Genomic DNA, 61,488 nt, shown 5'->3' with positions numbered 1-61,488 from the left:
TTCACCATTGACACAAGCTGCTTCGTGCTAAGGAGCAGAACGGAGTCGAGGGGGCCTGGGAGAGGAACGGGGCCTGTGCTGTGCCCAGAAAACAAGAGGGGCTAAGCTGGACATCCTGTCCCCTTCAAACCTTAGCCTCACTTGAATTGTTGCCACACTCCTAGCCCCTGCTGTCCACCTGGAATCTGTCGTGTTACCAAACTTTTCCTACCTCCTCCCAGGGGTGGGGTTAGCCTGTTCAATGCCCCTACGGCCCAATCTCACTAAGCCCAGCTGTTCTGTAGGGGGAGCTGGACGGTGCTAGAATGTCTTCGCAGGCTCCCCTCACAACTGCTGCTGTCCATCCCACCGAGCCCCCGGGGCAGTCTAGTCTTCATCTCCTCCCTTGTTCAGAGCACCAAATAATGCCAAGGCTGCCTCAGGAGCCATGGCAACTTTCTTAAAAGACAGTTACAAAGGAGGGATGGGGAGGGGGCAGGTCTTCCCCTCCTTCCACCCTCCCTTGGTTAAACTGGGGAATCCTCATTTTCTGCCATTGGGGAGAAGAAACTCTCCTGCCGACCCAACGTCTCTTGCCTCACTGTAGCATGGCGTTGGGCGTGTGGCTGCCTTCTGTCCCTGCGGTTCTGTGTGCGCAGTAGTGTCTGGGCCGGGGCTACGTCGTCCTGTCCCGTCTGCTGGCTCTGCTTAGGACCCCTAGCCCCTCGCACCTTGCAGGCTGCAGTTAGTGGACCGCTGGCGAGGTAGCCTGGCTTGGAGGCTATGTTCACAAGAGGGAAAGGAGACAACCCAGGGGTGGCCAGCACAACCAGTCCCATACAGCTCTCTGCAAAGCTCATCTTTAGTGCACAACAGCAGCATTGCGAAGGGAGTATGGTAACAGTTGGGTGGGGGGGGACCAGTCTGTCAAGGGATTTGAAATAATTAGGGCCCTACCAATTTCATGGTCCATTTTAGTCAATTTCAGAGTCAGGACTTAAAAAATAATCAATTTCATGATTTCAGCTATTTAAATCTGAAATTTCAGTGTTGTAATTGCGGGGTCCTGACCCAAAAAGGAGTTGTGTGTGTGTGTGTGGGGGGGGGGGGTCACACGGTTATTGTACGGGGGTCGCAGTATTGCCACCCTTAGCTCTGGGCTGCTGCTGGCGGCTGGAGAGCGGCGGCTGCTGGCGGGGAGCCCAGCGCTGAGGGCAGAGCCGCCGCCAGCAGCAGCCCAGAAGTCGGGGTGGCCTGGTCTGGAATTGCCACCCCGACTTCTGGGCTGCTGCTGGCAGGGGGCTGCCTTCAGCGCTGGGTGCCCAACCAACAAGTGCCAGTCTCCGGCCACCCAGCGCTGAAGGCAACGTAGAAGTAAGGGTGGCAATACCGTGAACCCCCCTGCCTGCCCCCGCAACTCCCTTTTGGGTCAGGACCTCCAATTTGAGAAACGCTGGTCTCCCCCGTGAAATCTGGTCTTTTGTGTGCTTTTACCCTCTACTATACAGATTTCACAGTCCGTGATGCTTTTTTCATGGCTGAGAATTGGGTAGGGCCCTACAAATAATGCCCCAGTCATTGGACCATGCCCTCTCTCTCCTCTACCAAATTTGGAAAAGAGGGCCAGATCTTTGGGGTTGGAGGAACCACAGCTCTTGTTTCTGCCCTGTGGAGTCCAGCTGCAGTGAAATTCAGATGCAGCATGGAGACCGAGGGTCCAGCAGGCCTTTCTCTGGGCTGCACCCGAATTTCATGGCCTGACAGTGGAGCTGCTCCTGATTGTCATGTAAATCAGGCCAGCTGCCAGCTGGAGCACACCTCATGCTTCAGCTGACACACGAGCCATGAGGGGCTTCTGGAGCAGCTTCCAAAATAAATTCCCTGCTTCGAGCCCAGAGTAGCAGTTTGGGCTGGTTTGCAGCTTTCATTCAGATCCGTGCTGTTGCTATCCCAGCGTCCCACATGTTAGTTATAGAGTGCCAGCAGGCCCCTGGAAAAGGAAGGCTCCAACTCTGATGGGTGCAGGGGGCTTGCAAGGGAGGGATTTCTTAAAAACAATCTCCCACCAAAGCAGGAGCTGGTTAAACTCCTCCTCAGAGCTCCAGCCCGGAGCCACCCGGTCACCAGACTAAAAGAGCAGTTAGGTCGTGATGCCAGCATGACACTATAAGGACTTGGGTGGTTTTAATCTAAGTCTTAAGGCAGCTCTAGGACACACACCTGCACCCTCCAGCTGTTGAGCCATTCTGCTCTTGTCCTGTACTTTTCATTGGTTGTGTAGCAGCTTTCTGTACTGTTAAAAAACAAACGTATCCCCACGTGCCCGGCCGGGTGTGTCCAGTGGTTTCCTTGGTCTCCCACCTCACTCAGCACCAGCCGCGCTGCACCCAGCTCTGCACACCTGAAGTCAACAGGGGATTGCATGGGAAGGGGATGATCAGAAAAGCACAGCTGCTGGGCTGTGCTCCTGCCCAAGGGGAAGGGGGTGACATTTGGGAAGGCCTGGCTTTCAGCGTTCAACTGCTGTGTCACTCAGCCCAGAGCTGGCATCAGCTCATGGCTGTTCTTTAGTCACGCTCATCACAGACCACAGAGCTGAACCCCCAGACCTGCTTAGGGGACCAGCTGGGAGTAAAAACATCACTCATCACCCAGGTGGGCTTGAATGGGACTTCCCAGGTCCATCTCCCCCACCCCTCTGCACAGCAAGGGTCAGTCCCCTCAGAGCCCCTCTCCAGGGATAATGCTCCTTTGAGTCAAAAGCAGTGGCTGTTGCAGGCAGATCCCTCAACAAGAACTGTGAACTCTCACTTGGGTGGACATGGGATTTGATGCCTAATTTGGGCATTTATGCAGAGGGTTAAAGCACTGGCCAGAGGTGGGGCAGGAGGGAATTTGTCCTGCATACCCTGGTATTCCAGTCCCTTCACCAGGGCCTCAGGTCCAATGCTCCCCTGGGACCTGCTGTGCTCCTCACCTGCAGCCATTCAGCTGGTCACACGTGCTTGGGGCCCAGTCACTCAGGCTGGTGGAGAAAGGAAAGTGCTGACACAGGGAATGATCCCTCACCACACGTGGGGTTGGGTTTATTTGGCACCCTGCATTAGAAATCACAACTCTGCAGTTATCAAAGTGGTAAAGGGGGTCTGGACACGTGGCTGGATCGCCGGAGACAACGATAAAGCTAGTTTTCCTTCGTGCTGCCCTCCCCCTCCCAAGCACACATTGCTACGCCAGCTAGACCACGTGAAAAGAAATACATTATAAATAATAATTATAGTCAGCTCCATCTTCTCCTTCCCTCCTTGCTCCCTACCTGCATGGCACCACTGGAAAGGAAGGCAGGACAGCCGCAGTGCCGTGGCAATGTCACAAAGGGATTCCATCAGAGTGGCTCATGTTTATGGGTGGTGAGTCAAATTCAGAGGGCTCCATTTACAAGCAAAGGTCTGATTTGTCTAACTGCCAGTGCCCCAAACTCAGCCTGCCATCTGAACATCAAGCAGGATTCTTCCCTTCATCAGCCACAGGAATGGTGGGGCTCCAGGGTACATTAACACCAGGCATGTAATTCCCCCTGCCTTCACATGATGCCCTTTGTGCCATTAGCGCAGGCCTGTTGTTTCCAGTGGCGTAACAGACTGAATTTCGTGCCTAGCACAATGTGGTCCTGGTCCTTCGGGAGTAAAAGGCAGTAAATGCTTTTCTCACCGCTAGTCAGCAGATCCGACTTGGAACAAACAGTGGGCAGCTCTGCTGAGTAAGCCAGGGCCTTTTCCGCAGGCCCTAGTCAGAGGAGAGCTGCAGGGTACCAGCTTCTTGTGTTTTGGAAGCGGCAAATGTCAGAGAACCGCAGAGGACAGCTAGCAGACAAGGGGCGGAAATGACTGACAGTAGCTGCTTAGCCAGCAGAGCACATCCCTGTCGGAGTGACATGAATGTGAAATGCTTCCAGGAGAGCCTGGCACATCTAGACTGGTAGTTTTAGCTCCATAGCACCATCCCGAGTCCGTTGACCCGGGCTCTGAGAGTCAGTGCTCCCCTCCACCCCCCACGCAGATATGACCAGCTCTGCCCCCCAGACAGTGGGTCCTGGAGGCAAGGAGCAAACCCGGCTCTGGAGTATGGACTGCAGTTCCTAAGCCCAAGAAGGCTGGAACATGCTCCCAGGGGTGAATAGCTGAGCTTGACCCTCCTGCAGCCAGGGGAAGTGACTAGACCAGGCAGAGGGGGATGTCAACGTAACAGATGAGGGTTATGCTGTCTGCATTTGCCTTCGTGAAATGGGAGTAAAGGGACACCAAAGCTAAACGCCGATGGCTGCAGGGGAAGGCACTACGGCTGCCATCCAGCGGCCTGGCTGAAGCGGCCTCCTCCAGCAGTGGGAGGTGCCGCAATCTTTCGGTTGTGTTCCTGGCTGAGGGGCAGGCGGGGCAGGAGTGAAGCACGGCACCGGCGCTAGGGAAGCCCTGCCTGCCAGGCAGCACAGGCCATTTGCAAAGCTGCCTCCCACCACGAAAACGTCACCTTCTGAACTGCCATGGCACAGGGCCCAAACGCAAAGCTCCGCCATGCCAGAGCAGTGCCGCACCCAGGCTCCATCTATCCCCTGCACGCAAGGTAGGCATGGCAGGCAAAGTCCACGCCCTGTCAGGGCACAGGCTTGACGCAAGGAAGGAATCCACGTCTCAGCTTTTAGAAGCTAGGCCTCCCTTTCCACCCCATCGGCCTGAGCTAGGAACGCCCCGCCCGGAGAGAGGATCTAGCCCAGGCACGTCTGGGCCAACAGCTACTCTGCTTTGACACATGGCTATAGGTGCCATAAAGACACCCCAGGCCAAGAGACCCACTGCCAGGCCCCCAGGAACTCACACGGCCAGTCACAACCCCCCAGAACAGGGGTCTGAGCTGGGGAACTTCCGACTACCAGCACCCCACACTGCCCGACGACTCACTGAGTCCTACAGGGCCAGAGTTACTCCTGCCAACGTCCAACAGGGTGGGTGGGCCAGGCTAGGGGGCAGAGCCCACAGCAGCGTCACTTAATTAGCACCATTTTGTTAGCCCATTTCCACGGAGCTCTTGGCTCCCCTGGAGCCGGGTGCCTCAGGCGAAGGGGGGGCCTTTCTCAGCCTAGCCCTGCAGTGACCTCCCACAGGTAGGCTCTTTCAGAGCCGCGGCCACACGCGCCTGGTAGAAAGGCTCTTTGGACTTGTTCTGGCTCGTCTCCTAGACCTCTCTCCTTGCTCAGTCACTGCCTATGCACAGGGATACGAGGGCAAAGCAGGACTTCACGGGAGTGCGGCTGCAAACCTGCAAAGGCTGCATGGAAGGCACTGAGGACAGGAACTCGCAGGGGAGGATCTTGCCCCGTCTGCGCACCCTCCCCTCCGCTTTGGCGTTGACTCTTCTAACGCCCCAGGGAGCCATAGGACATGCCCCGGGATCCTTGGCCTCCCTCATACAGGGCTGGCTGTGCTGGGGGGGGGTTACAGTCGGGGAGGATGCTGTGGTAGCACTAGGGTAACCACATCCTAGACAGAGTCGCTAATCAGAGGAGAGCTGGCTCCTGGACAGCTCACCCTACTGCTCGCCTGGGCTCCCAGCCTCCGCCCCATGGCTGGGGAGTCCTTCCAGCACCCTCCAGGGTTGCTGGCTTTGGGACAGCTACTGGGGAGAGGTGGAAGCTGGTAGGAGCATGCTCCATCCACCCTGCACAGACTGAACAGGCCCACAGAGACTGGGCCATGAGCACCAAGAAAGCAGCTGCTGTACCGGCCAGTGGGAACGAGCACTTGTCCTGACCGGGTGTCAGCCAGCCAGGCCATAGGATGGCCGCTGGGGAGAGGAGAGGACGGGACCCACAGCTTTCAGAGGGAAAGCCAGTGCACCAGCCCTACCACGGCAGTGCAGGGGCCTTGTCCGCTGTTCCTATTTACAGACAGCCTCGCTCCTGCTCCGGCCTCCTGGATGGCTCTGTCCAGTGTCAGCAGTATCACCAGGGGACGCACTCAGAAAGGGTCCCTGGAGACCGGGGCCCACCCAGCGGCAAGGGCTGGCAGCAGCTCTGGCTCTCACTGCTAGGAGGTGCTCTCCCGTGCTCTCTCCTCCTGGCTCTCCTCATCTCTCTCGCAGTTCCAGTCCTTCAGGCCCTCTGGGAGGGAGGTGTCTTCGTCCAAGCTCCCGGTGCCATCTACAAACTCCTCATAGGTGGATTTCTCTGCAAAGGGCCTGGGGCCAAGCAATTCAACCATGTCCACTTTCTCCAGCACTTCTTTCTCCAGGAGACGCTTTCCTACCTGTGGGGAAAATAAAATCATCACAGCCCGATTCCTCAGCCATCCAGCCTCTGCACTGGGAAGGCAGGGACATGTTCCCTGCCACAAGTCGCACACTTCCCTACAGGCAAATGCCGTGTGCAGCTCCAGCATGCTCTCTCCCCTCCCCTCAGGGTGTCCCATGCCAGCGTGGGAGGAGCTAACCATCCAGCGGCTGATTGTGCAACCGGCCACCAGAGGCCCCTGTGCTGGCGCCCCTGGGGCATGGACCGGGGCCGTTCACGTACCTTCTCCACCTGGTCGTGACACCGCGTCAGTAGCTCCCGGGTCCTTTCGTATGCAGAGTTGATGAGGCTTCGGACCTCCTCGTCTATCAGCTGGGCCGTCGCCTCGCTGTATGGTTTCTCTGCGAGCATCTCGCCCTGCCGCAGGAAGTCGAAGGAGACCTGGCCCAGCTTGTCACTCATCCCAAACTGGACGATCTGGAAGAGAGCAGCCCCGCTAAGCTGGCTAGCTCCACGGGGACGAGCGGAGCCGTCCCCATCCCCCGGGCAGAGACACCTGGCAGCATGGTGCCACCACACTCCTGGCTCTGGGCGTTACCTGGGCATAGGCGCTCTGCGTCACCTTCCTCAAGTCGTCCTGAGCGCCCGTGGTGATGCGCCCGAAGAACAGCTGCTCCGCCACCCTGCCGCCCAGCATCATGCACATGCGATCGAACAGCTGCTCCCTGGTGTACAGGTACTGCTCCCGGGGCAGGTACTGCGCGTAGCCGAGCCCCTTGCCCCTGGGGATGATGGACACCTGCAAGACACGAGGCACCTGGTGAGACTGGCCCCGCCGCCACGGCTCCCGGATTCTAGAATCTGCCTGCGAGAGGGAATGCTGGGGCCACCCCCGCCTCCCCTGCGGGAGCACCCCTTGGGCCCGGCTTTTATCCGGAGACACCAGAGCTGGCCAGAAGGGGGCCTGAGAACGAGCATGCTCTTCCCAGAACAGCCCGGCAGACAATGAATGCACTTGACACGGTCAGTGCAAGGGAGGGGTCCGCAACGCTGCCTGCGTGGTGCCCAGCACCCAGCGGCGCTCTCCTCCAGGGGAGGGTGGCCTGAGGCACAACCAAAATGTTCAACAGCCTCCACAGCCATCTGGCACTGAGGGTATAATCCAGTCAACAGAGCGGGCCCATCCGTGCTGCCAGCTCCTCATCCTGACCTGAGCCCCCTGCCGGTCACGCTTCGGGAGGGAGTGTTGTGAAGTTCCAGATCCGCCAGGCTCGAGGCCAGAGCAATGGGAAAGCCCTGTCAGGCTGCCACTGGGAAGCGGGAGCAGGCTAGACACAAACCTTCAGCAGGGGATCAGCATGCTCCAGGAACCACCCCACCACGGCATGTCCAGCTTCGTGATAGGCCACTGTGGTCCTCTCGTTCGGCTGCAGAACCTGGGTCTTCTTCTCAAGACCTGGACACAGGTTCGGGAGAGTCAGCGACACTCATGGGTAGACAGGTACCAGGACCCCATAGCTGGGAGCCAGAAAGCCCCCTGACCCAGTGAAACAAACCCAGCCGTGTCCACAACACCCAGAAGGGAGAACCCCACTCCTCTCCTTTCCGAGCCAGGGACAGCACCTGGGGCCTTGGCTCGCTGGCTAGGGATGATTCCCGAGGCCCAGCCTGCTCTTTAGGCTCAGGGGAGGCACTGGCCCCTCACATTTCCCCCCTAGAGGGATGTGCCTGGCCATGGGAGCTGCCAGCTCTCTGCGTGGGTTTCTAGAACACAAGCTCAGGGGTTAGGAGCTCACAGCACTGCCAGGAGGTAAGTTGATGCTGTGGTGATTGGAGGGGCCACAGGAGGAAGACAAGGAACCCCTGGATACTCCCGGCTGCGTGGGAGGACGGGAAGATAGAGCGCAGGAAGGGACCCTGAACGTTCATTCACTCGAGCACCTCTTCTGCGGGGCTGGGCCGAGTTCTGGATGGCTGGAAGCGCTGTTCAGAGCCACTGCAGGCCCAGGAGCTGCACGACCGTTAGCTCAGCAGGCTGAGGCTGCAGAGGGCTGGGGCAGCAGCGCTGGGGTTTGCACACGGCCCAGCAGCCCTGCTGCTTTCCATCCCCTGGGGAAAACTTGGTGCTTTTCATTCCAGCACCTCAGCCTCCTCCATCAGCTGCAGCCCACGATTCTTCCCCGCTTGGCTGAGACTCCCCAGGGAGCACGTGGCTCTTTGTGCCATGCCTGGGAAGCTCTGCAGATGCTACCCTCACCCTGCAGGGACCCACCCATTGCGTTCCCAGGCTAGCAGGAGTGTGCTCAGCTTAGCTCCTAGGCGGGGGGGCAGGGGGAGGAGGAGCATCACCCCTAAGCCAAGTACGGGGGACACAGAGTCGACTTCCTGACAGCACCAGAGGTGGCTCCCCGACAGCAACGCCCCCTAAGAGAAGTGCCTGGGCATCCCCCTAGGACTCTTCCTTCCCCTCAGCTGGGAGCAGGGCCTGACCACCAGTTGAGCCTGGGCTGAGCCCCAGGGCCCTGGAGAACCCCACCTTGCCTAGCGCATCGTCTGCCAGGCTCAGCAGAAGCCCCGAACCTTCTGAGTCAGTCTCTGCTCTAGCAGCAGAGCTGACTGGCTGTGCGCAGGGCCAAAGCAAGCTGCAGCAGCCAGTCACGCCCTGCGTGGTTCCCAGAACCCCCCTGTAGCCGCATCCCCCAGCAGAGCTCCGAGCTGGCCTCACCCCCGATGACTCTCTCGATGGCCTGCTCGAAGTGCTTCTCGGCAACAGAGGGATTCAAGTGGCGAGCGGCAATCAAGGCAGCCTCGTTGCAGACGTTGGAGATGTCAGCACCTATGGACAGGAGGGCCAGGCCATCAGCCTAGTCCCCACGCACACGTGAGGAGCCCAGACAAGCCAAGGTGGCTGGAGCGCCCCGCAGCCATGGCTCAGGACAGTCACAGTGAGAAACGGCCAGCAGGGTGAGCGCTACCTCAGTGGCACGGGGCACCACAGGAGCTGACCCGCGTCCCCCAGGCTGCCCGGGCTCTGGGTGTCGAGCAGCAAACCCGGCGCCGGTGCAGCACTTGGGCTCCCAGGCACAGGAGCTCTCGGGGCGTAGGGCTTTGCGGGGCTGGAACTTGACTGAACCCCCTGCTGGGAGGCTGCTGCTTCACCCCAAGTCCCCTCAGAGGAGGGTGCTGGACTCCTCAGTCACCCTGCCTCACTGGCACCCGCAGAGCTGCGCTGCCCCGCCATTCACACACAGCTAACAGGCTCCCGCCACCCTCCACTTGGCTAACGCCCCCCCGCAGCACAATTCCAGCAGCAGGACCGGCCAGGCAGACCACGGCCCCTCTGCTCAGGTATCCCAGCTCCAGTCCCTGGGGCTCCAAGGAAGGTGGAACCCCCACCAAGCACACCTGACTGAGGGGGGCGCTCTGGACAGAGTGGTGCATACGAACACAGCTCAGGAATAGCCGAGGCGAGTCCTCTGGCCTAGCAGCACTGCAGCATTCTCGTCCCCGCCTGTGTGCACACGTCACACCCCACCGAGAAAGGACCAGTGCGTGGGGGACGGTCCCATTCACAGCCGAAATGGGACCAAGACCGAGAGAACGTGGGGCAGCACCGGGATCCCTCTGCCGTCCTGCAGAACAGGGCGAGGCCTGGCTGCCTTCTGCCATGGGGGCAGCATGCAGACGCGCTAACTCAGCCCTCTGCAGCAGAGACAGAAGAAAACAGTGACTCCAGTTCACCATGTATTGAACCCTGCTGGAGCTGGAAGGCTGCAGTGAATATTTACTGTGCAGCTCATGACCATGTCCATAACGGCAGGAGGCTCACAGCTGCTTTGTCTAGGTACTTCCAGAGCCCCTTGGCATCTGTCCTCCCATCACAGCAGATCAGCCAGTTGCTACAGCTCCCTCCCCCCACGCCTCCTCCCACTTGGTATTTCCCGGCCACACACCAGTGAATCCTGGAGTCCATGCAGCCAATTTCCGAGCCAGGGCGTCTCTGCTGACGCTTTCCTCCAGTTTCAGGGGCCGGAGGTGGACCTTAAAGATGGATGCTCTGCCTTTGATATCAGGCGGACCTGGGTGAGAACAGAGCCAGAGAGGCTGTTTCAGAACCGAATAATGCAGGGCTCCTACTTCCACACAAGCTCTCCACAGGGACGTCTTCTCCCCACCACCTTGTATCCTCGCCACACTGGACTCACTAGTTAGGGGCCTTTTCTGCCCCGGGTTGGAAGAGAACACTCACAGCCATCTTTATTTACAGTCAGCCGCCCGGAAGTGTCCCTGTTTCCCTGACACGACAGCGATGCCTGTATCCAGAGCACCTCCAGCCGCACAACGTACAGAGATCGCTGCAGAGACCCCACGGGCTGCATAACAGCCCCACAGCGACACCACACAGCCAGGATGGTTCGGAAACGGCTGGGGGACTTGAAGGTGCACAGAACGCCCCCAAACTCTGTAACGCCCCCAGTGACACTTGCCGGGCTGGGCTGCCTAGTGGCAAAGGCCTGTTTACAACAGCAGCTGCCCCGAGGACAGCTAGAGCCCCCAGTCCCACAAGCCGCTGCCCAGAGCCCTGTGCAGCGTGAGCCGAGATGGTATCAGTGTTGCCCATGACCCCCTTTGGCACTGGGATCTTGCACACCCCACCACAGGGGCCTGCAGTAACAGATCTACCAGGCCAGGGTTGGTCTTGCTTCCAGCCCTGCCCGTTTTACATTAACCCCCGCTGGGCTCCCCCAACTCCTTGCAACTCTCATGGAACTCCATGTTTACACAGATCCTGCAACTTCCAGCCAAGCTGGGGGAAATTCAATCTGCTCCACAGGGCAGCAGGCTCCCCACACCAGGCAAGGCGAGAACCAGATCTCCCCACCCCACACTCAGTGGCTCAGCAGCTGGTCCCCTGGCTTTGTGAAGGCAGCGTTAGCAGCTGTAGGGCAAGACAGTTCTTTTCTCTACCACTAATGATCAAGTCTAGGCTGGGGAGCAAGGGAGGAGGGCAGAGCCCGAAGCTGCCTGGGTTAGGCGTGGCAGACATTACCAATGTAAATCTGACGGTCAAAGCGCCCTGGTCTCATCAGCGCAGGGTCCAGAATGTCTGGGCGATTTGTTCCTGCGAGCACCACCACGTTGGTGCTGGAGTTGAACCCTAAACAGAGTGGGAGGAGGTCACACAGATACCGGCAGAGGACAGGGGGGAAGGGAACAAGCAAAATGCACAGGAGACTGGGAGGGCTTGGACTGCCCAGCAGGCTGTGAGGGGCTCACAGCTGTATTGCTGTGTGGGCCCAGTAGGCCAGACAGATTCCACTGCTCAAGCCAGACCTTCTGCTTTCACTAGCTTTGAGCAAAAGCCACTATTTAGGCTCTGAGCAGCCGTGCAGCGCCCCTCGCCCTGGCATGTCTGGGAGCACCCGGCACTCTGGGCTGGGGCATTACCAGCGACTTTCTAAGGAGCGCCCTGATGCCCTGCCGCAGGCTGCTTTAGTTGGGGTTGGTCCTGCTTGGAGCAGGGGGTTGGACTAGATACCTCCTGAGGTCTCTTCCAACCCTAATCTCACTCACCGTCCATTTCGACCAGCAGCTGGTTCAGGGTGTTCTCCTGCTCGCTCTGCCCCCCGAAGTTCCCCCGGCCCCGCTTCCGACCGACAGCGTCGATCTCATCGATGAACAGGATGCAGGGGGCATGTTTGCGGGCCAAGGCAAACATGTCCCGAACCTGAAACAGCCACATGCAATGGGTCCACTGGGGTTCCAAGGCTCCAGACAGGCCTCCACTGGCCACTGCCTTTCCGCAGGGATGGGATTCAGCAGGGGCTCTGCAGAGCCAGTCACCCTCTCCGCACCATTGTCCCCAGAGACGGAGCGTCCGGAGGCTCCCGAGGCACGGCTCTGACTGGTCTGGGATGCTCCCGCCAGGGCTGAGGTGGGAGGAGGACAACAGCACCAAGCTAACCCCTCCCTGCAGCCCCGGCCCATCAGCCCGTGCAGTGCATGCGCTGTCCCGAAGCACCAACGAGCCAAGGGGGCTCACATGAGCCTGCGGCTAACGCAGCTGCCCTGGGCCTGGAGGAGCCAGGCCCAGCTTTTGCCCGAGACTCCTTTCTCCTTGCAAAGAGCCTTGGGAATAGAACCAGTGGGAACTGATGGCTCGGGCTGAAAGGACCATGCTGCTGGGCTCTCCACTGCAGCAGGAGGCTGGTGGGATGGGACCCAGAGATGCCCCATGGCGCACATATCTTCTCCCCCAACCCTTGAGCCAGCCTTGCACAAGGGGGTGACGATGGGTCAGCAGGAGCAGCTACGCTTGTCGGGGGAGGAAAGTCCCAAGCCATCCCTTCACGGCCTGCTCAGAACCACCAGTGCCGGCTCCAGTGGCTAAAATGTGCCTCCTTCCTGTGCTAATGACAGGTTTCAGAGTAACAGCCGTGTTAGTCTGTATTCGCAGAAAGAAAAGGAGTACTTGTGGCACCTTAGAGACTAACCAATTTATTTGAGCATGAGCTTTCGTGAGCTACAGCTCACTTCATCAGATGCATACCGTGGAAACTGCAGCAGACTTTATATATACACAGAGAATATGAAAAAATACCTCCTCCCACCCCACTGTCCTGCTGGTAATAGCTTATCTAAAGTAATCTTCAGGTTAGGCCATTTCCAGCACAAATCCAGGTTTTCTCACCCTCCACCCCCCCCACACAAATTCACTCTCCTGCTGGTGATAGCCCATCCAAAGTGACAACTCTTTACACAATGTGCATGGCCAGCTCCCTGTTTCCTGGCAACTGATGGCCTGGGCCCTTCCCCCCAGCAAAGTGAGAGCTAAAGGGTTGGAGAACAAAGGAATCCGGTGACCTCCTGACCCGGGAAAGGGACAAAGCCCAGAGGAGAAGGGGCTGGAGGGTGAGTCTGTTTGGGGCTGGCTGGGGAGGAAGACTGAAGTGCAGACGTGGTTGTCTGGCTCACTGCCCCCAAAATGGACCCGGCTGAGGGGTCCTGGTCCCTGTACCTACAAGCTTTGTTTTAGACCATGTTCCTGTCATCTAATAAACCTCTGTTTTACTGGCTGGCTGATGGTCACGTCTGACTGCAGAGATGGGGTGCAGGACCCTCTGTCTTCCCCAGGACCCCGCCTGGGCGGACTCGCTGTGAGAAGCGCACGGAGGGGCAGAGGATGCTGAATGCTCTGCGGTCAGACCCAGGAAGGTGGAAGCTGTGTGAGCTTTTTGCCCTGCAGACAGTCTGCTCCCAGAGAGGAGACCCCCCCAGAGTCCTGCCTGGCTTCGTAGGGAGCAGTTCCAGAGCATCACCCATGGACTCTGTGACACGCAGCTGCTGCAAGTGGGAGCCCTGCACCCAGCCAGCCCTTGCCTGCCCAGCCCCAGACAGGAGGCAAAGAGCCAGTACTGGAAGAGAGGCTGGAGCCCAGCTGCCTTCCTGTCCTGCCACCACCCAGGGAGACCCATGCTCCGCAGGCTCTCATGGCAGCTGAGAGCCACCCCCACCATCTAGCTCCAACACCAGAGATGACCCCTGCAGAAGGGACTTGCGCTTCCCCTGGGGAGCCCTTGTGAGCCGCGCTGCCGCAGACTTACCCGGGCGGGCCCCACACCCACAAACATCTCCAGGAACTCCGAGCCATTCACCGAGATGAAGGGAACGTTGGCTTCTCCCGCCGTTGCTTTGGCCAGGAGGGTTTTCCCGGTGCCTGGTGGGCCCGTGAGCACAGCACCCTGCAGCAGAGACAACAGAGACCAGCGCTAGCGTCAGAACCCCGCTGGCAGCCACGCTGCCAAAGCTGCTCCAAGCGCCCTGTCACCTGGTGCCCCGGGGCGTGTCTGGGGACTGGTTCCCTCCCAGCAGCCTCCGCTAGAATCACTCGTAGCAGGCCTGGCCCGCAGGACAGGGACAGACCTGGCCGCCTGTCGGCAGAGTCCAGCACTGCCAGCCCCAGGGCTCCACAGCACCCAGGATCACCAGACGGCGCCGTGCCACAGGGCCCGAGGGGAACGGGTCACTGGGCTCCGAGCTGGCTTCCCAGGGCCAGCAAGGGAAGGAAGCTGAGACAGCGTGTCCATGTGCGTGCACAGACACCTGCTCCCCCTCCCCTGCCCCACCCCCCCACGCCTCGCACCGCACACACCCTGGTGCCTCCTACGCCTCAAAACAGCGTGTTCACCGGCACTTACAGGTGCCACTAACCCGCCCACACCAGTGACATTATCGTCCCCGCGGTAACCAACGGACATCCCAGGGAAAAGAGAGGCGACTAAACCCACAAGTGCCAGACGCCAGAGGCACCGGCCCGGCCCGGCGGGCGTCCCTGAATCCGAGCGTCCCCGCTGCACAGCTGTGAAAGCTTCAGTGCTCCTCGCGGAGCCGGGCACTCGCAGCACGCCCTCTCCGCACCACGCCGATAAACGCTCCCCGCCGTCTGCGACAAGGGAACCCATCTGTAGGCCGAGCTACGTGTGCAGCCCGGCTCAGGCATGGGACACAGGCCACGGCTCTGGACGAGCTGCCCTCTGCCGTTCCTTGGGCCCACCTTTCCTCACTCTTTTCTCCGTTAGTCACAAAGCTCAGCTCAGGGTCCTGGACCCCTTGGAGCCCCCAGGACAGCGCTCCAACAGCTCAGCAGAGGGGACCCAGCCACCCCTCCCTGAGACGGCACCTTTGGGATCTTGGCGCCCAGGTCCTGGTATTGTTTGGGGTTTTTCAGGAAGTTCACGAACTCCATGATCTCCAGCTTGGCTTCCTCGCAGCCGGCCACATCTCGGAACTGCACGTCGACGTTGTCTTTCAGGATCTTGGCCGTGGTCTCGCCAACGCTGAAGAGCCCGCCCCCTCGTCCTCTGCGCCCGGCTCCCATTGGCCCGCGTCTCAGAGTGAACAGAAGGAAGCCAACCAGCAGCAGAGTGGGCACCATGCTCATGAGGAACGTGCTGGGAGGGGAGAGAAGCACAAGCCACTGTCACACAGCAACAACGGTGCCGCAGAGCGCCCGCAGCCGGCCCGGGCTCCAGCCGCTCCCCCGGCTGGCACTCACCCGTCACTCTCCCTGGTGTAAATCACTGCGACCCGCTGAGCGCCTTCCATTCCCAGCTCCAGCTGGGCAGTCTCCAGGTTCCGTTCAAAGGCATCGACGCTGCCGATGTTAAACCAGACGTATCTCTGCAGGGACCAGGGACAGACCCAGAGCCAGTCAGTCGCTGCATCGGCCTCCGCCCTCCACCCATGGGCAGGATCCCCGGCTGGGCCCAACAAGCCACCAGCAGGACCAAGCGCTGCCCCCTGCCTGCTGCACTCACTGAGCTATCTCACAGGGCAGCTGCATCAGAGGCCTCTCCACCCTCCCTGGGCACATCAGCAACATGCAGAGCGCGCACGGCCTCCACTCTGGGGGCAGGGACGCTCTGTGGCCCCAGCAGCCCGGCTTGTGCTGTGGGGCTCTGTACAGGGCATGCTCACCTGGGGGCTTCCCTGTCCTCCCCCAGTTCTTTGTGTGCCTGTGCCGAGACCCCTCCTCCCCCACACCTAGGAAACAATCCCATTACCTCCGAGGTCACACCCGGCACAAGGACCACGCGCACAAACTGTTTGTTCACCACTTCCAGACGGTCCACCTAAGACAGACAGAGACAGACAGGCAGGCGATGAGACAGCCCCTCCCTAGCCTTGGCCTGGCAATCACACCGCCCGTCCCCAGCCCCGGCCTGGCGAGCCAGCCCCTGATCGCACCGCCCGTCCCCAGTCCCGGCCTGGCGAGCCAGCCCCTGATCGCACCGCCCGTCCCCAGCCCCGGCCTGGCGAGCCAGCCCCTGATCGCACCGCCCGTCCCCAGCCCCGGCCTGGCGAGCCAGCCCCTGATCGCACCGCCCGTCCCCAGCCCCGGCCTGGCGAGCCAGCCCCTGATCGCACCGCCCGTCCCCCGCCCTGGCGGTACAGCCCCCGATTGCACCACCCATCCCCCAGCCCCCGATCGCACCCCCCGCCCTGGAGAGCCAGCCCCCATCCACCGCCCTGGCGGTACAGCCCTTGTTTATAAAGGGGCAGCTGCTCTCCCGGGAGTAATTACCAGACACCCTGGGGGATCTGGCAGCCAGAGGCAACAGTCCTTTTAACCCAACCCCACTGGAAAGGGGAGGGTGCAATTAAAGCCTGTCTACGCTCCCCGGATGGCAGAGCCCCTGTGATAAGCTCAGGCCACCCTCATCCCCCCAGCCATGACAAACTCTTAAGCGTTGTCCATCCAGCAGCAATCCCAATAGCGCCTCAGCCGGGACCAGCCGAATGGCATCAGCAGTGTGGGGAGCGGGCAGCAAGGGCAGTTACGCAGGCGTGGCGAGGGGCTCCCAGCCCAACAGCAGAGCAGCACCAGGACACAGGTCTGGGGAAGTCTCCACGTGCCGCCTTACTGAGAGAGCCAGCCCCCACCTGGGGTTTCCCATAATTACTGGGGCCCAAGAAAGCAGGGCACAGAGTCAGTCTCCAGGGAACAATTGTGGGGTGTCTGTTCACATAATATGCTAGCTTTAAGGTAGGCTTCACAGGGTGCACACAACAACCCAGAAGCCCCCACTATCCTGATGTAGTCGGTGGCCAGCCCAGAGCACTGACGGCCAGGAGCGCTCTGGGGCACCCCTCATAAGAACAGATCGGAGAAGTGAGCTCAGAATCTCTGCTTCCTTAGACAGACACACGGAGACACTGAGACCCTTCCAGACCTCATAGTTGTGGTGAAACTCTGGACAACATGAACCAAGCATAAATGGACACAGAGATGCTTGCCTGACTCTGCAGAAAACCTTAACAACAACTTGGAAGTTCAAACCGCCCCATTATTAATGAGGTGTTAACTCTGAACCCTAAGGATGGCAACTTGTGCCACACTGAAAACTGAAATTTTGGAGACAGCATAAAATAGACAAAGTCAAAATAAAACAACAGAGGCTCTGGCAGGGACTGCATTATTAATTCAATACATCCGTCTCCTCCAGTTATATGAAGCTGCCGCAAATCCTAGGGACCTTGCCCCAGGATTTAGAGGCAGTTGGCACAGAGCACACAAGGCCTTGCAAGTTACATGCCAGAGATAAAGGGCAGCCCTGGGCTAGTGTGGGACCCGCACAGGATCATTTGATGTGTAACACCCAGTCCTCTGGGAAAAATTGGCAGGAAGTGGGGAATGGGAGTAAAGGGGTGCCCATGCTCTGATAACGGGGCTCTCCCTGATCAAAACAGAAGTTGCCCCCTGACTCCAGCCTCAGAATGGTGCCTGAATAGTCACTGCTTTCCAGCGGCCCTCTGGGGGTGGTCTCCCCCAGCCTAAAGTCAGCAGGATTCAGAGGTGACTTAGTAGCCCAAGCACTGTGCTAGTAACAAGTGGACAAATGGGAAAAACGTGCACAATGAGCCAGGAGAGAGCCATTCTCACTCACACAGATGACATTTCCTCACCAATCCTCTAGCCAAGTAGTAATGGACAAAATGCTTCCAGTTGATTTCTCTGCCAGGATCTCGCCAAAAAAAATAGAGGAATCCCACGGCAGCGCCTGCCCCCATGACAGCCAGGTAGCCGAAGTTCTTGTCATCCCAGGGAAACTCTCCCTGGGGTGGGAGGAAAGGAAAGAACACTAAAAGTCAGCAGCCTGATTCCAACTGGGAAATAAACACCCAGCATTCAGAATTAGCCTGGGAGCAACTGTCAGTTCCCTGCTGCCCCCTGCCCTGACAGCCAGCCCCACAGTGCTGCTGAACGATTCAGAGCAGGCTGCTGGCACACCAGATTCGAAAGGGGTGCACAACTGCTCTAACTGTGAAGAAACAGCCAGTGCATCTGTGCTGCAGCCCCACCCTGGTCTCCGAACGCGGAGCCTGTCTACACTGAGTGCTCACACGTAGAGCTGGAGCCCAGTGCATCAGACTGGAGTCAATGCCTGTACTCGTGCACCAGGGTGCAGTTGGGCCTGGGGCCCCATACTCTGCCTGAGAAGGGACGCGCGGGCAGCCTGAGCACCGATCTGACGTGCTGCCCAACCAAACCACAGGAAACATCAACCATTCGCACCTCGAACATGGAGGTGTGGCCTGCAGAGTACAGGTCCCAGGATGCCTTGGCCACCCGACCCAGAAGGAACACACAGTCTTCACTAGCCACACCTCTGGCTCTGAGCTGCATGTCACATAGCTTTATTCATGCGTCCTTTCCAAGGTAGCCCCCCCGCCACTGTCTCACAGAGCTAATGTTAATCCCGAAAGAAAAACTATACCTAGATCCCTCCAACAGAGAAATTCTGCACCGTTTTTAGTTACTATAGGCAAAAAGCAAAAGGGTTTGTAATCCAGGTTTGTAACCCTCACAGGAAACTCCAATGACTCTGAAAAAAGGAAGCTGATGCAATTAGTGACTTCTGTCACGTATCTAACTACAGCACTGCCATTAAAATACCCACATATTAGCGACAGGAAATGACTAGTTCAGATCACTCATGTCAATATTCTATCAATTCACCACTCTCCTGAGGAGAAAGTTCACCCTACACATTCCAACCACCACCTTCGCCCTGACCTACGGGACAGGCTAAAGAACTCTTTCAATCCAGACGTCCCTCACTTGTGAGTCCGGGCTGTGGGCCAGCACTAAGGTTCCCCCTGGCATTTGTAGAGTTTTCACATGGATACTGTCCTTAGCCAAGGGAACATTTCCTGCCATCGCTCATTTCCTGTCTCTTCAGTGCTTGGGTATTTTGAGTGGCAATGCTATAGGTAGGCATGGTACCTAAGGGTTATACAGCAATTTCAGCTTCCTTAACCCTGAGTTAATTAAGTTTGTGTTTAGGAGTTTCCTAGTTTTTAAAAAACAAACCCACACAAGGAGCAGTGAGTCTGACTGGCAGGAAAACCTTTACATCACAGATCTCAAACTCAAATGACCATGAGGGGCCAACGTACTAGTCCTCATGTGGCCGAGGGCCGCACCACTGACCACCCACCTCCCACTGCCCTGGCCCTGCCCCCACTCCACCCCTTCTGTGAGGCCCCACCCCTTCCCTGCCCCCATTCCAACTAAGCCCTGGCCACTGCAGCCCTGTATGTGATTTGCTGTGGAATATTATATCCGCGGCTTGTGATGGATATTGTATTCCCACAGCTGCTGCTGGGGCACAAACAGAAACGTTTCGGACACAGGGTCCAAAGCGACGGTTATGGTGAGTGACTGTGGTGAACATTACGCTGGAGCGATCTGAAGGAAGAGCCAGACAGCAGATTTACACTGCAAACAGGGAGTCACTTGAACCACTAAACTAATGAAGAGATTTACGTGGGACTTTCCAGGCAATTCAGTCTGCCCTGCAAGAGACAGGGCGATGAACCCTGTGGGGACGGAGAAGGATTTTCGGAATGAACGAAGGGACATAATCCTTCTGGAACCTTAACTGTCATTGCCCCGTAACAGAGCTACAGACCTTCCACATGCGCCTCCACCACCCAGAATCCTCCTTCTTCCCTCCTCTCTTGCCACCACCTCCTCCGCCATCTCCCCCATGACCGAGCGCTTTTGGATCAGGGAGGCCTAGGGAAAAGAAAGGTGCGTTAAGACAGACAATGGGCTTTGAGAAGAGACATAAAGAAGCCCAACTTCCTCATCCCATTCACATGCCGAACAGCCAGCCCATTTATTAAATAAGCCAGCCCTGTTTGGAAGGTCTAATGAAAAAATATTTAAAAAGAGGTTGACAGGGCAAGTGAGATAAAGCCAACTGTACTCAGAAACCTACAGAGCAATGGGGATTTTACAGATCTGAACTGAGGTGTATCAGCAGATCCTATGGAGGTGGGCAGGACTCGAATAGAGAGAGAGTTGGGTGTCAAGACAAGGGCTGAATTCTCAGAGAAGTGGTGGTGGGGAAACGTACTGACTCATGGTCATGGACTATGCGAGTATTTTACACACATCCACACTGTAGCAATCGCTATCCAGCCCCTCACTAAAACTCCCACTCCTGAGCATCTTTTGAAAACCTAAGGACCAGCCCTGGAGGATTTAGGACTGTTTACCTTTAGTCTCGTGAGCATCCTCTGCTGGGCCGGAACTTCTTCCATTCTTCTTAAAATACTTCTCAAAGCCTTAGAGAGAAAGTGATTGTGTTTTGGTTATTTAAAGGTACAGTGACACTGGACAGACACTGTCCAGTCAAAGAGCCCCCTCTCTTTATAGGGGAAAGATTCTGGGCAAACCAGGAAGACACTAAACCAAAACCAAAAGGTGAGGGGAAATGATTTTGATGACAGCCTTCTGAATGGACTGCAGGGGGCAGATTAGTATCTACACAATTGGAGAGAAGGAGGTTACAACAGTCAATACCAGATATTATTAGAGCACATAGTTTTACATTTATTTACCAAACAGCATTGTCCAAGAAAGAAGATCTCTGCTTCTGGGATCTAACTTGGACAGATCGATCCAAGGGAAGGAAGAAACACCTGCTAGCTAGTATGTTGCTGCCTCTGTAGAGGGAAGGTCTCTGCACAGAGGAATGCCTTGCATTGCACTCTTTGAAAGTCTACAGACAAAGACATCCTGATCTCTAGTGGGGATCCATCCCCCCATTCTGTGGTTCAAAGGCTGGAATGCAGACTACGCCAGGAGAGGGACTCACTCAGCTCACATCGGTTACCTTCGACTATCCCACTGCACAGGGGAGTTCTGGAGAAAAGGTGCCCCAACATTCAGGTTTGAGGTGATTTTGTGGGAATATAGATCAGGGCAGCAGGCAAGAGCCCTGCAACACAACACTTATCAAAGGGCCATGAGCAGTTTGAATCTAGGCAGTTGCAGAAAGTGAGTTACAGTGAGGTTTGGGCCCTGCCCGAGTCCCCCTGCCGATTTGTCTGGATTTATAGCCACAAGAATCTCAGCTGTTACCCGAAACACACATTAAAAAAAACCTACCCTTAAACAGAAGTGTGATTTTTAAGCTGATGACATCCCTTTAACATCACTAGGGGCTATTATTATTATTAATGGGCCCAGGGCCTACCAAGCGATGTACACTATTAGGTGTATTATGGTAGCACCTGGGAGCCCTAATCACGGCCCAGGACCCCATGGTGTCAGACAAAGTACAAACACAGAACAAAAAATCGATCCCTGACCCAAGGAGTTCAGCCAGATCTCTGGTCCCCATTGTTTTAGATCTTTAATGATCCTTAGACCTGTAGCAGCAGTCCACCTTCTGTGTGTAGTGTTGTTCTGCAATCCATTCCCAAGCCCCTTTCACTTGGGGCTTGCATTCGCTCTCTTCTTGTTTAAGGTCTATATCCCTCTGTAAACCACATCTACACTAAGAAAGCTAGTGAAGTAAAAGGCCCTACAGGTAGCCTTGCTGGAGACACATACCTTTGGGTGGTTTTGAGCAGAGCCATTGCCAAGAGGATGCTCTGCTCCCTGGGTAGTCCTGCTGCAGGGTGCGGATCCCCTCGAGCCACTAGAACAGTAAAGAGTAGTCTCACGTACACCACCGACACAGGACTGTACTGGCTCTCCGGGGGCAGGCACCCCACAGAATGATCAGAGCGCTAGGGTGCTCCAACTGCCTTCTGGGACCGTAGGCCGCCCACGCGTAAACTAGAGCCGCGCCGAGGCTGCTCTAACTGACAGTAGGAGCCATGCAGACCCAGCATGCCAGGAGGCACAAAGCAACCCTCGCCCCGCCTCCCCAGTCCGGCATGCAGTGCTCCTCAGCTGGACCCTGACTTAGCCCCTCGGGGCGGGCTCTGGCAGGGCCCGGGAGACTTGGCGCTGAGCTAGGCCTTGCCTCGGTGCCCGGGCTGGCAGAGGACGGGCCTGGCCTCCATGCAGCTGGGGGTGGGGGCGCCAAGCCTGGGCGGCTCTGTGGGCAGCTGGAGAACTCGGAGCACCCCGGGAGGGGCAGGAGAGGGCCGGGCCCTGCCCCCCAGAGCACCGCGATGGGGGGAGGGGAGGGGAGGGGCCGAGGGCGCAAGGGGCGGGGCTTTCACACCGTTCACAGCTGTGCACCCCTCCCACCCACAGCCTCGTTCTAACAACCAGACCACGCCCCCTGACCAGCGCTTCTCTCCGGCCACAGGGACGTCATCACCGCGCGGAGCGCGCCCCGATGACATCATCGGGGCGACGGTTAGCGCCGTTGCACGGGCCTACGGAGCCGTACGTGTTACGACAATGCCGGAAAAGAAACCGTCGCCTCTCACCTGCCGGATCGGTGCCCGGTCCCTGAGCCCAGCCCCTGCGTGCGGCCGGCAGCCCCCTCGCCACAGGGCAGCGAGAGGCGGCCCCAGAGTCCCCGACGCGAGCCGATGAGCCATTCTCCGCGGGTGCGCCGCGCGTGGAGGCGCATGCGCAGAGTTCACTCCCGCGAAGTCTGTGTGCACATGCGCCTTGCCCCTCGTCCTGGGCCGGGCTTGGGCGGAAGCGCCTGACGCCGGGGGAGGGACCGGAAAGGCGCCCCTGGGGTCCCAGCGAGACATTCCGGGTAGGGACGAGCGCTGGGGCCTTTGGTTCCGGCCTGCCCAGAGCGGACTCCCAGCACAGGGACAAGAGATGGATACCCCGCCCCCGCATGTCTGCACTGCATGGGGTGGGGGGATTGCACTCCTGGAGACAGACCCCAGCTAGCTCCTACCCCCCATGTCTGCACTGCATGGGGTGGGGGGATTACAGCCCTGGAGACAGACCCCAGCTAGCTCCTACCCCCCATGTCTGCACCGCATGGGGTGGGGGGATTGCACTCCTGGAGACAGACCCCAGCTAGCTCCTACCCCCCATGTCTGCACTGCATGGGGTGGGGGGATTACAGCCCTGGAGACAGACCCCAGCTAGCTCCTACCCCCCATGTCTGCACCGCATGGGGTGGGGGGATTGCACTCCTGGAGACAGACCCCAGCTAGCTCCTACCCCCCATGTCTGCACTGCATGGGGTGGGGGGATTACAGCCCTGGAGACAGACCCCAGCTAGCTCCTACCCCGCCATGTCTGCACTGCATGGGGTGGGGGGATTGCAGCCTTGGAAACAGATCCCAGCTAGCTCCTACCCCGCCATGTCTGCACTGCATGGGGTGGGGGGATTGCAGCCCTGGAAACAGATCCCAGCTAGCTCCTACCCCGCCATGTCTGCACTGCAGTGGGGGGGGGGGGATTGCAGCCCTGGAGACAGACCCCAGCTAGCTCCTGGAGCGCCCCCCTGGCTTCCTTTCAAAGGGACAGTATGACTAGCACACAGAGAGAGAACTGAGCTTCCATTTCTGCTAAAACTAACCCCGTACCTGCAGGGGCCTAGGCTCACCCCACCAGTGCATGCCCAAGCTGGGCTTGTACTGGTAGGTAGGTCACCAGACCAAGCGAAGCTGTGCCCCCCGTTGGTCCTGGTCTGGCCAAGGCCCAGATGGGAAGCTCTGTTAATCTGTGTGCCAGCAGATGCTGAGTCATGCTGTAATCTTTAATCCATTAGCAACTGGACTTTCCTCCCCAGGCTTCAGTGCAACCAGTTGAGTAATGACAGACCCAGCAGCAGCATGTAACCTCAGTGACCCGTTTGGCCTGATCCCCACCGCCCCATCCTTCAATAAATGAGCAACGACAACACTCCATTAAAATGATCAAATACAGCGGTTTATTGAATCAATATCATTGTACGTTAGATTCCTGTGCTACTATCCCCCATTCCTCCCCCTTCCTACAGTCACCAAGATGTGGAGTAACCACAGGGAAACTTTCCAGGGGGTTTTGTTTTTGTCATTCACTGTTTCCACTTTTGGATGGCGGAGACATCACTGCTGCAAAGGTCCTGGTTCTGTCCTCCCTTGCTGTGCAGGTTACAGGGCAGCTGTGTCAACTAACCAGGTTTGTTCTCATTAAGAAGTGACCCCTTGGCAGGAGGGCAGGCATGGCAAGGAATCAGACTGCAGGATAAAAGGGTATGTTCACAATGTAGCTGGAAACATGCCTCCCATACTCGATATTCAGACACACGCTAGCTCTGCTTGAGCTTCCGGCTAAAGATAGTAGTGTGGCATGGCCTAGCCCAGGGGTCGGCAACCTTTGACACCTGGCCCATCAGGGTAAAGCCACTGGCAGGCCAGGCCGGTTTATCTGGAGCGTCCCCAGGCATGGAGCCCCGCAGCTCCCACTGGCCGCGGTTTGTCGTTCCTGGCCGATGAGCGCTGTGGGAAGCAGTGGCCGGCACGTCCCTCGGCCCGCGCCACTTCCCGCAGGAATGGCGAACCGCGGCCAGTGGGAGCTGTGGGGCTCCGTGCCTGCAGATGCTCCAGATAAACAAACTGGCCCACCAGCGGCTTTACCCTGACGGGCCGGGTGCCAAAGGTTGCCAACCCCTGGCCTACCCCATGAGCTCAGAGCTGCAAGGAGGGCAGATGGGCTTGTACTCATGTGGCTAGCCTATGCCACAACATTCACACTGCTATTTTTAGCCTGGTAACTCAAGCAGAACTAGCTGTATCTGTCTACCCGGCCTAGGAGGTACGCTCCCAGCTGCCATGCAGACATAGCCTCTTCCCCTGTCTTTACCCTTCCAGGTACAGGCAGGATCATGCCATCTGTTCTGTCTGTGGTACCTTTCACATTGGTGGTTTATGCTAGTTGAAGCACCCCCGAAGTTACAGACTCCTAGGGTCTGGTAACAATGCATGAACACAGATTTGTCTGGGGCTCAGGTGCAACACAGTAGCTGCTGCATTCACTCTTTCCAAGGTGCATTTAATAAAGACCATGGAGCAGCTGGCCTAGGGACCGAGACCGTCTCTTGTCACAGGTGCAACAGCGCTGGGTCTAATAACCTGACTGCCAGAAGTTTATACAAGATACCATGGAAGAACAGGTGGGAATTGCACCCTTCCCCCTGGACTGCCCATCCTGCCACCGGCTAGCACATGGGGCCACACCTGTGGCATATGCTGCTTGTCCGGCTTCTGCAAGCACGTGGAACAGCAGGTTCAGCAAGTGCTCTTCCGTGCCTCACTCATTTAAACCTAGGCTCTGGTGACTAGGCAGGAGTAGAAAACAGGCTCACACTGCTAGTCCTGCCCTCTGAACTGGGGGAGGGGGCCAGGAGAACACTTTCTTCTTCAGACTTTGTCATTGCAAGATTAGGAACTAAATTTAAAAAACCCCAACCACCTCACCCCAGCTTCACAACCATCCTCCCCCCTGCCTGCCTGGAGCCTCCTGCCTGCCTGGAGCCTGCCATCTCACTCTCTCACCCACACAGGCAAACAAAGTGTTTCTAGAAACCAAGAAAAAGATCCACCTGTAAGTCAGGGACTTACAGGATAAACAAGGATTCTGTAGCAAGGTTTGTAATTTCTACTCAAATAGAACCAACGTACAGGAATTAAAGTGCTCACACTAGTGTTCAAGCAGTGCACACCCTCCCTGGCAGAATCGCCATTAAACAGAAACCAGTAAGAGAAGGCTGAGGCAGCAGCTCACTCTTCGAAGAGTGTCCCAGACATGTAGTGGTTTATTTTAACGAAGAGACAAGGGCCAGCTTTCTCCGGAGAGGTAGAACTGCTGTTGCAGACCCTTTCTCCAAGCGCTCGCCTCTGGTCAGAGCCCAGGACAGGGACATTTCAGCCTAGCAGGTGAACGTTAAAAACACCTGAAAAGGGAGTTAAGAGTTTAAGGGCTTGGGCCATGACAACTACACCAGACCCTGAGTATCCAACATCCGCACTGCAAAGGGGAACCAGCAGCATCGCACCCAGAGGCTGAGTCCATGCTAGTGTGAAGTGGGAAGGTTTCAACGTGTAACAGCCCTAGGGGCGGGATGCGGTCAGGGGGTAGGAAAAGTTTCATTTGAGAACTATTGAGAAAGAAATGAAATGAGCATGTGAAAACAGAGTGTGGGGGTTAACAGAAGCCTAGTAATAAACCCAGTGTTTGCTAATAGCTAATAGCAAACACTATAATCCAAGCAGAGGAAGAGGTCAGAGGCACTATAGAAACTGGCAATAATGGCCCTCCACGCACTACATTGGCTAAGGGGGGAAGGGGTCTACCTTTGGCCCATCTCGGTTCCCAGAGGGGTCTGACTGCTCACACCCCGTTCAGCAGAGGTGGTGTTTCCATTCCAATCCCCTTTGATCAGACTCCAGCTCTAGGCAAGAGTTCAGGACCTCTGCTAGCTTCAGCTGCCCTTAGCACTGGGACTAGAAGAAAGTCCCTTATCCAAAGGGAGTGGAAATGGCCCAGCACGTGAAAAGTGTCCTCTGGGAAATCAGGCAAGCGGGTTACAAAGAGGTAATGTGTGTTTCACTTGCTATCCAGGGCGTTTCATACACAGCCCCTCCCGCAGGGGTGCGAGAACCCCACGCAGACCAGCTGAGCACAGCACCAGCTGGGGTGGCGGGAGCAGAACCGACAAGAGGAAAAGCGATTAGAACAAAGCCTGCTAGTTCCCACTTCCCCCAGGGATGGAGGGGCTCGGCCCTGCCCGCTAGTTCCCACTTCCCCCAGGGATGGAGGGGCTCGGCCCTGCCCGCTAGTTCCCACTTCCCCCAGGGATGGAGGGGCTCGGCCCTGCCCGCTAGTTCCCACTTCCCCCAGGGATGGAGGGGCTCGGCCCTGCCCGCTAGTTCCCACTTCCCCCAGGGATGGAGGGGCTCGGCCCTGCCCGCTAGTTCCCACTTCCCCCAGGGATGGAGGGGCTCGGCCCTGCCCGCTAGTTCCCACTTCCCCCAGGGATGGAGGGGCTCGGCCCTGCCCGCTAGTTCCCACTTCCCCCAGGGATGGAGGGGCTCGGCCCTGCCCAGAGCCTGCAGCCCTGCTCCCCCGTTGTAGAAAAAGGAAGACTAAAGGGATCAGTGCTCATCCCTGAGCTGTCACTCAGGAGCTCCGTCGGACTGTCACTGCCCAAAGCCTGCGACCCCCCTTGCCGGGCCCAGCAGCCGCGAGTCCTTGGTTCTGCTTGTTGAAAACACCCACTACTGAAACCCCAACGGCTGCCCTGTAGTGGGGAGGTGTGACTGCGGCTTGGGGAGACAGACCCCAGCCGGCTCCTAACCCCCCGCAATCTATCCCAGTAACAGCAGCAACAAGACAGATGAGGCAAGAGGCAGGAGGGAGGGAGGGGGGGAGGCCCTGGTGCTCTCTTTCACCCAAACACCCTGCGTAAAGCAGCAGCAGCAACCCCCCCTCCGTGCATTGTTTAATTCCAGGGCGTACCACTCAAAAGGGGCCCCGGGGGACGGGGCTGGCTTACAGTTCAATGCTCAAGGTGCCCATCCCATGTACTTTTTTTATTTAAAGGGATGACTCTGAACATCTCCTGCCTTTCCTGGCCCTGGCAAGGGAGAGCGGCAGCCGCACTGCGGGAGATGGGGGCTGGCAGCCGGTTCAGTTACAGCTGCGTGTAAGGGCCAGGTCTGGATCCCTCTGTCTGCCATTGGCCCTGCGGCTCAAGCAAGGTGGTGGGGGAGGCCGGTGCCATTCTTCACTCCTGCAGCAGTCAGTGGTATGGAACCAGCAGGGTGTCTCCAGTACCAAGCAGAGTGCAAGCCCTACGCTCCCAGCGCCGAGGAAAGATGCTGATCCTGCTCTGGGCACTGCCGGGCTGGGCACAGAAATAAATACAAGACTAAAGCAGCTAGACTCCAACCTGAGGCCTTGGCCTCTGAACAGCACAGGAGGGTCTTGGGAAAGGCCAGGTAATGAGTAGCTCTACATCAGCTCCACACTCATTTCTGCGAGTCTCTCTCTCTGAGAGGTGCCACCCGCATTTGTGGGGAGCTGGAGGGAGCCAGCGCCAGATGCTGGCAGGCTTTGAGCAAGAAGCAACAAGCTCCAGCCTGCAGGCCACAGCATTCGCGTCCTCTCTCAGCAGAGGGTATAGACGCCAGGGGAGCCAGCGAGATCAGCCTAGCAAGGCTGAGAACCGAGCGCGAACTATTCCACCAGCACGCACCGGTTCCCCCCAGCCTCTGTGCCTCACTTCGGCCCTGCAGAGCCTGTGGACAGGAGAGAGACATGCCAGCTTGATGGCCCAGCCGGGGCTGAGTAACGCCGGTGAGGACAGGGCCATGATGTGGACACTTGTCCCCAAGGGACCAGCCTGAGCCTCACATCCTTGCACACAGGCCCCTCGCCAGCTGGGCCACGGCCAGACACCTGGAGGGGATGCTCCCTGGGCCCACACCTGAAGCTAAACCAACGTGGCCCTTTAGACGTGAATGCACCACCCTGAGAGCTCCGAGCAGCTGGCAGAGGGAGCGCTGTGGTGCCAGTGGAGGCTGGCACGCCGAACCATGCCAGGCGGCTTGCTGGGGCGCACAGGCAGTGTTAGACATGGGCTTCTCCAAAGGAGGGGTTAGAGCCGTGATCAGCGTGGGAGGAGAACTGGCTGCTGCACACAGCGGCTCTTCCCTACCACAGCCACCTCCCTCCTCTCCGCCCTCGGCCCAGGCCAGCAAGCATCTGCAGCAGGGAATGCAACACTCAGCACAGGCCGGGGGCAAATCACCAGCAAGTAGCGGCGCCCTGGAAAGCCCCTGCTCCAGGCTGATCTTTCAGGGAGGGTGCACAAGTCCCCCTTTGTTAGCGTCTCGTGAACACCAGGCCCCTCCTTTCACCAGGGATTTGTACATGGTCACCCCTGGTAACACCTGCCGCATGCCAGGGCATGCGCCCTGCTTCATTGCACAGCTGTAGACAGAGCAGCTAGAGGCAGGGCGCCAGAGCAGCGAGAGGCCCCCAGCGGCGCCTGCCACCCCATTGCACACAGCCCCAGCCCCAGGGAGTTGTCAGAGCTGGATTCAGAACCTGCGGAGCTGCCTCCCGGCACCAATTCCCAGCAACAGGCAGCGTGCTGGGCTGGTCCCGGAGTCCCAGGGCAAAGCACTCGCTCGGGCCTGTGCAACACCTTGTTCCCTGCCCGGGTCCACCCCCAGTGGCAGCTAGTTCAGATCTCGCAGCTACAGGGAGCCCCAGCACTGCAGCTGCGCCCCTCGAACGCCCAGTTCTCGCCAATGTTCTTTGGTGCCAAGGTCTGCGGGGCGCTGGGGGACCCTAGGCCTGCTCCTCTGCACTGGGACCTCGGAAGAGCGACTGCTTCCTCAGGCTGAGCCGGGCACACCTGGGGCACGTGGTCGAATTGTCATAGTAGCAATCCCTGGAAGCGAGGAGGAGGAAGGTTACCCCCATCAGCCCTGCCGTCAGGAGCGTGGGGCTGGGGCTCAGGCGAGCCCTGCAGCCTCGCTGGGCCCCTCTGCTGGCAAAGAGCTGCATGGCCCCCAGAATTCACAGCCAGTGCCCCCCCAGCTCTGGGAGCCACCCGTGGTGCCCTTGCAGAGAGCCTCCTCACCAGGGAGACGTGGGTGCCGTGCCCAGGCTAGTGCCCAGCACCAGGGGTGTGGCTGCAGCAGCACCTGAGCCAGCAGGTAGGAGAGGGCAGCATGTCAGGGAGCAAGCCAGCTCCTCCAGCCAGCCCAGCCCCATCCTCCCCCAGCCCAGCACTGGAGAGGTCCCAGGTCCCACGCTCTGGGCCTGCTCCACCCCGCTGCACGCGAACAGACTGGCCAGCCACAGTCACCGCTGCGCTGAGTACACACGCAGCATCCCAGGCACTGTCCAGCAGCTTCACCTCCCCAGGGGCCAGGGCCAGGGCATGCCAGGGGCAGGGGCAGCCCAGGGCTGATTCCTTGCAATGCCACCTGAGGGCACCGTGGGGTCTGCCTCTGCACCCGGCTCATTTCGCAGCCCTGCATATCTTGGGGCTCCCCCAGCACAGAGATCTCCCTGCTCTCCCTGACTGGGCCCCATGCTCCCAGCCGGGGCTGGCACAGGACGCCCCAGGGCAGCCCCAGGCTCCTCCCCACCCACCTGTGGAAGACAGCAGAGCAGTCCGTGCACACCGATGTGTGGCTGTCAAACGGGAAGAGCACGTCCCCTTCTTTGCAGAGCTCACACACAAAGCCCTTCGCCTGGCACCGCTGGAGACAAGAGTGAAGATCACTGAGTCTGGTGCTGCGCATGGGCCCTTCCCCACCTCGGCTGCGATCCAAACCCTCCCCCCACCCCCCCCACATACACCATGGAGCTGCTGGCTCCAGCAGATTGCACACTGGGGTGTCAGAGTCCTGGGGTCCAAGTGCTTCCAGGCCCTGCTCCCCCAGTCCTGTCTGCCCCATTCCCACCTCCGTGACCTGGGAGGGGCTCAACAAATACAGCAGGACAGCGACAACGGTGCCTTCACGTCCCACCCTGAGCCTCTCCACAGCCAGCCCCGACTCAAAAAAGAGGAATTCCTCCCACTATACGCCTGCTCGCTACCAGCTGTGTCACCCTAGGGTTGCTACTGGGGGAGAGCGGGGCCTGTGCGCTCCCCCCCACCTCCCTTGCCTGCTATGGGAGGGGTTTAAACACTGAAGCATTTGTCTAGCAATGAAGATGCAGAAATTAGAGTCTTTGCAAACATCCAGGGACGACAGGCTGGAGCGGGAGTTTCCGGCCCCTCAGACAGCATCTGCCCCTCAGTGCTGATCCCCAGGGGACAGGTCAGCCCCCAGCCCCACCTCGCAGTCCAGCTTGATGTGCTTGGCGAAGAGGGTGTGGATCTCCGCTAAGGAGCAGCTGAGGCGCCCAGCCTGGATGTCGACCAGGTCCTGCAGCGAGTACATCTCGTCGTTCTCCACAAAGTGTTGCCGGTCCTGCAGCTGCAGGGGAAGAACTGTCAGATGACGACACTCCCAGGCCGCCTGCCTGCCCCCACCCAGCCTTCCCTGCCCCCACTCGCCAAGGGGCCTTCCCCAGCCGGGGCTCAGACTGGGAGCAGAGTCTAGCTAAGCCCTGGCCAAGAGCTCTCTGGTTTACTCTGTGGCTGGTCCAACATCACGTACTCGGGTTCAATGTGCCCTTCCTCTCTGGCCCAGGGCTCGTCCCCATCAACCCAATGAGTCTTCCAGTGCTTGGGGCAGGCAGGTGCAGGAGCTGAAGTTCCACAGAGGACACAGGGCGATTGGGATACAGGCCACCCAGACCATCGCCTGGGCTAGCGACGGCCATTGGACCCAGTCCCCTCCTCCTCAGCTGGGCTCGCCACAGCCACCAGCGTGGCCTGAACACCTCCCTCATCCTCCCCCAGCACGTGGCTCCTGTCCCGTAGAGAGTCCACTTAACCCGCTGCTGTGCACAGCCTCGGGGGCGTCACAGATCCCCACATGGGAGCACGACAGCAAGGCGTGTCTCAGCAGCTGCCCATCTCCGCAGTAGCCAGAGGTTTGGGGCTGGGAGAATCCTGTCCATGGATTCTGGGCTTGGCCCGTGTCACGCTGACCCCACAGCGCTTCTACCCTCAGGAGAGCACAAGGCGGAGCTGATCCCAGACAGGGACAGGCCAGCGGATCTCTCACCCCCAGCAAGTGGGCAGTGCCATGCCCCCCAGCTGCCCATCCAGTGTCACTTTCTCGGCTGGAGCTGCCCAGGCATGGCCCGTCACCGGACACCAGCTGGGCACAGGTGGAAGGTTTGTACCCTGCCGGGGAGTGGCACAAACAGCTCCATGCTCCCAGCGATTCAGCTCCCTCCCCATCCCAGCAAACTCGCTCACACACACGGTCCCCGCACAGCAGCTCCTCCCCACGCAGACACCCCCACACCTGGAGCAGCAGACGAGACTCCATGGCCTCTTTGCAGGTGATGAAGTAGGGCTTCATGAGCAGGATATCCTGGCGCAGTTTCTGTAGGGAGAGGGGGCAGGCGGGTTTCAGGAAATAGGGCCCGCCCAGCTAGCCCAGCACCCTGCCTGACAGCAACCGGACACCTCCCAGGAAAGCGTAAGGGCCCTGCAGTAGCAGGTGTGGGATAATCTGCCTCCTGGCCCCAGTGTCTAGGGGTGAGAAATCAGGTGAGCCTGTACAATTCTGTACAAACACACAGCGAAGGGGGCACGCCTGGGAGCTGCTCCCAGCCCAGCCCAGAGCTGGAAGCCCCATCAAACTCCCCCACACTGGGGGAAGAACATGCTCACAAGTCAGGTCTCGTGATGGGACCCCAGCCCTTAGAACCAGGGGCATGAGCCCCAAGCAGAGCCCAGCCAAGTGGACACAGGCACTTACCCGGATCTCCACCAGCTCCTCCACATAGTTAAAGAGAAGGGGGTTGATTTCCCGCAGCTTGAGCACCGGCCGCGACACCATCAGGGCAAGGTAACGCATGCTGCAGCGGGAAACCTGGGTCCGGAGAATGCAGAGCCCTGTTATGAACCAGGGGCAGGAGGCAGCATCGCCCTGTGCCAGGGTCCCCCAGCTTACTAATCGTCCATCGCCCCACTGAGACAGGTGTAAATAGTAGCACATGGTTCGGGGAGATGGCCCTGCAGGCCCATGTGATTAGCACAGAGGCGGTTAGGGGAGCTGCGGGGCGCGGCCCCTCCATGCTGACCAGCTGTTCTGGTAAGTAAAGGACGTGTCTGAGGGCCTGGGAGGGGAAGGGCCCTGCTATGCAGACACATCGGAGAAAGCCAGCCCGACTCCTGTGCTGTACACGGACTCCATCTCTCGCAGGTCACCAGGGAACCATCTCCCGGGGCTGTTCCTGTCTTTAAATGAGCCCCTGGGCTCACATCACATGCCACCAGGTGCAGACAGGAACTAGCTTCGGTCTCCAGCAGCCGGGGCTGGAGCGGATGCCGCTGCCCAAAGGTGACAGGCTCCGTGTCCCAACCCCCAGCCTATGCCCTGGCTCGGCTCAGGGTAGCTGAGCCTCAGTGTCCCCTAGCGTCACCTCCCATCCCACGCCCCCCGCCCACGGGGCCGCCCCGCTCACCTTGCGGGGTTCGAAGTCCCAGTTGTGGATGACACGGGCGGGGATGACGGCCAGATCATTCCAGTGGCAGTTACCGCAGTAGTACAGGCCAGTGTAGTCACACTGCCTGGCCTCGCTGGGCACGCCCCCTGCATGGGACACGGGCCGTCAGCCCCAGGGCCCCAGCCCTGCCAGGTCCCCCGCCCCAACCCTTCCCAGACCCAGCAGGGTCTCTGCTCTCATACGCCAGGGCAGGGCCTGCGGGTGGCTTCCCTGCTGCTCCGCTGAGCCCTGGGGCTGCAGACCCTCCCAACACCTCAAGCATGCGCCGAGCCCTGCGCTCGAGGAGGCTGAGTGAGTGTCACCGGCCCTGTTCTGCATTTGGGAAACTGAGGCTCGGAGAGGGGAATTGACTCACCCATGAGCATATGGTGAGTCAGGGCAGAGCCGGGACCAGACACCACGTGTCCCGATGCCAAGGCCTCTGCCCCCGTTGATGCCTCCTCCCCGTATCTCTGCTGTCATCTCCTCCCACTGCCCCCTTCACTCCATATACCCAGAGCAACCTCCTGACCGGTTCCAGCCATGCCCCTGCAGAACCCCCACCCCGGAGCGCCAGGGATGCCGAGAGTGGGCTGAGCACAGGCCTGGGAGCCAGGAACTCCTGAGATCTAATCCCAACCGAGCACCGCTCCCCCTGTGGCTCCAGCTCTGTGCTCCAGCCTGCCCACACACCAGCCAGGGCGACCACACTGACGTGCTGGCTGTGTGTGCCCAGGCCACAGGGATCGCCCCACTCCCACTAACAGAGCTCTCCTTCAGGATGGGCAGGAGGGTCCCTGGGACGTGGGTTCTGGTGCATGCAGGCTGGTAACTGTGAGGGTTAACGGCTATTCCCGGGCACTTCTCAGCCCCAGCGTCCCCTCCCGTGCGGGTGGCACTTACGGAGGGAGATGGGCGCCCGGCACTCCGCACAGCGGTAATCCTGGCTGTCCAGGCCTGTCTCGGGGCAGATGCTCAGCTCGTACTCAGCCTGGTGGCTGACCTTGGACCTCACGCAGGGCTTGGTGATAAGGTTCAGGCACTTGCTGTGACAGCGATAGTAACAGCCTGGGGAGGACACGGCACAGAGACCCAGGAGTCACCCGCCTGGCCCAGCCTCCCCGCTGCTTCAGCCTGATCCGGCTGGGGAGCACCCAGGCCCCTTGCCAACACTCGCACAACACTCGGAACTGGCCCAGCCCTGCAGGAGACAGGCGGGGAACGGCTCAGAGCAGAGGGGGTGGCAGCAGAGAAGCAACTGGGGCATTTAGGCCATCAGGGGTCTGCACTCCTGTCTGCGGCAGAGCCCAGGTGACCGGAGAGCCACCCACCCAGCACACCCCATTCCAGGGGTTCTGCTGCCTCCCGCCTGCCCTTCAGCCCAGCGTGAGAGGCAAGCTTTGGCTGAGCTCCAGAGGATCAGCCCTGCCGGGAAGGAGAATGAGCCTTCATCCTGCCCCAGGGCTGGGGAGCAGGGAGGCGCTGCCCTGGCAGGGCTGGCTGCTCACCTGTGCAGGTGTACCAGGTCTGAATCAGGCCCCAGATGATGGCGTTGCACTTGTCACATGTCTGCTTGACACTCTTACTCTTCTCCTTGTAGAAGCGATGTTCCAGGAGCACCCGGATGTTGGGCTCGTCTTCGCTGGGGTCCTGCAGCACAGACAGACAGACGGCCAGAGCAGGGCTGAGCCTGGGAGACATTCGCCTCCTTTGCACTGAGAGCCAGGCCATCGCGTCCTGCAGGCCCCACTGCCAACATAGGGCCTTGCTCTCAGAATCCTGCTCAGCCCTACCTGGGCCCTGGTTGGCAAGTCAGCAGGGAGGCCAAGGTGCCTGGGACAGAGCAGGGGATCCTGCCCTTTGCTACCTGGGTGGGCTGCTCTGAGCCCACACAGCCGAGGCCTCAGCCAGCAAAGCCACTAGCCGGCCGCAGCCCCCACCCCGTCCCCAGCCCCCGGGCCACACCTTCAGCTCCTGGAGTTTCAGGCGCAGGTGGATGAGCCTGACCACAGCGTCTTTCTGCCTCTCCGAGTGCTCAGGGAGCTCCAGGATCACCTGCTTGCACTCCTCGATCGCCTGCCGCAGCTGCTGGATGTCTGAGGCCAAGAACAAGCCCTGCAGGCAAGAGACGGGCAATGCCGGTGAGCAGCGCTGCCCCTGCTGGGCCCAGGCATGGTGCCCTTCCGCACCCCGGGCACAGAGACTTCCCAGGCTGCCCCTGCTGGGCCAATCAATGCCTCATCACACACCTGCCAGCCCCAACCTTCACCCAGCCGCCCCTGGGAGACTCCTGCGCCACCCCCGCCCCCCCGGCCGCAGTCACTCACCACAGGGCGGGAGAAGTGGTCCTCCGCCAGCCCCAGGTCCATCACGCGCTCTGAGCACTGGAACCTGGGGTCCCCGTGGGACAGCCCCAGCAGCGAGTCTGCAACAAGCAGAGACATATGGAGAGGGAAGGGAGACATCTGCCTGGGGAGAGCAGGGAGACAGCCCTGACCACCACCACGAGATGGTCCCAGCCCAGCTGCAAGGCAAGCGCCAGGCTCGCCCCCCGAAGAACATGGGCACCGGTGCCCAGGAATCCCCACAGCACTGAATGGCAAGGGGAACCGGGCATGGGGGCGGCTCTGGGCATCAGGTTCAAGGAGCAGCAGCATTTAGCGGCCCCTCCCAGGAGCACACCCCAAATCCTGGGGACACAGGAGGTCTGTCACTCGAGGGCTGCCCCTGCACAGACCTTCCCAACTGAACCCTCGAGAGCGGGGCACGGGCGGGTTCAGAGACGCCCGCTCACCTCTCCCCCACACAGCCCCCACCCTGGGAGTCTCTGCTCCCACACTCAGCCCCCAGAATGCTGAGAAAGTGCTCTCCCGTCTCACTTTGCAGCCTCCCTACACCCCTGCCCCAAAGAAAACGACCGGCTGCGGCATGTGCGAGACCTGCCAATGCTCAGAACCTCACAGCTTCCATGCACAAGTCACCTGGCCACGCAGCCAGCAGGTGGACGAGCCGGGTTAGAACCAGGAGCCCTGGCTGCCTTTCTGGGAGTCTGCCTGGTGTGGAGAGTCCACCCGGCCCACAACCCCCTTATGCTGGGAGAATCTAGTGTCCTCTCCCCGCTCCTCCAGGCTGTGGGGAAAGCCTCCCAGATAATGGCACTTAGGTCTCTGGCAGCCCAGGGACTGGGCAGGAGATTGGCTTGCAGGGACCTGGTGGGGGAGGACTGGGGTCAGAGGGGGCCCCCACCTCTTTGGTTGCAGCTCTCAGAGCTCCCTGGGCCAGCGCCAGCCCCTGGTCACTGCATGCTCCCCAGCAGCGGGTAGACATGCACACCCCTCCCCGCCTCAGCCTGGCGGAGGGAACCCCACACTAACCTCGACAAGAAAGGTCGTCCCCAGCCTCCTGGTCATGCTGGCCTTGCCCCGGCTGCTTGTTGAAGGGGTTGAGGTGGGCCTGTCGGAACCGGACCAGCTTCTCATCACATTCCATAGCAGGCCAACCTGCCGGACCACGCAGAGGTGAAGGGAGCAGCGTGCACCAGAGCCCGCGCCGGGGCACGTCACCTGCCCCAGGTGCTCACCCGTCTCTGCCTGTGGCACCAGAGCAGGGGAACAGGCTAGAGCTGGCAATACCTGATCCTTCCCTCCCACAGCCCAGCCCAGGCAGCTTCCACTTAAAACTGAAGTTGACGGATCATTTTTCCCAGCTACTTCCAAGCAGTATCACCCCACGTTGCTCACACGCTCCGCGCGCAGGGTTTCTGCTCCACCGCAGAGGAGGTAGAAAAACCGGTCTCTCCACCTGCCTGTGTCGCCAGACCCGCTTCCAGCCAAGTCAGCCAGACACCTGAGAGCCCGGCACGTGGCACCCCATCATTGCAGCACGCTCCCCAGCTCTGGCCACCTGGGGTTATTACCACCAATGGCACTCCACAAACGTGTTCTGACGGTGCTTCGAAGTCCCAGCAGAGCTCAGGGCCACGCTGTGCTAGACACCTACCGAGATACCCCTAGCAAGGGCCCCTGCCCTGAGGAGCAGACAGATGCGCTCACCCCCTCCTACAGACGGGGAACTGAGGCACAGAGACATGAAGTGACTGGGCCAGGGTCCAACAGGCCAAGAATTGAACCTGAGGCCCAGTCCAGTGCTCTACCCACAAGGCCAGCCTTCCTCTGGTGGCCAGGGCTACACTCCAAAGATTGATGTAGCTGGGTCGACCTCTCGGGGGAAAAAAATCCACCCCACTGCGCAACAAAGCTAAGCCAAGCTAGCCTCCGGCATGGAGAGTGCTGGGTTGACAGAAGAATTCTTTCATCGACTGAGCTCCCGCCTCTCGGGGAGGTGGATTGACCCTGCTGACAGGTGAACCCCTCCACTCCTGGAGCGAGCATTTCGCCTGTAGACAAGCCCTTAGTCACACAGAAAAACTCCACATTTTTGAAGAGAAGCGTCCTTGAGCATCTTCTCCTCGGGCAAGCAGTGGCTTCTGGTGTTCTGGGAGGGTCTTAACCTAGCAACACAATTACAATCGGACACAGCTGGGGAGTGTCGGTAACATCTCAGCGTGTTGCACAGACAGAATGTGCAATCTCTCTCCTCACCACTGCCACCACCTAGGTGTGTGAAAAATCCAGAGAGCTCCTCGTGCAAGGTGCTGCACAAACACCACGGGAAAGGCACCCACCACCCCGGGGCATGCAGAGCGCACCAGTAATGCAAACACACACCAATGGGGCTCAGCCCCACATTCCATCACTACTCTTGGTGCCCCCCAGCCCAGCGCTGGCCTTTGCATACAATCAGTGTCTACTGGCTAACTCATGTGAAGATTACCAGCTGGCTCATCCGCAGAATTGACCTCACGTCAGCTAACCCGAGCTACACGCAGGCTCTTTACGGCTAGCGAAGGCAAGGCCGCATGCAGGGAAGGGCCAAGCTGACTCTGAGCGGCACGCCTCGTTCAGTACCAGCTCCTTCCCAGCCCCCTGCTTTATACACCGCTGTGCCTCAGTCTGGTAGGGGGTGATTGGTACAGATAGAATCACACGGGTAAAACCCCTCCTGTGGGCTCAGTTCTACTAGTGTAAAGTGCTTAGCGGGATAGCTCGTCCCATACGGGAAGGGGAATAAGCTGTAACAGTATAAACAGACTAGCGGCTGTCCCGATTAACTAAACTGACATCGTTATGAGCGGTACAATTTTGGGGTTTGCGTTTGTCCTCGTGTCCAGAAACAGAAGGATGCATGTTCCTGCCAGGGATTTTTTTCTTTCAAGAGGTTTATCCAGCGTCATTGTGGATGTTTCCGTACTGGTCTGTATTGAGCCAAGCTCACTGCTGGCACCACGATCCTAATAATGGTCTTTATCGAGTGAACAGTCTGACCATTCGACAGCAATTCTAGAGTGATCAGTTTTACTTCCTAGTTCTCATGAATTAGCCTGATATCCAAAAGGGAAGTTTAAATGCAGGAGAACTGCTTTCCATGAAGTTATGTTGAAACAGCTGCTAAATTTCCAGAAACCATTTCTTATGCCATTTAATAAAGAGACACTGTCAGGATCAGTCTGGCCTCCAATTTTAATGCTGTAAACAAACAGAGACAGCCACACACAAACTTTTCCCAAACCCACGACGCACACAGAAACACGTCTCTTTTCAGAACTCCAGAGGGAGCAGTTATTTTTCTAAACCATTCCCCTGGCATCTGACACCCAAACAATTCAGCACCCCGAGGGGGACAGTTTCATTGTGCAATGCCAGAGATGAGCACAGAAGAAGCAGAACCTTGCTAAGGACAAAGATACATTATTTGTCCACTTCCACTTCCAAAAATCCAAACTTCATTAGCAGTGGGAGAAGGACCTTGGTTTACAACAGGTGTGTTTTTAAGCTGCCATCACACCCTAGTGAATAGGCAGCTCTGTTCCAATGAACGCACCAGCTAGATTTTGGCCCCAAATAAAGCATTTTAGGCCCTTCAATAGATGGCTCTCGAAAAACATCAACAGTGGAGCCTAAAGCTAATTGTCACTCAAGGCCTGGTTGGTAGCCAGAGTGGGATTTCAATGCTGGGCTGGGCTCTTTACTCACAGTGAGCGTAGCTGGGTTTTGACAGTTTCCTGTGTGGGATTTTTAAAAGGATCGCTGTGACAAAACTGGCGCTGTGGTGCAATCCACACCCCCAAATAAAACCACGGCCGAGTTGCTGCCCCTCCCCGCACCTGCCCCCCGAGCGCCCATAGCCAGGGCGTGATGATAAACACGCACAGTGTCTACATGGGGCTTCACAGCACAAGAACAATCACGCTCTACAGCCTGCCACGAGAAAGGGCATTTTATAGGTGGGAGACCAGAGGGGAAAGGGACCCGTCACCCGACCAGAGCTAGGGTTACGCTGCAGATTTCTGCAGTGGCCTAGAAACAGTGCAGAACCTGGTGCCCAAGTACCGTGGTGCTGGGCACCGCGGAATCCCCGGGACCCAGAACGCCCAACCTGGGGCCCCGCCGCCTTTCCTCTGGGAAGGGGGCACAGGGCAGCACCCCACATTCCCTGCTGCCTCTGGTCTGGCGGGCAGGCGCGTGAGACGGGTGTCTGGGGCCTTCTGCAGAACCCCCCCAAGTGATGGGCGGCAGGAGGAACCCTCGAGGTCAGGGGGGCTGAGCCCCAGGCCAGAGCCACGCGCGCCTCTCCCCCTCCCCACGGAGGAAAGTGACAAGTGGGTCCCCCGCGGGCCCCAAAACCCCCGCCCCCCACGGGACAGCAGCGACCGGCCCCGGCCGCCCCAGAAGCCCCCACGGTTGGGGGGGCTGCAGCGCTGGGGGGCGAACTCCCCCCCCCGGCCGGGCCAGACCCCCCAAGCCGCTGCCGGCAGGGCCCGGCCCGGCCCTCACCTGCTCATGGCCCGCACGACCCGCCGGGTCCGCAGCGCAGCCCCGCTGCCCCTGCTACATTGTAGCGAGCTCGGGCCGGGGGGCGCAGGCGCAGGCGGCGGCGCAGGGGCCGCTGCTGCCCCCGCTGGCCGGGCGGACCGCGCGCCCCAGCCCCGAGCCGAGCCCGCGGGAGCCGGGGCCGGGGCCCGCCAGCGGCTCGGGGCGCTGGCGCGGGGACCCCACGGCCGGGACCCTCCCCCGGCTGCCCTGGCCGAGGCCCGAGGCCCCGCAGCCGCCGAGCGTCCCCCAGGGCTGGGCTCCGTGGGGCTGGAAGCGGGGGCTGAGAGCTGGAACCCTGCCTCGGGTGGAAACCGCTCCGAGCCGGGGGGCAGCCCCTCGGTCCAGCCTGACCCCATAGGCGCAGCCCCGCAGCTGCGGGAGGGCCAGGCCGCATCGCCCCTTGCAAGGGAAACGAGGTACCCGGGGCTCCCGGCCTCGCTGTGCACCTGCCCAGCGCCCCGGGGCACCAGGCGAGCCGCCCCCGAGTCCAGCCCCTCCGGCCTCTCCTGCGCCCTGGCAGCCGGCCCGCCCCGAGAGCCCCTCCGTGGCCCAGCAGCCTCGGGCCCCGAGTCCCCTGGCAGAGCCGGTAGCAGCCGGCAGAGCCGCTCTCTGAGCTCTCACCCTCCAGCCTGGCGAGGGGTCGGGCCCAGGGCGGGCGGGGCACGGGCTTTGCGGCTGCAGTCAGAAGACGCCATCAAACCGCAGAGGGTCCATTCCTAGCCTAGCCCAGGGGCTGCTCTGGAGACCTGCAGCCTGGGCATAGGAGCTAGGGCTGGATAGCAGAGCAGCTGGACGTGCCAGGTGCTGAGCACTGGACAATCTACCCCCACAGCTCCTTCCTCCACCCCCTTTTCTCTTCCTCCGCGCTGTCTCTGCCCCGGCAACTCTCCTCCAGTCTGTACCAGCGCTCGGGTATCCCTAGTGCCGCTTTCTAGCGCTCTCCCCAGTTCCCCTTTGGGGGATTCTTTCCTTTCCGACTTGCCTTTTCCCTTCTGTGTTCTCCCTCCCTCCTTTCCCCATCAATATCTCCCTCCACTGCTCCTCCGTCCCTCTAGCCCTTTCAGGACCAGGCCTGCTCCTCAGCCACACCAGCGGGACAGTGTGTTCAGAGGGGGAGAGTGGCTGTGACCTTCCAAATCCAGGTCAACAGGCTGGGCTGGGCTGGACTGGGCTCTTCCCAGTTCATCCTGCTCACTGCTCATTTGTTTGGGGATATTTAAGGCTCCATAAATTCATGGATCTAACTGGGCTGCACTCAGACAAAACAGCTGCAGCTGCAGTTAGCTGGCTCATGTATTGCAGTGCTGCCCTCTACTGATTATTATCAGAACTGCTCAACTGTGGGTCATAGGCCAGATGTGTTAACAGCACATGAAGATTCCCCTTTAGTGCAAATAGCGTAGGGTTGTGCTTTGGAGGAATAAAGCTCTGAACTCCAGCCCCACTGCTGCCATGATGTCCAGAGATCCCATAGAGAGCAGCCTTGCAACAAAGGAGAAGCCTGTGGATTTGTAGTAGTAACCCAAGCAATCCCACTCCTCGGCTCCCTTCCAGGCATGGACATGTCTCCTTTGGTCCTGTTCGCCCTGGCCCATGCACACAGACACAACAGGCTTGGCTCCTCCTTCACCCCATGCCAGTTCCTGGCCAGGCTTCAACTGGCAAAGTGGGCTCCTGGAGGCTTGAAGGCATAGAGATTTCTGAAGAAGAAGAGGCCACTCGGCCAGACAAGCTTTAGGCTTCTCTTCATCCAGTCTCCCCACTCAGCCCCCATCTCTCCAGGGGAGCCAGATGACAGGAATCAGAGGCTAATGGTTAAGACCCAGAACTAGGAGATTTGGGTTCTCTCCAACACTCTGCCACTGACTCACTGGGCAGCCTTGGGAAAATCCCAGCTCCAGCGGTAAAGCAGGGCGGCAATACTGCATGAGGGAGCATTGTGGGCTTGACTTCAGGTCTGTAAAATGCTTTGAGGTCAACACTGAAGCAGCACTAGAGAAACGCAAAGCTAATGAATTATTCTTCTGAAGTGTCTGACAGCCTCAGGGCCACGCCCGGCTCACCTTCCTGGCCCACTTCTTTGACCATCTCTCTCTACCTCTCTCGCTCATACACACACCTTCCAGCTCCCCCAACTGGCTCGCTCTTCCTCTTTGCATTAATAACCCAGATTTCTTGGCCTTTCCCTTAAGGCACTTCCTTTCTCACCTGCTCTGGTATCCTCCCCTGGCATCCCTCTCCCACATCCGTGGTGCCAGCCTCTGTCATTCATCTGGCTGCTTCTGCCAGCCCCTGGCACTTTCTGCCCAGCTGCCCCTTGTCCACCAAATGCTCTCCCCAAAGTAACCCCCAAAGTTTCTCCCTTCTCCTCTGTCAGACCCTCCTTAAGATCTGCTGCCGTTGTACTGTCTGCAGGAAACAGCAGTTTGCCAGGGCCAGCCCGGAGGCCTCTGGGGAGCATTCAGCCCTCATGTTTATGTGTGTCATTAGAACCCATTTTGACTCTCAGCTTAAAAACCAGGCACCCAGCTAGGCTGTCCCCAAAGAGCCTCTCCCCACTGCCCTTCCCCCTCCTGTTTGTTGCAACCCCGTGTCTGTGTTACAACAGGAGTAACCTTGTCTCGGGGGAAGGGACAGGCTCTCACCATGTGTCTGTGCAGCACTGATCCCAGCGGAGGGCTTGCAGCCTCCCACAAACAGTGTCCGATCCCAATGGTAAAGGGGCCCGTATTGTAGGGCTATTCCACCTGAGCTCCTGTGGCCCTTTTAAGACCAGGATGCTCTTGTTGTTCTCGGTGGGGGCCCACCGTCGGCAGTATTTTCTGGGGCCCGCGGTGAAGGGCATTGAGCGTAGCAGCAGTTTCTCTTCCAGGAGAGTCAGGGTCTCGGCAGCGTTTAGGGTCCGACTTTCACATGAGGCAGGATTTTTGCAGCATCTTCCATGGCTGAGGAAGGGTGGAACGGGTAACGTGGCCCACATGTGCACTGGCCCCCACACCGCCTCTGTGCTGACCAGAGTCACACATGCACTGATATAGAGGCGGATTAAGGTTTTGTGGGGCCCTGGACCAGAGCAAGTGGGGGCCCCCCTCCCCAGCCCTTCCGCCTGCGGTCCTGCCCCATTCCACCCCCCACTGCAGCCCCAGAGCTGCTCCAGTCCTGGTGCTGCAGCAGGGTCCAGGTGCTGGGGCTTCCCCCGCCGCCCTGCACTGCTGTGGGGGACCAGGGTCAGGGCACTGGGACTTCTCTTGCCCCACTTGCCTGGTGCAGCTGCGGGGGGGGAGGGAAGGGGCAGAGTGGGGTCGGGGCATGGGGGCTTCCCCCGCCCTACTGTTTGTCTGTGGGGGGCAGGGCACCCATTTTTTCAGGGCCCCTCAATTGGCTGGACCCCCTAGGCCAATGCACATTGCAGTGGTACACACCTCACTTTGAGAGATGTTGGGCCCTTGTTCTGCCCTCTCAGAGCCTAGGGAGAGGGGGGGGTCCTGCTGCTGCCTGTGGGCCCGGCTCAGCTGGCCTGACCCCACTCCAGCAGCTCCAAAGCCCATTCTTCCCCCTTTACAGTTAGACTGGGGACAGCCCAAGGATCCTGCAGCAGGGGGAACAGACCCCAGCATCTATGGGGGCTCTAACCAGGCTTCACAGGGAAAGAAAGAAGCAGACAGTCCCCTTCCTCTGCTGCTAGCGGCCCTCCCAGTGTATCCTCCGGCTGGCAGAGCTACATGTGCCCAGCAAGGTGGACAAGGAGCCAGGGCAGGTCCTTGTAGAGGCAAGCACTCCTTCAAGGTCTGGCCCTCCTGGGAGCACAAAGCACTGACGCCCTGAGGTCCCTAGGGTTGGGGTTTGCTGCAGACTGGGGGCAGAGAAGGGATGACCTAGATTTTCTTCTTGTTTAAACTTTCAGGTGTAAGCACCAGCTAGCAAAGGAGTGAGCAGGCCCCAGGTGCAGGGCAGGCTGGGACACATCCCGCAGTGCAGGAGAGACTAAAACTCACTCGTGGTGTTGTGCTTCGCTTCTTCCTCCCCCCCCGCCCCGGGATCAGCCTGCACTGCACCGCACCCTCTGCAGAGTGGCCATTCGCTGGTGCCTGTGTGGCTGAACAGTGGCCTTGGTGGGTTCGGCGCGAGCCCACCCATTGCCTATGCTGGTGGAATCGGCTCCTGACCAAGGGAGGCTCACCCTGGCCAGCATGGTACGTTCCATCTCCAGCTGGGCCCTACCAGGTCCTGGCCCCAAACCAGGGCCGGGCCGTGTTACATGGGGCTCAGCACCAAGTGTGTCCCCCACGCCGTGCACCGAGTGACATTTGGGGCTACACTGGGGGAGGCAGCACCTGTTCGCTGTTCCACAAAGACGATGGCTAAAGGAACCTGTTTCTCTGCTCTCCTTGGCGGTTACTAATCCCTTAACTCACAGGCAAAGCAGGTCTGGCACTTCCCAAGAGGATGGTCCCTCTGCCAGCACCGCACGCCCTCCCCCGACGCTGCATCCAGCCTGAGCAGAGACAGGTTCCTCCGACACGGGAAAGGGCTCCCCTGCTCTCTGGCTGCCCCACAGCAGGTAAGAGGATTGTGTTCCCCGGGAGCTCCCCCCAGGGAGCAGCTGTGCTGGCCTGGCCGGGCCACAGGAGGGGATGCCTCCCCAACTGCGGGCAGACAGGGCAAGGTCAGGGAACAAAGCCAGCTCCTGGCCAACACTCGAAAGGAAACAGGCAGCATGGTGTGTTTAATCCTACTCTCATGAGCTGAGTGGGGAAGCCCCTTCCCAGCCACTTCTGCAGCTGTCCCAGTGCCCAAGTCAGGGATCTGCCCATGAACAGGGCTAACTAGATTCCTGCATACAGACAGCTCATGTAGTGCCCAGCCCCTGCTTTACAGCTACACCCTCCTCCTGCATGGAGAATCCGCCCCAGCACCTCCCGCGCACTAAGGGCGTTCGCACAATTCAGGGAGAGCTGCTCAGGCCTGCTCAAGGCAGAGCAAAGAGATGCTCTGCAAACCAATAAGTTAATGTGTTTAAAAACCCTGGTGCAGCAGCATCTCCCCCCCCCCCCCCCAATTCCCTGCTCAGGAGCTGGGATCAATCCCAACCAGCTGGCAGGTTTTTAAAGGGGCTGCCCCCAGCCTGCACTAGGAGGGGCAGGAAGTAGCATTTAAACACCTGTGTTAAAGGTGGTAACGAGCTTGACCCATCTCTATCCAAGGCTGAGAGGGGACCAGAGGGACGGAGCAGGATACTTGTGAGCTAGATGATGGCACAAGGAATGGGCTAGCAGCTGGAAGAGAGCATGATGGGACTGACCCGAGAGCTGTCCTGTCCCAAGCCTACCGGGGAGTGATAGCTGCCTTCTGTGGCACTGGAGAGCAGAGGGTTAATACCGCAGTACATTGGAAAGAGGGGATAGGACACTGCAATCCAGCTGATAAAATGCATGAGGCCCAGCACACTGATCCTTAGCTGGAGACTCACCCAAGCCAGAGGCAGCAGTGCCCATCTCTCCCCAAGGTGCATGCTGCGATGGGAACTTGCTCCCTAAGCAAGGAAATAAGAGCCATTAGCGGCTTCCCTCCCAGGGAGAGCCCAGAACATCCAAGGCAAGGTCTGCAGGGCAGGGCTAGCTCCCACCTAGGTCAGTGGGGGAGGGGAGGGCTACAGACAGGAGGCTGAAGTAACCCCTGCCTCTTGCCCCAGACACCAACTGCTCTTCAGCTTTCCCCAGATCAGCCTTATCCCTCCTACCACCAGCAACTCACCCCCTTTACGGAGCACCGCTAAGCCAAGATTTTGTTGTGCTCTCCACCCCCATAGTTCCTCCCCAGGTGGCTGCCTGCTGGAGTATTGTCCCAGCTAGCGTTTGGAACCAGAGACTTGATTGTGGTTCTGTGACGAAGTGGGACTGTTCTTAATGTTTCCTCTGAATAGTGTGGGGGTGCCTCAGTTTCCCCTATGCAGTTCTTAAGTATCTAGGTGGTGGGGTAAGGGTGTACAATCACTGCAGAGCCCTAGAGGGCAGGCGTGTGCAGGAGTCTGGACACAGAGAATGGCCGACACCCTGTTTCCTGGCCACTGATGGCCTGGGCCCTTCCCCCCTGCAAGGTGAGAGCTGAAGGGTTGGAGAACAAAGGAATCCGGTGACCTCCTGGCCCGGAAAGGGACAAAGCCCAGAGGAGGAGGGGCTGGAGAGAGTTTCAGTTTGGGACTGGCTGGGGACATGGAGTGAAGTGCAGATGTGGTTGTCTGGCTCACTGCCCCCCAAAATGGAGCCAGCTGAGGGGTCCTGTTCTCTGCACCTACAAGCTCTGTGTTAGACCTGTCATCTAATAAATGTTCTATTTTATTGGCTGGCTGAGAGTCACGTCTGACTGCAGAGTTGGGGTGCAGAACCCTCTGGCTTCCCCAGGACCCCACCTTGGCGGACTTGCTGTGGGAAGCGCACAGAGGGGCAGAGGCTGCTGAATGATCCGAGGTCAAACCCAGGAAGGTGGAAGCTGTGTGAGCTTTTTGCCCTCCAGACAGTCTGCTCCCAGAGAGGAGACTTCCCCAGAGTCCTGCCTGGCTTTGTAGGGAGCAGTTCCAGAGCATCGCCCGGGGACTCTGACAGGTTCTACCTTTGGAGGCCACTAAATCCAAAGAGCTTTCAGTTGAGGGGCAGAGTATGGAGAAGGAAGCTTGAAGCAAGGAAGGCACCTGCAGCCCTGGCCCTCCAGCGGGGTGCTCACAGACTTGTAAAGTCATCAGTTGTCTACAGGGAAAGCTGGAGCAATGGTGGTAACTGTGCCAAACAACATCTTGCAATGAAGCTCAGAGCCCAGTTGGCTTCCATGAGGCCTCAGCCACCCCTCCCAACCCAAACCATTCTAGAGTTACCCCCGGAACAGGCAGTTCTATCCTACCCTCAGGGCAGTACCAGCTCATGTGCATTGGGCTGAATTCTAGAGCTTTGACAGGGCTGTTCCACCCTTCCTCAGCCATGGAAGATGCTGCAAAAATCCAGCCATTGCCCCAGATGGTGCTCCAGAACCCAAGTGCCTTCGGGCTGCACATGGAGGGGCAGGTTGAGCAGCATTGAGTCTGCAGAGCCTGAAACAGTAGCAGAGATGGGCACTACCTCGCTGTTCGTTGTTCCAGCAGTGATCAGAAGTGGATTTCCCCAGCCCAAAGGTGGGATGAGCACAACTCCAGACAGCCTGCCAGCATGCCATAGGTCCCACGTCACCGGGCCGCCTCCAGCACCTGTCTCCCCCTCTGCAAAGCAGTTATCAACCCAAACAGCCAGAGCGTCCTAAGAGTGTAGGGGCAAAGTGAAGCACATGTGGGGGACAGTCAGTCCATGCTGCATCTGGAAGAGCCTCTGTCGTCTGCTTTACCCCCCTCTGCTGGAGACTTCCCCGTAATAGAGTTGGGCCCAGCCTGCTGCAGAGCCCGCAGGGCCTGGCTAGCATGGGGCAGGGAACTGAAATCCTGCCAGAAAAGCCTCCTCTGGAGGATTCTGCAAGCCTTTGTCCCACATCTGTCATTTGGCCCCTCTGCCAACTCAGACCCAGGACAGGGCTCTGGGGTGTCAGGACTGAAGGATAAATGCTTCTTACAAGCAGACAGTTGCCCCCTGCTAACTCCAGCAATGTAGTTGCAGGGGTGTTTGTGGAGTGGGTGCAGGCCCACTGATGGGGGGCAGGGGGAGGGAGGAGGAAACTGCCCAGGCAGGCTGCAGGTCTCCTAGGTGCGTGAGACCGCTCTGAGCCCTGCACTTTTGGGGGCCCCCATAGGCAGACCTGGAAGTGATGGATTCATCACTTCTGCCCCAGGCTTTGCCCCGCCAGGGATGGCCCTGACCCTGGCGCCCAGAATTCCTGTCGATGGGCCTGAGTGGGAGCGTTGCCTTCACCCAGTTCTGCTCCATGGAGGAACAGACTAAACTGGCGGGGAGTCCTTGGCTGGCACAATACACAGCTGTCCTGTGCGTGACCTTTGTGGACAGTTCTAGGAAGTGATGTTTGCGGGTGGCTCAGAAGGGTCTGCCTGCTCTGGATTCAGGCTGGCATTTCAAAGCAGCTTAAGACACCCACACAACTCCCACAGACCCTCATTAGGCTCCTCCCAAACCCCTTGCTTTAGCCCCCAGGGAATTGAATAGATGTGCTGCCTGCGACATGGAGATGGACAGCACCCCCACGCTGCTCACAACTGACAAGCGGCACCCCCCTGCTCCCTACCACACCCACCTGTCTGACGCCCCATTGCCAAGTCCTGGGGCTGGAACAAGGACAGTCTTGCACAGGACGTACTGGACAGCAATACATTTATTAAGTATTCCAAAAAAATAAAAAATCGACAAACCAGTAAAAAAATCCTCAAACATCAGGGTCATCGACATGATCAGAGTGATGAGGACGGGGTACAGCTGCGCTAACTCAAGGATGGGGAGGGGAGATGGTTAGTAAATACTGAATGATTTAAAATTTGGAACCCTTAATCAGAAGCAACTAAATAGCTGTTGTCTAGTACTCAGCTAACAGGTAGCGAAGATGGAGGACTATGCTGGACAGCAGGGTGCTGGAGAAGCTTGACCTTCATGGTAAGAAACTTGATGCAGGCCAACTCCACAGGCTTCACTTGGCACCCTGGGCCTCAGATTCCTCCTCATCGTCTTCATACATTTCCCCTTCCTCTTCAGCTGTGGCATCCTGGTACTGCTGGTACTCTGAAACCAGGTCATTCATGTTGCTCTCTGCCTCTGTGAACTCCATCTCGTCCATGCCCTCGCCCGTGTACCAGTGCAAGAAGGCTTTGCGCCGGAACATGGCGGTGAACTGCTCTGAGATGCGCTTGAAGAGCTCCTGGATGGCTGTGCTGTTTCCAATGAAAGTGGAAGACATCTTCAGGCCCCGGGGTGGGATGTCGCAGACTGCCACCTTGACGTTGTTGGGGATCCACTCTACGAAGTAGCTGCTGTTCTTGCTCTGGATGGCAAGCATCTGCTCATCCACCTCCTTCATGGACATGCGGCCTCTGAAGACTGTGGCCACAGTCAGGTAGCGGCCATGACGTGGGTCACAGGCAGCCATCATGTTCTTGGCATCAAACATCTGTTGGGTGAGCTCGGGGACGGTTAGGGCTCGGTATTGCTGGCTGCCACGGGCTGTGAGGGGAGCAAAGCCTGGCATGAAGAAGTGGAGGCGAGGAAATGGCACCATGTTGACTGCCAGCTTTCTCAGGTCAGCATTGAGCTGGCCAGGGAATCTCAGGGAGGTGGTGACGCCGCTCATGGTGGCGGAGACCAGGTGGTTGAGGTCACCGTAGGTGGGTGTGGCCAGTTTAAGGGTTCTGAAGCAGATGTCATAAAGGGCCTCGTTGTCGATGCAGTAGGTCTCGTCCGTGTTCTCCACCAGCTGGTGGATGGATAAGGTGGCGTTGTAGGGCTCCACCACCGTGTCGGACACCTTGGGGGAAGGCACCACACTGAAAGTGTTCATGATCCGGTCGGGGTACTCTTCACGGACCTTGCTGATGAGGAGGGTACCCATGCCCGAACCAGTTCCACCGCCCAGGGAGTGGGTGAGCTGAAAGCCCTGCAGACAGTCACAATTCTCGCACTCCTTCCTCACCACGTCCAGGACAGAGTCCACCAGCTCGGCACCCTCTGTGTAGTGCCCCTTTGCCCAGTTGTTGCCAGCACCGCTCTGACCTGTGGGGGAAAAGAGACAGTGGATCGCCTCGCTTCCATCAGTAGGGAGTCTGGTGTGAACAGTGACCAGAGCCTTTTGCTGCAGGAATTCGGTCTCTCCTGGGTGTGCCCAGCCACTGGGTTCAACAGACACAATATGCCAGGGAGGGCTGCTGTGCCACAGAGCTGGGCTATGAGAGAGGCTAGATGTTGCATGAGAACAAAGCCCGGGAGCTGCCTGGATCAACTTTCTCAGGCTGGCACCACCCACCACTGAGAGCAGCCATGTGCCAGTCCGGAGGCACTGGAAGGCAGAGGTGATCAGCCCCCCACGGTGACGCCCATAGCATGACCTTTGGGCTTTCCCCAGAGCTGAACTAGCCAGCTTTCAGGGACAGACAGCCCCAGGGACCGGCTTATAGGCTAGTTGTGTAGCAGGGCAGGCACTGGGGAGCCACCAGCCGAGTGCGCAAGATCTCAGAACAGAAAAGAAAGAAAAATTCAGCCTTGCCTAAGGGTAGAGGCCCTGAAGGGAGGGGGACAGGAAGGGGAATGGCAGGGGTGGTTGTGGTGAATTCGGAGATGTTCTTGGAGTTCCTGGACACTCTGCTTGTGTTTCCTGGGCAATGGGAGAGATGGGGCTAAGCTCATGGGCAGGCAGCGAGGGCCTGGCAGGACCATGGATTGCAGCCGAGCTCTTCCTTGCAGCACCTGATCGCATGTCCTACGAGTGCTTATGTGGCTATAACCTACCTCGCTCGAGCCTCCCCCCACCCCCAAGCAACGCAAGTTGGAGACCTCAGCGCTGTCCACCCGGGCGCTATGTGGGCAAGATGCTCTCCCACCCACCCAGCTTCTGCCCCGTGCACAGGTGGAGTAATTTCGGGAAGCAGGAGCGGGCTCCCCCGTTGCCCCGGCACCAGCCGCGCTGCAGCAGCTCCGACGTCGCGCGTCTCATGTAGACTGGCCCAGGACAGCAAAGAACAAGGGGCATTTTCCTACGTTCCCCTGCCTTCAGCGTCCCTGTTCAGTGACCTTCCCACAGGTTTGGCTAGACTTTCTGCCCTGGGCTGATCAGCTGTCTGCTCTAGCCCTGCCCCTCCATCTCAGCTACCCCCCACCCTCTTCACCCCGTCCCACTCACCCACTTCCCTCCCAGGTCCTCTCTTCCTTCACTTTCCTCCCACTGAGCTTATTCTCTCCCCCCAAGCTAAATTCGCCTCCCTCCAAGAGATGCGGTTCTAACAGGCAACTGGCCCCATCACTGGTCACTCTGCTAGTCTCCTTCCTCCGCCCCGATCTGGCTACTCTGCTCAGACTAAGCCCTTCTGGGCTGGGACCATCTGCATGCTGTGCAGCACCTCCTGCTAAGCGGCCCGTAGGCACTGCTGGAACAACAGGGAGGTAGACACGGCCCAGCGAGAAGTGACAGCATGTCGTGGGGAGCAGGGAGAGGGAGCGCTGAGTGGGCAGCTAGGATGGACCAGCTAGGGGCCAAGAGAGAAGTGCCACAGGGCAGGACAGGGTTAGAGCAGCAGCACGGGGCTGGGACGTACCAAAGATGAAATTGTCAGGTCTAAAGAGATGTCCAAATGCCCCCGATCGAACGCTGTCCATGGTCCCGGGCTCCAGGTCCACCAGGATCGCCCGGGGTACATACTTGTGAGCTGGAAAAGAGACCACATGTTCCCTCTAAACTGGCAGGCTCCATGGGACCAGCTTCCCCTGCTTAGCCTTAGAGTCCAGAAGAGCCAGCTCATCTGCTGAGACACCAACCTCTGCCCCAGGCATTGGCAGCACCCTCTACTCCGTGGTGCTCCAGTCCCTATTAGAATGGGGCCCAGCTCGTTCTGTTCTGCGGGCTGGAGCACCGGCATAGGGCCGTTTGGGTTTGGGGACAAGCTCAGAACTCTGTGCACTGGGGCAGGGCTGGGAACTTCCCCATTCCTGCACCCCGAAGGCATCTCCTCCCTTCCAACGAGCAGCCACAAAGAGAGGCAGGAGCCCAGGCAGTCGTCATATCCCCTCTGGGCGGATGGGGCGTTTCCAGCAACAAGCCAACCACCAACTGAGTCCACTCAGCCCCACGCCAGTGTCCATTCCAGACAGAGTCGGGGGCCTGTTTTGCCCTCCCATTAACCCCAGCCGCCGGCCCTGCACCACAGTAACCAGCTGGCATCGCCTTAACCGCCTCTGGCTGGGATGAGGAGAGGGAACTATTCCCAAAACAATCTTGCAAGCCAGGACTGGCCAGAAGAGGGAATGCCAGGAGAGGGGCAAGACTCCCACTGCTCCCCAGGTGCTGGACACACCACCTGCCCAGCGTTCCCACACCATGACACCTTGGGGAGCAGGCGGCCATGGAAGGGACCAGCCAGACATCCCAGAACAGCTCCATTTCAGTGTCAAACCTCCCTGCTGGCCTGCAGGGAGACAGTGGGGGCTTTTCTGGGAGACGCTGGGAAGTTACAACAGCTCCCCCCGGGCTGAGGGGTCAGGGCTTCCCTTTACTGTGGTGGAGGATCAGCCAGAGCACACGGGAGAGGAGCCTCAGGGTAAGTACATGTATCCCTGGGCAGCACTGCTAAGGGCCAGAGAGGAAACCCCGTGACCTCACATACTGCTCCAGTCAGCCCATTCCGGGACGATTGCAGCAGCCAGCTCAGGACTTACAGGAAGCTTCATTGTAGTAGACACTGATCCGCTCCAGCTGTAGGTCGGAGTCTCCCACATAGTTACCGCTGGGGTCTATCCCGTGCTCATCACTGATCACCTCCCAGAACTGCGGAAAGAGCAGGGGACATTCAGGAGGCAGTTAGCTGTGGGCACCTGGGCAGTGACAGGCCCTGCACTGGGCTAGGAGAGGCACCAGGCCTGTTTCCTTTGTTCTCCACAGAACACAAAGCCAAACTGCTCCACTCCAAATGCCAAGCAACGATTTCAGCTTGACCTGTGTGGAGTGAATCCTGGCACCCAAGAGCAGGACTTGAATCAGATTCTGAAGTGACCTCTGCCCCCCTACACCGCAGTGCAGGGCTGGTCCCTACAATAGCATGCTCTGGTTACAATAGCATGGTTCCTAGCATGCTGTCTAGCCTTAAACACTCCACACCACGCTCCCCTGGGGAGTGACACCTTGCTGCCAGGAAACCTCTCTGGCAATTTAGATAGAAGGGGTCTCTGGCAATTGATTCCCCTGACCCCTACCTGGAGGCAGAGAGGCAAGTCTGGCTAAGTACTAGCCTGAGGAAGGGCTAAGGAGTCAAGGGGCATTGCAAGGCAGAGGCAGGGCACTGGATTTGGGAAGGGGACAATTGCTCTGCAGTCACAACCTAGCCAAGCTTCCTCTGACACATGGAGAGTCAGAGCTGCCTGTGGTACTAGAGGACTGACCCAGAGACATTGATTAGGTGTCACCTGTGAGCTCCACAGTGAGCCAGCAAATGGGACCAACTGTGCCCAGAAGCAAGTCACAGCTCAGGGACAAGGGTAGCTTTGGAGACCAAGGCCTGAATTCTCAGTTATCCACAGACCCACTGTGCTCATCCAGTCTGACTTCCTGCACAGCACAGGCCAGAGACCTGCCCCCAAGTAATCCCTAGAGCAGAGCTTAGGAAAACATCCCACCCTGATGTACAAGTGGTCAGCGATGGAGAATCCAACATGGCCCTTGCTAAGTCGTGCCAATGGTTAGATATGCTCAGTTAAAAATGTACACCTTCTTTCCAGGCTGAATTTGTGAAGCTTCCCCTTCCAGCCATGCAATGGCATTAGACCTCTCGGTTGGCTGAAGAGCCCACTGTGAAATGTTTGTTCCCTGTGTTGAGGCTCCACACGCCAAGTGGGGTAAGAACCTGCCAGGATCCAACAAGAAGGTCTGTGCTGTGGGCTCTCCTTTGTCATTGGGAGACACAGCACTTTGCATCAGTAGATTTCAAAGCTTTACATCTAGAGTCCCATTCACAGGTGGGGAAACTGACTTGCCCAAGGCCACTCAGCAGGCCAGTGAGAGCTGGGAATAGAACCCAGGTCTCCTGAACAGTCCAGTGCTCTATCCACCAGGTGACACTGCCCTTATGTTGTGGTGGGGTAAAGGGGCTCTAGTGTAAGTGAGAATCAGGCTCAACTCTTCACTTGAACAGCTCAGAGCTCCTCAGGCCAAGATACCAGGGGACTCCCTGCCGGGGCTAGAGTTGGCTGCTAAGATGCTGGTATTCAAACCCCCAGCAAGCCGAGGAGCCCTTCATGGAACGGCAACACAGTATAACTGCCCAGTGACCAGCATGTAAGGGAAGCCCAAGTTCAAGTGAGCCCTGGGGCAGGAGCTAAGATCCTGCACAAACGCTGCATCAGTCTGACAGCAGCTGGAGTGCTCCCGTGGGCGAGATGTTCCTGGAGGTTCAATGGTTAAGCAACATGCCTTACAAACGGCTCAGACTGCAGAATTGGGAGCCCGGGTCCTTTTAGCAGCGCAGGGAACTCCCCATGCCTGCTGTGTGCGTCTCAGCCGGGCTCCCGTCGGCCTACGGGGGCAGAGGTCTGCCAGCAGCCAGTCATGTCTACACTGCGGCATTGCCTTGCAGTGCAGCAACAGGCAGCTCTGCACCAGACGGGAGCTAGCCATGGTGCTGCAACACACTGACCTCCAGTTACCTCCAGAATAGCTGAGCCGCTCGTCTTGGTTCTCCAGGGTTTCATAACGGGCAGCAGTGACAGCCAAGGAGGATGGACAGGAGGGAGAGTGGCGCCCTGGGAAGGAAGCTTTGGCTTCATGTTCAAAAGATGCCTGAAGCCAGAACGCATTTGAATCTGCTGCTCTCAACTCCCTGGGCTTTGTCCAGGTCTTAGCAAGGGCCCAGCATTGCAGGGAGCAACGTGCTGCAGGAGGGGCGGACAGGCTGCTTGCTGCCACTGTGCCTTCACAGGGGGCAAACTAGTCAAATACAAAAGCCGCCATCTGTGCAGAGTCCCCTACCTGGAGAAACCGTGGCCGAGACAAGCCTATAGACTGCACCGCACCCACCGTGCACAGCACAGAGGCCTTGCATTGATTTCATTTCAGACAGGTCATTCCTCTCCCTCTGGCATGCCTTGGGGGGAGGGGGGCGTTATCCTTGGAAGAGACACTTCCTTCTCTCAGGGGTGTGCTGTTTGTGTGGAGGGGGACAGGGGGACACACTCATTGCCAAATGCCTGAGCTAGAACTAAAGCTCACTCAACTGAGTATTGGGGAACATGCATTAGACGGGAAGCTGTGTTTGGGGGAGCATCGGGGATGAGTCCTGCATCTGACAGTGCTGCCTGTTGTGTCCCAGCATTACAAAACGGAGCTAATTTACAGCAGCAGCCTTGGCTGTAAGAGGACAAATTGGAACGGATTGCAAGGTCAGGGCGATCTTAAAATACACAGCCGTGTCTACCTGCTGTGGGGCTCTGTTCAGCTGCTCACTCTGTGCAGAGCTGACCTCGTCTCCCCGGTGACCCTTTGTGAAAGGGACCACACGGAGCTCAGAGCCCACCTCACCTCCAGGGAGCGGAGAGTGCTCGGATCTCCCACCAAGGACCCAAACATGGCTCCAGCTCACCTCTACACAGGCACCTCTATGGAGCTGCCACTCAAAGCAGCTTGCATCCTGCATTGAGCAGACATGTCAGTTACAGGGCTTATGAATTCCCCAGGAATTCATCATGCTGATTAACATATAAATGAGTCTCCTCAGGTCGCAAATACAGAGGTTCCCCAAACAATGAGTGCTCAGGGAATGACATCTGAAGTGCCGAGTGTGAGACATGCTCTGGAGCAGCAAGGTAAGGATTGCTTAAGCAAGGGTTCTTGCTGCCCCAGCCAGACACAGGTCAGCTGGAGACGGGACTGGACCCAGGCTCAGTCCCTCTTGCCCTCCTGCACTACCAATCCTGCCCCCTCCTCTCATCCCCTCTGGGGGAATCTAGGGCACTGTCACGCTGCTGTGTCCCAGCCAGGGGAGACAAGTCATGGGGATGAGCCCCCAGCTCAGCAGCCCTGGAGCCTTTTCATTTCCAGCGCGGGGGGGGGGGGTGATCCCCAACACACATGGGGAAATGGGCTGCAAAGATTTCTGCCACAAGCCCTCCTGGAAATGGGCATTGGCAACCTTCCAGGGCTGATTATTCCACTTAGTAGCTGGCCTCCCCTCCTCCAGCCACTTGGCCTATTAGTGGCAGGTGTTCTCCCGGCAACCAAGATAATGACAAGGCTTTCCCCCTTCATCCCTACTGGGCGCACTCAGCCACAGCTGCACAAGGACTCCCGAGCACTGATTTGATTTCAGTCCCCTCTCCCCAGCTCTCCTGGGAGATGCCAGGAAGCAGCCGAGTCTCCTGGCAGACTTGCCTTGTTCTATATTCAGAGCAGGCACAGATGTCCCCCCGAGGCCTGATTGATGATTAGCTGTCTCACACTAAGTCACGGCAGCAGGTGTCTCAAGAAGCGGACAACAAGATCTTTTACACATGCAATTGACATGGAATTGCCAAACTGGGTTAGTGAGCCTCCCTCCTCCCCCCTCCCCCCATGTCTTTCAGTGTCTGCCTGTAACAAAGACACCTTCCCATGTACCATAAGCCCCAGCTGTAGCCTGGTTTGCCTACTAGCCATTCGCCCCTTGGCCACAGGAAGAGGGCTGACAAATGCCCCGCTCTTATTGCTGCATTTCACACCCAGGATGGTGCTAATCTAAGAGGAGAAATCAGTTCCAGATCCCACAAGACACCCCTGACAAAGAGGGGCCGAACCTTGCTGAGTAGGGAGGAGGCTTCTGGTTACATTTGATGTGTCGGGGGGGGGGGGGGGGAGGGGCTGAGCACGACTGCTCAATGCTATTGTCCTGCCCCAGAACCGAGGTTGTTTTGTCACCATTTCTCCAGAGCTCGAGAAAGCCCAGGCTGCAGCATCTCCCTCAGACTCCTCTACAAAGCGAGCTGCTATCCAGAGAGGACCCAGTCCAGGGCTCTGGGGTTCTAAAGAGATCACCAGGGCTCCAACCAAGGAGGAGAGTCAGGACAAAGGGGCCTGGTAGCACCGGGCTCCTGACTTCCCTAGAGCAGCTGCCTTTCAGCCCAGCCCTGCTTTCTGCTGCAGAGGTCAAAGAGTATGCCTGGGCCCACGGCAGGGTTCGGCTCCCAGACCTTGGTTCTGGCCTCCAGCTCACATAGCCTGCAATTACGGAGGGCATCTGGCCAGTGAAACCAGAACAAAGCCAGTCACACAAGCATCCCTGATGGTGGCTGGGCAGGTTAAACCACTGCTGGAGACATTCGGGCTTGGCAGCATCCTTATGCAGGGCACGCAGGGCCCCCTCACCATCTCAGGGAGCTTTGGGGCTTCCTTCTTTTCCAGTTTTTCCTCCTAAGAGGCGTCAGACAACGGATGCTCAACAAAGGGCCCCACCTCCTTTGCCTTTTTTGATGCTCCTGGCAGGAGCTGCCATGCCTATGCCAGTCACCCCACGGGCAGGCCAGACAGAGCTCAGCTCCTAGCCCCTCAGTTAGCAGGGCTGCGAGGCCTGCTCTGCCCGTCAGAGCCCTGGCACTCGGGCTGGGGAACCAGGCTCAGCCCCTCACACAGATAGGGGCAGGGCAGGAGGAAGGGCTGGCAGGGGTTTGTGCAGGGAGCAGTGTCACGTGTCTGTGCCACCCACCCAGCCTGTGCCATCTGCAGCGGGCATCCCGCCCCCCAGAACATCTGGGCCAGCTCCCCCCAGGCAGTGCGCTGCCCTGGCACGATGGGGGCTGAGCAGCCACCCAGCCCTGCGGTGGGAGAAGCCCCTGGGAGGGGCTGGGGAAGCGCGCAGAGAAGCGATCCTGGAGCACCACCCCGTGTCAGCCAGTCTCCCTGCGCCACAGCATCCCCCAGGCCCGGGGCTGCGCCCAGCTAGCCCCCGAGGAGCCCCCGGCCAGGCGCGGGCGGGGGTCCCAGCGAAAGCAGCCGGCCCCGAGCGCCCGGCCGCGGTGGCGCAGCGCTGAGCTCATCCCTTTGTTCCCAGCTCCGCAGTGCCGGGGCGTGGCTCGTCCGCTCCCAGCCGCCGCGCCGAGCGCCCGGAGCCGCCCGCCCCTCTCCCCCACCGGCCCCTGCCCCGGGGCGGGGCAGGCACCGCCCACCCCTCCAGGCCGGCCGCGGCTCGGCCCCCGCCCCCGCCCCCGCCGCGCCGGGCTGAGGCTGGCGATGCGGGGCCCGTCCCGGCCCAGTGGCCGGCCAGCCCGCCCGGGCGCCCCCGGCAGAAGGCGGAGCCGCAGCCCGGGAAGGGGGCGCCCCCCCGGCCCCCCCGGGCGGTACCTTGGCTCCGATCTGGTTGCCGCACTGGCCCGCCTGGATGTGCACGATCTCCCTCATGCTGGCCCGGGGCGGCGGCTGTGGCTGGTGCAGGCGGCTCGGGGGCGCAGGAGCAGAGCGGGCTGGGGGCTGCGGAAAGCGGCCGGGCGCCGGCCGGAGCCTTTTATAGGCGCCTCCCGCTGCACCGGGCCGGCCGCTGACGTCACCCCGGCCCGGCCCACCAATCAGCAGGCGCCGCCGCAAATGCTGCAACATCCCTGCAGCATCAGCACCAGCGCATCCCTCGCCCGGCGCCGCCTCTCCCCGCCACAATGCAACAGCTGCCGCGCCCCGGAGAGCAGCCGGGGAGCCCCAGATACAGTTAGGGGGAGGGGGCAGAGCCCCTCGGCCTGAGTCCCCCGCTGGGGGGGGGATGAGGGGGGCAGGCCCTGGGCAGTGCTGATGTGGTTCCGGCACTGGGCTAGGACCCACCCAGTCTCCCTGGGTGACCTGCCCAAGTCACCGAAGGGGCCCCTGGGAGGGGCTCAGCGCTGGGTTCATGTGGGGTGCTGGCCAGTCTGGATCGTGGCCCCCAGTGTCTCCACACGTGTCTCCATCCTTCCTCCCCAGCCCGTCTGGGCCCTTGCCGTTCTGAGCGCTTTGAAGCAAGGCCTGTCTGTGCAGGGCCTGGCACAGGGCGCCCTGATCTCAGCTGCTGCTCTTATACAACCAATGAAAACAGGAGCAGCCTCAGCCCGAGCAGAAGGTGGGACCTGCCAGCACAGATCAGCCCAAGAGTGCATTGTTAGGGTTAATCAGGGTTATTGTGGAGTTGCCCAAGGACTCTCTGAGATGAGGACCCTGTTGTGCCAGGTGCTGGCCTGCGGTGGCCGCTGTGGCTGGTGGAGGTGGCTCCAGGAGCAGCCAGTCCCTATCCTGAAGAGTTCACAGCCTAGACAGACAGACACCAGGGACGCACAGCCTGCAGGCAGAGTGAGCCGTGTATGGGGTGGCAAATGGCCTGCCAGTACCAGTCCCTGTGACCAGCACCCCATGCTTCAGAAGGCGGCATGTGGATCCTTGCTGCTCCCTGTCCAGCCCGTCCTGCACCAAACCAGGAGAGGGCGGCTCCTTCCAGAGCTCTAGGTATGTTCTGCTGGGTTTCTAGCCTCACTCTGATGGCTGGAGCTTCTCACTAGCCGGTTCTGTTCTGAAAGCTTAATAAGCCCTTGGCCTCCAGGAGCCCGTGTGGCCAGGAGTTCCACAGGCTAGTTGTCCATTGTGTGAATGAGGATTTCCTGCCATCCTGATTTGCAGCTGGCTCCTTTCCCATTCCTTGCATGGCCCCTGTTCCTGCCCAGCCACTGTCTGCATCCCAGCCATTATTCCATGTCACTGAGTCATGGCCCCCCTTATTCATCTCCCCCTGGGAGTCCGCCAGCAGCACCCACTACACAGGAGGGGCACTGCTCTCCAGCCTCAGAGGCACCCACTATGGGGCAGGTGGGGAGCACAGACTCTGGGACTCAGATCCACCCACTTTAGGGTGCACAGATCCTTTGGGTCACATCCCTCTGGCAGGGACAGAGGTGATGTCCGTGCCTCCTGGTGATTCAACCCTCATTGTTGGTGAGTGGAGCCCTGAGGGCTGCCCTCTCTTCTTCTCAGGCTGCCATGGCCCCAGGACACAGGCTGATCTTGCCCACCTCCCTCCTGCCCCACCCCAGTCCTGCTCCGATGGGGGAAGCCCAGAGCTGCTATAACTGGCTCTGTACCTGTCTCAGAGGCCCCTGTGCTGGGGGTATTTTGGGGAGGGGGATTTATGGCCCCTTTTGCAGCCACTTGGCACTGGTGGGTGCAGGGCCAAAGTGAGTTCCACTCTCCCCTGGCCTCGCTGGCTCCTGTCTTGCCCCTTACATAGTCCCTTACCCCTCTGCTGCAGCTAACCAGGCCTCACCATGTCTCTTTGGCCTTGCTTGGCCCTGCACCGGGTGATCCTGTGTTGGGGGGTGGGGGGGTGGCTCTGTCACTGTACCTGCTGGCAAGGACCCCTCCGTGGGGATATTCCCTGGGCAGGGGGGCCGGACAGGTGCTTTATAGCCCTTTTGTGTGGTCCATAAAGCACTGATGAGCCCCAGCCCAGGTTAACATACTGAGAGATTGGGACAGCAGCTTTACTGGCTCCACTGGCCACAGGGTGCAGGGTGGGGGGAGATCTGAGCAGGATATTTGCACAGCGTAAAACTAGCCCTTGCTGGGGCCACTGGAGGGAGGGGAATTGCCAGCCCCTGCTCGAGGAGGACATGTGGGAGGACCTGCTGCAGCTAGAGTGAAAGAACAAAAACCCCATCAGAGCTGCGGTGTGAGGGGAGAGGCGCTGCAGGCCAGGCCTGCTAGTCACCTCCCTTTGTTCCAGCCACAGATCTCCAGCTGGAGCAGCCAGGCTGGGCACAGCCTTCAGGGAGAGATGCTTTTCTGAGCCTGCCCCACAACTGGCCCTGCAAACCCTGGGGGTGCTATTGTACTGGGGTGGTTCCCCCTGGGCAGCCAGGGCTTGGGAGAGAAACTGCTGTGGCCCATCCCCACCCTGCTGGCTCAATGATTCTGGTTGCCCTAGGTATTGCCTGCCTCATTGTGTCTGTACAGACTCAACCCAGCTGCCTCTGGGCAGCAGCTGCCCCTGCAGCATCAGGCTGGGCCCCGTCCAACCTTCCCTTAGGCACCACATAGCAATTCAGGCCCTGAGTCTGATTCTCCCTGGACTGGCAGCTGCATTGCTCCTGGGTGGTGCCAGTGACCCAGCGAGTCCCATTCACACCAGGGAGGCAGAGCAGAATCAGGCCTGCTGAGCCTACATCCCTGTGACACAGCTTGGGGCCTAGAGTCACTGGAAAGGGGTAATTGGGACTTGCCTGTCCCAGGCTGGCATGTGGGGGTGGGGGTGCAGCTGGGAGCATGGGGAGGGGGTTCAGAGATGCAGCAAGTACAATGCTAAGAACTGTAATTCCATTAACAAACCACTGACAAAGGGAAAATGCCAACTCACTAGCAAGGAGAGTTCCCTCGCACTGCACTGTGGGGTACTGCCCAGCCCCCCCGGGGAGTGATGCCCATGCCATGGGGCAAGGCATTAATGGGTACTGGTGGTGCCACCAGAGGTGGGAGCTGCTGGAGAGATGCTCTGAAGCTGGCAGGGGCAGTGGGGTGGGGGCCCTTCCCCACCCTCACCCCTGGGTTCTGGATTCCCCAGTCCTTCCCCAGGGTTAGGTACTTGCCTTTTGGGGCAGGCTTGCCATCCCTGGTGGGTCCCCCCTGTGGGACACTGGCAGGAGATGGCAGGAAGGGAGATGAGCTGGAGGGCAGTTCATTGCTGGGATGCTGCAAGAAACCCTCACACCAAACTGCTCCACTGCAACCGCCCCCCTCCGAAGAGCCCCTGGGCCTGGGAACGCTGACCTCCAAGCCCTGCACTGCATGAGGCACCTGGGCCCAGC

General features: G+C 59.0%; 3 protein-coding genes across 10 annotated transcripts; all 3 read right to left on the bottom strand.

The window, feature by feature from the left end:
- Positions 1–3,037: 3,037 nt before the first annotated feature.
- Positions 3,038–22,671, bottom strand: LOC144272789 (mitochondrial inner membrane m-AAA protease component AFG3L1-like). Its single transcript, XM_077831102.1, has 17 exons — positions 22,505–22,671; positions 21,672–21,759; positions 20,330–20,398; positions 19,738–19,844; positions 17,729–17,878; positions 15,826–15,894; positions 15,318–15,442; positions 14,943–15,213; positions 13,867–14,004; positions 11,837–11,990; positions 11,313–11,420; positions 10,216–10,341; positions 8,988–9,098; positions 7,603–7,718; positions 6,861–7,061; positions 6,545–6,739; positions 3,038–6,278 (listed from the first exon to the last, which is right to left on the bottom strand). Exons 1-17 carry the CDS (start codon positions 22,616–22,618, stop codon positions 6,060–6,062), a joined length of 2,361 nt encoding a protein of 786 aa, XP_077687228.1. The 5' UTR covers positions 22,619–22,671; the 3' UTR covers positions 3,038–6,059.
- A 1,228-nt stretch (positions 22,672–23,899) lies between these two features.
- Positions 23,900–40,081, bottom strand: DEF8 (differentially expressed in FDCP 8 homolog). 4 transcript variants are annotated; one of them, XM_077830695.1, is made up of 12 exons: positions 40,001–40,081; positions 36,482–36,607; positions 35,435–35,532; positions 35,073–35,222; positions 34,616–34,757; positions 34,011–34,175; positions 33,087–33,214; positions 32,378–32,491; positions 31,919–31,999; positions 30,836–30,976; positions 30,144–30,253; positions 23,900–29,433 (listed from the first exon to the last, which is right to left on the bottom strand). In XM_077830695.1, the coding sequence occupies exons 2-12, from the start codon at positions 36,594–36,596 to the stop codon at positions 29,331–29,333; spliced, it is 1,347 nt and encodes a 448-aa protein (XP_077686821.1). In that variant the 5' UTR covers positions 36,597–36,607; positions 40,001–40,081; the 3' UTR covers positions 23,900–29,330. The 4 variants fall into 4 exon arrangements, with proteins under 4 accessions (XP_077686821.1, XP_077686822.1, XP_077686819.1 ...); XM_077830696.1 differs by lacking the exon at positions 40,001–40,081 and having other exon boundaries at positions 36,482–36,659; XM_077830693.1 differs by lacking the exons at positions 23,900–29,433; positions 30,144–30,253 and having other exon boundaries at positions 30,947–31,999.
- Positions 40,082–48,483: 8,402 nt separating this feature from the next.
- On the bottom strand, positions 48,484–58,075 carry TUBB3 (tubulin beta 3 class III). 5 transcript variants are annotated; one of them, XM_077830902.1, is made up of 6 exons: positions 58,019–58,075; positions 52,378–52,486; positions 51,261–51,371; positions 49,635–49,725; position 49,530; positions 48,484–49,027 (listed from the first exon to the last, which is right to left on the bottom strand). In XM_077830902.1, exons 1-6 carry the CDS (start codon positions 58,073–58,075, stop codon positions 48,650–48,652), a joined length of 747 nt encoding a protein of 248 aa, XP_077687028.1. In that variant the 3' UTR covers positions 48,484–48,649. The 5 variants fall into 5 exon arrangements, with proteins under 5 accessions (XP_077687028.1, XP_077687027.1, XP_077687024.1 ...); XM_077830901.1 differs by lacking the exon at position 49,530 and having other exon boundaries at positions 48,484–49,280; positions 49,614–49,725; XM_077830898.1 differs by having other exon boundaries at positions 48,484–49,725.
- Between the last annotated feature and the right edge of the window lie 3,413 nt (positions 58,076–61,488).

Source organism: Eretmochelys imbricata, chromosome 12 (genome assembly GCF_965152235.1).
Source record: "Eretmochelys imbricata isolate rEreImb1 chromosome 12, rEreImb1.hap1, whole genome shotgun sequence".
Classification (NCBI taxonomy): domain Eukaryota; kingdom Metazoa; phylum Chordata; order Testudines; family Cheloniidae; genus Eretmochelys; species Eretmochelys imbricata.
This window is presented reverse-complemented; position numbering and strand designations above follow the sequence as displayed.

What these genes read in the sequence shown, in the direction of transcription:
- TUBB3 (XM_077830898.1), bottom strand. Translation starts at nt 58,075, where the DNA reads ATGAGGGAGATCGTGCACATCCAGGCGGGCCAGTGCGGCAACCAGATC. An exon ending in CTACTACAATGAAGCTTCCT is followed by an intron (nt 51,372 to 52,377) that starts GTAAGTCCTGAG and finishes TCTCTTTTCCAG; the next exon opens with CTCACAAGTATGTACCCCGG. An exon ending in ACCTGACAATTTCATCTTTG is followed by an intron (nt 49,726 to 51,260) that starts GTACGTCCCAGC and finishes TTTCCCCCACAG; the next exon opens with GTCAGAGCGGTGCTGGCAAC.
- LOC144272789 (XM_077831102.1), bottom strand. Translation starts at nt 22,618, where the DNA reads ATGGCTCATCGGCTCGCGTCGGGGACTCTGGGGCCGCCTCTCGCTGCC. An exon ending in TGACCGTCAGATTTACATTG is followed by an intron (nt 10,342 to 11,312) that starts GTAATGTCTGCC and finishes GTTCTCACCCAG; the next exon opens with GTCCGCCTGATATCAAAGGC. An exon ending in CGCAGAGCGCCTATGCCCAG is followed by an intron (nt 6,740 to 6,860) that starts GTAACGCCCAGA and finishes GCTCTCTTCCAG; the next exon opens with ATCGTCCAGTTTGGGATGAG.
- DEF8 (XM_077830693.1), bottom strand. Translation starts at nt 36,596, where the DNA reads ATGGAATGTGATGAGAAGCTGGTCCGGTTCCGACAGGCCCACCTCAAC. An exon ending in ACCACTTCTCCCGCCCTGTG is followed by an intron (nt 35,223 to 35,434) that starts GTGAGTGACTGC and finishes TCTTGCCTGCAG; the next exon opens with GGCTTGTTCTTGGCCTCAGA. An exon ending in AGGAGCTGGTGGAGATCCGG is followed by an intron (nt 32,000 to 32,377) that starts GTAAGTGCCTGT and finishes CTCTCCCTACAG; the next exon opens with AAACTGCGCCAGGATATCCT.